The sequence below is a fragment of the Rhipicephalus microplus genome, chromosome 7, assembly GCF_043290135.1.
Source record: "Rhipicephalus microplus isolate Deutch F79 chromosome 7, USDA_Rmic, whole genome shotgun sequence".
Classification (NCBI taxonomy): Eukaryota; Metazoa; Arthropoda; class Arachnida; order Ixodida; family Ixodidae; genus Rhipicephalus; species Rhipicephalus microplus.
In genome coordinates this window covers 145,549,739-145,621,827 of record NC_134706.1, presented here as the reverse complement: position 1 = coordinate 145,621,827, position 72,089 = coordinate 145,549,739, and the positions used below count along the sequence as shown (strand labels likewise).

Here is a 72,089-nt window from a genome sequence, read left to right as displayed (position 1 = left end):
AAACATGATAATCATGACACGGACGTCGTGTACGGCCTAATTTGCATCTATCTCGTAAAGTTGTGGTGATATTGAAGTGGCATATCAACCGTCCTTATTCGTGCTCTACATATCATCGATTCTCACTGTACATGTGATTAGCCAATTTTTTTTCTTTGTGCAGTATATGAAATATGCCTTCATGTCTAACATGTAGCTTTTTTAGACATCACGCAGCACAAACCAGCGATATATTAAATGCGAAGCATTTCTTAGTGAACTTCGGCGACTTTGAGCGTATCTATCTACCTATCTATCTATCTATTTATCTATCTATCTATCTATCTATCTATCTATTTATCTATCTATCTATCTATCTATTTATCTATCTATCTATCTATCAAACCGTCTACGACGTTTAGCTCCTGGCCGTTTCAATTACAGTATCGATACCAAACTTGGTATGGCATAACATGACTGTGCGAAGAGGATCTCTGGCAAGTCATAATATGAAAGTCATGACATGTATGTCATGAATGTCATGATTTACAATTTATGGTCCTGCAGCTCTTGGGGTGATTTCGTTCACATGAAATGTTGCAAAACTGGTATGGTATGATATGATTGCATGGCAAACACAAGCGACCAACCCTAGCATGACAATCAGGACATGCGTGTCATGTAACAATATGACTACATGCCACGCTCATGATGCGCTTGCGGCCGTTTTGCTAGCGTCACATATACCAAATTTGGTAATACGGTACGTGAATGAATGACGAAGATGTGTGATTGGTGCAAACGTGATAATCATGAGACGCCGTGTGATGTAACAACATGACTAATTGACACGCTAATGATGTGCTGGTGGCCGTTTCGCTAACCTCACATATGCCCAATTTAGTATTACGGGACATGAATGGATGACGAAGGTGGGATACTGGTGCAAACATATTACCATAAGATGCGTGTCATATAACAACATGACTACATTCTGCGCTCATGTTGCGCTCGCAGCAGTTTCGATAGCTTTACATGTACCAAACTCGGTATTATGCGAGGCGAATGAACGACATAGGTAAATGGCACATACAAACATGATAATCACGACATGCGTTTCATGTAACAACTGTACTAAATGCCACACCGACGATGCGCTCGCAGCCGTTTTCCTAGCTTCACATATGTCAAATTTGGTATTACGTGAAGCCAATGGACGACGAAGGTATGTGGTTGGTGCAAACAGGATAATCATGAGATGCGTGTCATGTGAGAACATGACTACATGCCACAGTCGAGGCGCCAATACATTTCGATGTCACGCAGTGCGCGTGCTCTCCGGCGTTCATTTCGTCGCGTCACGCCAGCGTTGCCACGCCAGGCGCCGGTCCTGCCAATACTTCAACAAACTTTAGATTTTTATCATGGCGACACTGTCAATTACATTTTCACTGTCATCTCAATTCAAAATCCTTCGATGGAACTGCAGGGAATTCAAGAACAGGCGAAAGCGTGCACATCTTTTGCTCTTCCTTCAATCTCGGGGCTCTCTTCCTGCCGTCGTCGCCCTTCAAGAATGCGGTTCAAACCCTACCCTCTCGAGCTACTGCTCCTTTACAGGCGGCACTACCACTAGACTACTTCTTCACAAAACATTTATGGCTATTCAGGTAGATCTGTACCTATACCTCCCCTACGATTATTGCTTGATCTCCGTTCTTCCCCAGAAATGAGATACTCCATCAATTCATATTCTTAGTGTGTACTGTCCCCCACATATACAGCGGGTCACTTTCGCGGAACTTTTCTACAGGGCTCTCCAAGCGGCCGCTTGGCCACTGTAGGACTGCGGTAAGAATCGGTAGCGCGGCAATTTTTGTGTGCTTTTATTTGCTTTGCGGTGTAAGCTTGGGAGGGCATGCCAGCCGCGGGCCGCCAGCGTTGCTTGAGTGACAAGCGGTCGAAGCACGACCGACCGGTTTTGCCGCGAGCGCAGACACACGGCGCCAGCATATTACACTGCTTTGTTCAACGCCAGAGACGGTCGAGCGTTTCCAGTTACTACTAACTCAAGGAAAAGGGAACCAACCGGGGCAACGGAAGGGGTGAGATTAGAAACGTCGGTGTGACGGCCCCCTAATTGCCTCTCGGAACGGGAAGTCGGCGCATCAATGGGCCTCTTCCGAGACCCCGCGCACCGCGGTGACTCCTCGCATCGGTTCGGCGTATGGCCCGGCCACGTACTGTTTGCGCGCCTGCAGAATCGGCGGCGCGCGTTGCGAAAACTCTGAAGTCACCGACGACCTTTTCTGCCGGTCCGGCTTTGGTCCAGTAACTCCCAGAAGCGGGCTCGCGACACGGGAAATGGTGACGGCCGCCCGTTCGACGCCTGGGTTGCCTATTGTTGAATCGGGCATGTCTTCGACTGCGTCCCCGTTTATCTGGGCAAAGGAACTCGAAAGCAGAAATATGCGTGGTCAGCGAGCGGTTCCTCGTACGGCACACAGAGGCAAGAGGATTATAGCCCCGTCGTCAAGAAACTCACGTGGTAGAGGGAAAACGCGCTACGGCGGCAATACCGAGTACGGCTAGCTCTGTCTAGATAATTGTGCGCCGCGAAGCTGGCCCTGGCCTCTATGCTTTTTCTAGTTTTGTTTTATTTACGTTTTGGTTGTTGTGTTGTTTGGGGAGAGTGCATGAGTCCCACGTGCACGAAGGAGGGATCCTCGTGGCGTTTTTTTTAATCTACCCGATGTACTGTCCAATCAAAGGACAAGCAGGTGATTATGTGCCGAGAGTGTGGTAAGGGCGGAGCGCCAGGAAGAGATAAGAAGAGGCCCCGTGGCTCCGCCGAGGGTTCTGAACCGAGCTTGCGGTGTTAGGCACCATCCGCTCCGCCGAACCCCGTAGGGTCGCCCTACAGAAGCCGGTTCATTTCCAAGTTGTTTTTCTTTTCTTTTTTTGTAACAGTGATGTCCATTGTTTTGTAAAATCTGTGAATACAAGTTTTTCTCAGCCATCTAGAACTTCTTCAGCGTTGCTTCTGCTTCATCGTCAAGCGTCCAGCAGGCCAATAGCCGCTATTGGGATAGCGGCGTACGTTTCTTCTCCCACTTTGCTACACCACCGCGGGTGGTGTGCCTCGGGCGCCGAGTGGGGAGAAGTGGTTTCTTCTACATCGAGAAGAAGAGAACCTGACTTTACTGCAACCCTTCGTGGTAGTCGGAGACTTCAATGCTCCTAGCCCACACTGGGGATACCACTTTGAAAAGCCTCGTGGCCGGAAGCTTAAAGAACTTACATACACTCTTGCTTCTACACTGCTCACTCACCCAGTGCATCCCACGCGTTTGGGATATTCGGTGACACACGATACACGTCTAGACCTCTCACTCGCGCGTAACATTTGGCAGGCTACGTGGGAAAAGCTCTATGACACTCTTGGCAGTGATCATTTTCTGCTGAAGATCGCCTTCCCGAAGCGGAAAATGCGCCAAATCTGGGGCTAAGCGCGTATGATGGACTGGTCAGCTGTTCGCACTAAGCCTTTCCCCTTGCTCTCCTCCCCAGAGGACTACCAGGCGTGGGCATCATACGCCCTCTATACACAGCAATCATACACGAAACACATTCCCACTTCCACATCAGCCCCTGCTGTGGATCCCCACCTCCTCCACCTTTGGGATGCACGCCACAGCCTTACCCGCTGGTGGCGACGATCTAAGCTAAATCGTAAGCTTCGCTCCCGCATTGAAATGCTTCCCTCCGAGGCTGCTGCCTACTCTCCCCAGCTTGTGGATGCAAATTGGGTCGATGCCTGTGTGAAAGCTGCAGGTTAGATGAGCTCAAAAAATACATGGCGACTATTTCGGAGCCTCATGGATCCCTCTACCACCCGTGGGGAAACACGACGCTAGCTTCGCCGCGCTTACTGTGCCTACCGGGGCCCGACGAGCACACTTGCAAACGACCTCTGCCACCGCTATCTCTGTCGTACGATTGACCCCATGGGCTTCGAGTACGTCTACTCCGGGCTCCCCAACTCAGAACTTGATGCCCCCTTCACGCTCTCCGATCTTCGGGCGGCGTTAGCTAAAATGAAGCGAGGTACTGCACCAGGAAGAAATGGCATTACAGTCACTCCATTAGCCAACCTTCCCGATTACGCACAACTCTCTCTCTTACATTTGATGAACGCAGTATGGGACGGTAAACCCTTACCCCCGGAATGGACCACTTCGGTGGTCATTTTAATTAACAAACCAGGCAAGCCGGTCAGCATTCAGGTGTTGCGACCCTCGCTCACCTCTTGCATGGGCGAACTTATGGAGACCTTGGTCCGCGACCGCCTGTCCGCATATCTGGAAAGGAGTGGCGTCTTTGGTGACTCGATGTTCGGGTTTCGCCCCCATCTGTCTGTGCAGGACGTCCTTCTCGAACTCCAGCACGGCATCATTGTACCTACTACGATGCGCCACAATGACAAAGCCATCCTAGCCCTCGATCTCCAGGGTGCCTTCGACAATGAAAAGCATAGCATTACCCTTACCAATCTTAACAGCACGAACTGTGACTCGAAAGCTTTCCGGTACATTAGGTCATTCCTTTCACATCGCACCGCTTTCATCTGCATCGACTCTGCCGAACATGGTCCGTATACATTAGGCAACGGCGGTACACCACAGGGAGCGGTTCTATCGCCCATCCTTTTCAATTTGGTCATGCTCAAACTTCCTGCACTCCTCGCTCAGGTCCAAGGCATACCGTACGCTCTGTACGCGGATGACATCACTATCTGGACCGATTCGGGCTCCCCTGCAGAAATTGAAGACCGCATACAGTGAGCGCCACTTATTGTGGACACTTACGCCTTATTATGCGGACTGGAGTGTTCCCCTACCAAACCACCTCCTCTCTCGGTATCATCTCTACCGCCACCTCAGATATCTCTGCCATCTGGCTTCATATCGGTTGTCTCAGAGCTCCGCATACTGGACCTCTACATCACTTCTATTATGAAGCCTGGCTCCACCATTGCACTTCTTCGGCGCACTAGTGAGCAGGTTAGCCGTATGATTCGGGGGGTCTCCACCAAACATGGCGGCCTTCATGGTCGGAACTCCCTTCGCTTGGTTCACGCGTTTGTAACCAGCCGAGTCCTCTACGCTACCCCGTACCTTCGCTTACGTCGCCACCACGAGAACCAGTTGAACGCACTGCTCCGATCGGTTTATAATCAAGCACTAGACCTCCCCATTGCTACCTCCAATCATAGCATTGTGGCCTTGGGAGTGCACAACTCGTATGCGGAGTTGCGGCAGGCTCATCGCACCAATCGAATTAACCGCCTGTCCCAGGCGGTTCATGGACACTGCCTTTTGGACAGGCTGTCACAGAACCCAATTTCTACTCCACCACCCGATTCTTTCATTCAGTAGCTTTGGCGGCAAAAACTTTGGGTCGAGCCTCTTCCTCGCAACACGGATCCCAGTCAAAATAGAAGCAGACGCTTAGCCCGAACACAACTTCTCCATATTCGATACTTCAACGCTCCTGGTGTCTTCTACATAGATGTCTCAGGCCCAGCCTCCTCGGGACACTTTACGGCGGCAGTGATATCCGAGGCTCACCACGTTGACGGCATCTCTTTCCGCTCACCTGATGCAACTCAGACCGAAGAGGTAGCCATCGCTTTGGCGGCCTCTCACCGCTCAGCAAGAGTGATCATCACGGACTCACGCATCGCCTGTTCCCGATACCTGCAAGGTACCAAAGCTCCTCTGGCCGCCGACCTTCTCCAGGCGGCCTCATGGCGCTTTGAACCTCACTCCATTCGCATCGTATGGTCTCCTGGCCACACGAGTCGCCCCGGTAACGAAGCGGCTCATGCCGCTGCCAGCGTTTCTCTCTCCCAGGCCATTACCTCTTTCGACCCCGCGTCTCCCCCCGGCACCTCATCTCTTACGCAGTACCGCGAAATCCTTGATTATTATCAAAACTCGTGCCGTCTTCACCCGGAACCTGCACGGGGTCTCTCTAAAGGGGACGAGCGACTTCTGAGACACTTGTAGACGAACACCTTCTTCTCTCCTGAAGCCGCCTAGCATTTCATGCCGGGTATACATGGCTACTGTGCGCACTGGGAGGTGCTGGCCGACATGTACCACATAATTGCAGTATGCCCAGCTATACCTCTTTCTTTTTCATCCCCTTTTCCCCTACCCACAAAGAGGCTTGGGAGGAGTTCTCGCTGCCCCGCCTCTGTGGTCTACTGGATAAGGTACTCGGCTGCTGACCCACAGGTCGCGGGTTCGTATACCGGCTGCGGCGGCTGCATTTCCGATGGAGGCCGAAATGTTGTAGGCCCGTGTGCTCAGATTAGGGTTCACGTTAAAGAACCCCAGGTGGTCAAAACTTCCGGAGCCCTCCACTACGGCGTCTCTCATAATCAAATGGTGGTTTCGGGACGTTAAACCCCACATAGTGAGTAGTAGAGGAGTTCCTGCTCGGCTGCTCCACCCGGGACGCTCAACGCTCCCTGCTGGCCTGCGCCAGAGCAGCGCTGACCTCCAGTGGACTTCTGGAATAAGGAGACCAACCAAGTGCATTTGTAGTGCAACCCTCTGTGCTTTTCTTAATAAATGTTAACCACCACCACCAATACTTGCAGGCGCGCGCCGCGCTGCGATGCTTTGACGTATGCGCGTTCCAGCGCGTGCGGCGTCCCTCCGTCACAAAAAGAGGAAGATGCTGTGTTGTCTGGGTAATGCATCGGTGCAAAATGCAGCATGGCGGATTTTGCACGGGTTGCCGTCGGGCCGCGCCGACGGACGCTGGTCGCACCGGTCACGCCTGGCGGCAGACTACAGAGTGCTCGCGTTTGGCTAAAGTAGCGTCGCTGTGCCTAGCATGCGCGCGCGTGTATTCTACATTTGAGTATATTGGGCCTTTCATGAGGCGCTCGCGGCACTTTTGCGAGGTCCAGATATACCAAATTCGCTGGCACGTGACGTCAATGAATTACAAAATATATGACTGATGCATACAATATAATCCTGACACGCGTGTCATGTAAGAACATGACAACATACCACGCTGATAGCGTGCTCGCGGTCGTTTCACTAACTCAACATATACTACATTTCTTGTGACGAAACGTCAATAGATGAGGAAGGTTAACGACGCATCCAAACATGATAATTATGACACGTAAATCTGGTACGGCGTCTTTCACTCAACCTCGCAACGTTGTGCTGTTTTTAACTGGCACATCAACATTTTTTCATTCCTGTTTCTCATATCATTGATTTCACTGTACGTGGGATACTCAATTTTTAAATGCGAAGCATTTTTTAGCGAGTTTCGGCGACTTTAAGAGTATCTATCTATCTATCTATCTATCTATCTATCTATCTATCTAACTATCTATCTATCTACCTGCCTACGACTTTTGAATTCTACTGGCTGTTTGATAATGGTATCAATAACAAACTTGGTATGGCGTAACATGACTGTATGTAGAAAATAATTGACTTGAGATAACATGAAAATCATGACTTGTTTGTCAAGAACGTCATGATTTACATTTCAAGGTATGGCAGCTCTTGCAGTAGTTTTGTTCACATGGCATGTTGGAAAACTGGTATAATATGGCATGATTGCATGGCAAACACAAGTGACAGACCCTCACACAGAAATCACCACATGCGTGTCATGTAACAACATGACTACATGCCGCGCTCATGATGCGCTTGCGGTCGTTTCGCTATTGTCACTTGTAACAAATTTGGTATTACAGTACGTGAATGGATAACTAAGGTATGTAACTGGGGCAAAAATGATAGTCATGAGATCTGTGTCATGTATCAACATGAATACGTGTCACGCTCATGATGCACTGGCGGCCGTTTCGCTAGCTTCACATATACCAAATTTGATGTAACGGGACGTAAATGAATAACGAATGTATGATACTGGTTCAAACATGATAAACAGGAGATGCGTGTCATGTAATAACATGACTACATGCTACGTTCGTGATGTGCTAATGATGTGGTCACGGCCGTTTCGCTGGCTTCACGTGTACCAAACTTGGTTATACGTGACGTGAACGGACGGCATGGTAAATTACACATCCCAACATTATAATCACGACATGCGTGTGATCTAACAACATGACAGCATAATTCACTGATGATGCGCTTGTGGCCGTTTCCCTAGCTTCACTTATGCCGAATTCCGTATTACGTGACACCAATAAATCACGAAAGTATGTGCCTGGTGCTAACATAATAATTATGAGATGCGTGCCATCTGAGAACATGACTACATGCCACAGTCAAGGTGCCAATACATTTCAATGTGGTGCGGTGTGCATGCTCACCGGCGTTCGTTTCGACGCGTCACGCCATCGTAGCGACGCCAGTGTTGCGACGCCAGGCGCCGGTCCTGCCATATACTCGCAGGCGCTCGCCACGCTGCGTTTCTTTGATGCATGCGCGTTTCAGCGCGTCCGGTGTTCCTCTGTGACAAAAAGAGAGAGACGCAGGGTTGTCTGGGTAAAGCATCGGCGCGTCCGTTGGCGCCAGGCGCGATGCCGATGGACGCTTGTCACGCCAATCACGCCTGGCGTCAGACTATAGAGTGCTCGCGTTTTGCTAACTCTGCGTCACTGTGCCCAGCGTGCACGCGCGTCAATGCTACATAGGAATACATTGGGCCCTTCATAATGCGCCCGCAGGCGTTTTGCCAGCTCTACATATACCAAAATTGGTGTTACGCGACGTCGTTGGATGACGAAATATATGACTGGTGCAAACATGATAATCCTGACACGCCTGTCATGTAAGAACATGACGACATACCACGCTCATAGCGTGCTCGCTGCCATTTTCCTAGCTCACGTAAACTAAATTTGGTTTCACAGGACATGAGTAGATGACGAAGGTATACGACACATCTGAACATTATATTCATTACACGGACGCCATATACGGCATTATTTACCCTCACCGCGCAACGTTCTGCTAATTTTAAAATGACGTCTCAATATTTCTCATCCATGCTTCACATATCATAGATTTCCACTGTATGTGGAATCTGCCATGTTTCGTACTTTATTTACATTTCTTATCGTAATTTTGAGTCTTACAGGTTTGAAAAAGTGCGCCTATTTCCCGTAATAAAACGCTGAGTGGCATCTATTTTAAAATACAAAAAAATTGCTACGTGGATTCTTTATAGCAAATACTTTTCCTAGCAGTAGGTTGTGCGTGCCGAACTAGAATACTTTGTGCAGGAACACAAGTGCAGAAGCTCCACCTCTTAACTGTTTTTTTTTCACTGTGAAAACAAGTTGTCCGCGAACATACCGGTTCAGATTATGAGAGGTCACGGAGAGCGTCCTGTATACTAACTTAATCTTCAGCCTGCCTTTAGCAGATCACTTCGTGTCACACCGTGTGGCCTGCAGCCAGAGATTCTGCTTAACTTCGCAGTTATCGTTTTATTCAAGGTTTGCACGTTTTCACATTAATAACAGAACCCCTTATTAGCTTCTCTCTGCATGCGAGTATTCTCTTACTGAATATGGCTAACGGCCTTCATCCATCAATAACGCTCAGAGATTCGAAGATATTTAGAACCCAGCTGAACCTGGAGTGTGGCGTCGCTGCCTTGCTGCACATACGTGTCCTCTGCCCTCTTTCAGAGGCGAAGCTCTTTAAAGCGGCACCCATTCGTTCTTCGTTGTAGTCGTAGTGCGTAACCAGTCTTATGATTTGACCTGCAAGGTGGTGCCGGTTGGAGATTTCTCCTGTGCGTTGTTAAACAATGAAAAATTCGCAGCGTGCGCGTTAACTAAAAGCCGAATTCTCCTGTCTCTCATTCCCCATTAGCAGCCATTGGCTTGTACATTGAGCTCTATCTGACAAGAAAGGGTTGCTAGGTAATACTCGCTAGGCGTAACCTTCTTGATTTTAGAAGGGTTTAGTAAGCGTTGGGCCGCAGTGCCATGAATACAGTAAACTAGTATATACCATGAACTCGAGGTGGTTAAAGGTGGGAAGTAGATATGGAGTGCAAGCCGTAAGAAAGTGTGTGTGTGCCACCTCTGATTTAGTCCTTGGAATGTCCGCTGGATGTCGGTGCTTCTATATGCGGAATATATGAAGAAACGTTCGAGATGGTGGTACTTGGAGTGTTGACTAATTGAATGAATGGACACACAGAGAGATGCATGTACGGATGCACAGATGGCTGCATGGTTGAACGGACGCAAGGACGGGCGCAGGGGCGGATGCATGGACGAACGCAGTGACGGATGCTTGGACGAACGCAGTGATGGATGCATGGTCGAACGCAGGGACGGACACACGAACAGATGCACGCACGGATTGGCGGATGGACGCATGGACGGTCACACAGACAGACGCATGGACGGACGTAAGCAAGAACGAATGGACGGACGGATGCTTCACTCTCCATCATTCACCCCGTGGATATGCTGCCAGTTTTTCCTGCTCCCCCTCTCTTTCCTGGCAACGCCCATGCACCATTTGCTCGCTAACGATTGCTTCTCTCTCTCTTTCCTCTTGACATCTTTCCCCACAGCATTTACATGCCCGTTGTGCCTGCGTGCCCTCCTCCTCAATTTATATTCTACGCTACCCATTTCTAGCCTCGCAATGCTGACGCAGGCAGCGTCTGTTAGAGAATTTCTTGGTTTGAAATAATTTACTGCTTGCACTGTGCAACGGTTCACTGACCACCCTTTTGGGACTGTAAACCCCACATATCAATCACTGACCACCCCGTGTATATCGACACTGTATCCGGACCTCCGTGGTAGTACCACTAAAAGATTACTCGTGTGCGTCACTGAACAAAAAAATTCGCATCGTGCGCGTTACGTATAAGTGCATAGTTGGTCTAACTGCCTAATCAGCGCCTTCTGTCTCTTATTCTTCATTAGCAGCGATTGGCATCTTCCAGTAAGAAACCCCGGTCCATCACTGCGTGCTTTGCACCTCCCCAGGTTTCCCTCCTGTGCAACACTGTCATGAGCGTCAGCGTCAACGCCGCCGACAGTGTGAACGTTAGCGCCAGCTGCTTCACATCTGCACAGCATTCCCTACAGCGAATGATGGTACATTTTTCCCTTCACGCGACCGGGAAGAAAAACTTGTACAACCCAACGCTGTCAGTTTGCTGCACCAGTGGCAGTGAACTACAAACACAATAGCAAAGTTGATTCGGCATTTCTCCATAGTCTACAGAGAGGCTCCGAATACTTTTGCTTAGGCAATCGTTGAGGTGACTGATCCAACATACACTATGATGATTCGTTCAGCCGTCAGCTAGAGAAGAAAAATTCGTACCTCTTTTTCTCAGGGTTATATTAAAAATATTATAATAAGCCACTAGATCCAGCTGGTAGAAAAGAATTTTTTTCAAATGAGCCGGACTTCACCCTACTCATTTCTTTCCGGTTCGCTCCTTAAAAGCCGGCACGAGTCTGGCTAAGCTCTCCACTCCAAGCTACATAGGTACAGACTTATTCACAGAGAACACGCGTTTTGCTTCTGACACTATCTAACTACAACATACTATCGCATCGCAACGAGAACAATACGAGGCTTGATGCAGGAAAAAGGTTCCAAAGAATGTTACACACAAATGAGATCATTAATTTTTTTCGCGATATGCGCCCTTGAAAACAAGTGTTTCTTGAGTAATGAAAAGAAGACACTTTTTTTCTATTTTATTGTGTTATAAATTATATCGGCACTCTCGGCTGATTTTTACTGCTGGCGTCGGCGTCGTCGTATATGTATACGTGTCTGCATACGTATACATACCGCATACCTATACGGTATATTTATCGTATATGTATACATATCTATATAGGTGAAAACGGAAGAAAGAAAAATATACAGTGAGAAACTTTCCGGCGCGCGGAATCAAACGCGGGACCTCTGCGTCGTGAATGCGAGGCGTTGAGCTTTGGGCTACCCCAGGAAATCTTGTTTACTGTTCAAACGGCAAGAGATTTATATTTACCACTTACCGCTACTGTGTTTTTGGCATTACCAGAAAGATGGCGCAAAGAGCGCGCGTCACTACATCACGCAGCAGTGCCTGCTCTAATCTCCTACGCGTAGTTTACCCGGATTAAAGAGGAGGAGCAATCATTGCAATCATTGCAGTCTCCGTTCGCAAAAGGCGTGCACTTTTCAGACTCGACAAAGTAACAAATGAGACGCGGATTCGCGTGCATCCGTACCTGTGAGTAAGTTTCGTGCGTAATTTGTGCGCCAGAAACGCGGGGAGCGCTTCGATCTACTTTCCATTGTGCGCGTGACCTTTCAAATTGTTGCTAGCGTGTTAATTGCTTCGCCTTTGTGGCAAAGCTGTGACTTTTTCAACACGTTTGTCAAACTTTTTTGCGCATTTTTGCAGACGTTGTATGGCCAGCGCCACGAGCACGGACGCCATGGACGACGTTGACAGCAGCATGGTCGCTGCAAGAAAGACGACAGTGTTTATTGGGGCTCAGCTTATGAAGGCACCGGCGACCGCACTTGAACAGAATACGCATCACTGACATGCATTCGCGCCGATACAATCAGCACACGTGCCCGATACATCCTCTCTCGTGGCACAAAACAAAAGAAACACTTTGATAACAAGAACCATTCGCCACAGTTTGTGGCACTTCATTGAAATGTTCGTCATAACGCAGTCGCTGTGGGGAGCGGGTGGCACGCGTCGACCTTCTGGGAAATGGCAGCGACGGGATGTCCGTCGAAGAACCATCTATGCTTGCTAGTAGTGTTGTTCCCTCGGGTGGTTCTGGCGATGTCGCTTCGCCTGCTTGAGCAATTTATTCTGAGGCTGCAGTAGTTTCCGGTGAATGGGAATCTATATTGTGGGAGTCTCGTCGAAGTGACTGATCACTGTCAACCGTTCCTCTGTCCTGATGAGATGTCAGCGATTTCGCCGCATCACGCGAAGATCCCGAATTTTTACCAGGTAGGATCGTGGAGGAGTTTCTGCGTCCACCTTCCACCTTCGCGAGCAGCCAGCAGCACGCTAAAGCCGGACAGTTGTTCCCTTCTGTAGTACTACCAAAGGTTTACCAGCTTTGTCTAGGCGGTGCTTGGTCACAATTGTACGGGACACTGTGCGAAAGTCGGGAAGTGTAGAACGAAGTATCCTTCGTTGCAGAAGTGCACCTGGAAACCTCCCCCCCTTTTTAGGGCGTGCTGATCGCTAGGCTAGGAGACCCAGCCAGAAGTCTTCCTTCGCCTCTGCAGTTTTTTTTTTCACGATTCGTTTTACGATTGGCACACCCTTCTCCGCCAAGCCGTTCGACTGCGCGTAAGGGCGGCTTGAGGTTACATGCTTAAAGTCGTATCTCTTGGCTAAGCTGGTAAATTCGTGGCCAGAGAACGGGGGTCCGTTACCAATACAAACTTCTACTGGTACCTTGTACCGGGCGAACATAGCGCTAAGAGCGGTGGTCGTGGTTGCCGCATTTGTGTGTTCGAGCTTTGCAACCGTGCAACCTTGGGAAAATTTTAAAAGGCGTCGTAGGCAATGACGTATGACCTTCCAGCATAAGCAAATATGTCAACTCTGACCCTGTACCAGGCACATTTCGGTACTTCTCGCATTAGTAGTGGTTCCTGTGGCTGCCGCGTGCTGTACGCGTATTTTCTGCACGCTGCGCAGCCGTCAACCACCGCTGTGATGTCGCCGTTCAATCTGGGCCAAAACAGAAGTGTTCGAGTCCTCTCTTTACACTTCTGCAGCACAAAGTGACCAGCATGAACTCTTCAGCATGCACTGATGCATACTTTGTGGTATTACAACTTTATTACAATGGTACCCCTTCCGCCTGCTTTCTTAAACCGAATACATATCTCTCGTGCACTTCATTGCTAACTTCGGCGCGATAGGCATCAAACTTACTCACCACGGTGCTGTAGTCGTTCTTGTCCTCGTTCGGCCCGAACTCGAAGTTGTTGAAGACGTCCGACACGTCGTCACCGGCAATGCTCAGCAGTAGCGCCGCCTTTGATGCTTCCGTTTTCAGCTGCTTCAATTATTTTTGCAGGCCGTTGCCTGGAAAAAAATAATTCAAACTTCTGCTTAAACCACTTCCAGTTTTCCGTGACATTACCGGACAGCCGCACTGGCTCCGGAGTCTTCAGAATATCCTTGAAGTAGCAGACGCGAGGACGGTTCCCTCCGGGGTCAAGGGGCCGCTTCTGATACCATGTATCGACGCTGAAAGCAGCATGGTCGGTGCAAGAAAGACGACGCTGTTTATTTGGGCTCAGCTTATAAAGGCACCGATGAACGCACTTGAACAGACTGCGCATCACTGATGCGCATTCGCGCCGATACAATTAGCACACGTGCCCGATACAGGCGTCACTTCATATGCAGTATGATGCTATAAAACTCCACCCCAAATTTGAAGATGAAACTTTTCACCACTTTCGAGTTCGTCTTTGCTCCGTGAGCGTTGGCTACTTATATGGTTCTGGAACTTAAGATGCGACTTTTAGATGTGTTCACCAGACGTTCAATTGTGGCCGTATGCATTCCTGAACAGACGTTGAATATCTACAAGGGAAGTCTGTTTTGCATTAAAACGTGCATGAATAAACGCATCTCGTATTTGACTTGGTCAACAATGGACACATACATCTCTCGCATGGCTCCTGAGTCACAACTTAGCGGTGCATCAAAGTGCGGGCGGCCGGCATCGTGAGTAGAGAAATAGACATGCAGAGCAGGATTTACTCCCGCACCTTCTCATGCTTCTGCAGTTTTTTGGAAACACTATTTCTAGATTGACCCTCGTATCCAAGAGAGGAACAGAAACAGAGTGCAGCTGACGAATGCTGTCATCTGTAGCTATGTCTTCCCATTCTGAGGTTATTGCGTCAGAGGTTGAGTGAAAACTTTTCATGTGCGCCTGTTGAAAATGTTAACAAAAATGAATATAAGCGTACCTAGCAATCAGTCACAGATTCATTCTGAAACACTTAAGGCGTGTGCCGTGAACAAAATTGTTGTGTTTTTAATGTAAACGAGTAATTCATGCATCCTTGCTTAAAAACAGTCTCTTTAATACTGCTAAATTTTCACACAGGAACTCACTCTATGACACGTCTATTTTTTATTTATTTTCATGTGGCAAAGAACTGTGTATTAAACTAGCTGCGACTAGGTGGCTTCAGCAACGTAGTAACCTTGGCATACGCTGGACACAAGTCATATCCGTGCTATAGTTGTTTGATTCACTTTTCTCTATGATGTTCCACTCTATTGAATATGCGGAAATGTTGTTTTTTTTTCGCAGAAGAGCCTTGGAAAATATTTCCTCACTGAGCCTCAAGTCACAGCGATCTTTTTGGAAATGAATAAACGTACAACATACTGCCTCGTGCAGAATAATTGCCAGAAGTGGGCTTTGAAGTTCCTCAAAGCCCTTGAAGTTCCATATCCCGAACAAATGAACGAACTTGAATCATCGGTAAGTTACCCAACATCTTCATTAGCGTGACTGCGCTCACTGCAGGGCAAAGGTGTCTTCCTCATTCCGCAAAATACCGCGGTCTGCTGATTGCTGCTCAACGTTATACCTGCCGACTTCTTATCATCATTTGTCCACGAAATTTTCTGTCTCCGTTTCGCGCGTACACCTTCTTTTGCAATTCAGTCAGTTACCCTTGATGACCTGTGCTTATCCTTCCTAGACACTACGTGTCTTAGCCATACTCAGTTCAGTTGATTTCAACCATTTTATCATTCACCTCTGTTCTTTCCCTCACACACATTACTTCATTCCGGTCTCTTAAGGTTACACCCATCAGTTTTCTTTCAATTGCTCATTGCATCTTATTTGAGTCACCAGTCATTATTTGAGAACGTGTGCCAACTGGGCTCCATACCTTCCTTACACCTCTGGTTCTTTCGCTTGCATGGTTTGGTTTCGTGGCTACTCACTGTCCTGAGTAAACATATTTCTTTACAACTTCCAGTGTCTCGCTGCTTATCGTAAAGCTCTGATCTCTGCCCGCAACCCCACCACTGCCACCACCACCGAGTACTATAATTCAGCCTTATGAATATTATTTCCAGCCCTACACTTCTGCTTACCGTATTTATATCCCTGTTCATGAGGTTTGTTTTGTCCTCTGATTTACTCACTATTGCTACGTCATCAGAGAATCGTAGGTTACTCAAATATTCCCCAAAAACTCTTATTGAGAACCTTATCTACTCTTGTGCCCTGGGAACCTCCTGTAAGCATGCGGTGACTACCATTATATATGCCGGTTCACAGTATGGTATGGTAGGGAGAACTTTAAGTCCTGAGGATCAGTCAGGGACTGATGCGGGCTGCTCCCACGTTGAGACAGAGAGGCCAAGCCCCTCTGCAAACACACAGGCCCTCTGGACAATCCTGAGTTGGTCCGCCAGTGCGTCAGTGTGCGGCATTCGCTGCCAGCACTGTTAACCGTGAGAAGCCACACCGGCTATTACTGAGCAGCGCCAGAGCATGCGTGCGAAATTGAGCAAGCCCCCACACTTACTACAATAAATTGAAACCCCGCAGTCCAGGATAATTTTATTCATGATAACCGAGTTGGGGTACGTCCGCGTCTGCAGAAGTCTTAATGTAACCGCCTGAGGCCTGTTAAGTCTAGAATAAATAAGGCAAGGCGGATTCCCTGCGCTCCAAGTAATAATGTTTGGTTACGTCGTTGTACGTCAACAGCTGTTCTCTAAACTCCGGAGATGGATATTCAGCCACCTTAGGGATTCCACAGCACACTCATCCTCGTGCATCCCTGTGTGCCACCTTATTGATGCTACGTGGGGTTCCCTCCACTGACACCATGCCTGTCATAAACCAAGTAATGGTATCCGGAGTGATGTCCCTACCGTGCAGCAGTTTGTAAGCCGCTTCGCTAATAACTCTCCTCGAGAAGGCTTCAATTGCCGAGCGAGAATCACTAAATACTAACTCTCTTTCCGAATCAATGAGTGCTAGGGAAATAGCCACCTGCTCTGCAACCCCCGGATCTTTCGTATAATTAGAAGTGGTCTTTTGGTCTTTCGAATGCTGCATTTTTCATCTGCCACCACCACCGAGTAAGCATCTTTCCCGTTAATCCATGCTGCGTCAACAAACGCAGACTCTTCCTCCTGATCCTTTGCTTCGCGCAACAAAGCCCTATCTCTCGCCGTTCGCCTCCCTACATTATGCACTGGGTGCACATTTTGTGGAAACGGCCGAACAATGATAGTAGCCCTGATGTTCACGGTTAACTCGTATAGGCGTGCACCATCACCAGTCACCACCGATTCTCCGATTGACTGCAAGATATACCACTGCTCGCTGAATGAAAAAAAAAATTCGCCCCGTATCGGCATGTTTCTGCGAACGTCGTCGAAACACGATAGTCTTGCGTGTGGAGAGAGTAAACAAGACATTTATTTGATGTTCTGCGCAAGAAAATCGGTGAGTGGTATTCTGCAGGCGCTGCGTTAGAGTAACTCGAGCGTGCAGTGGAGGCAAACGAGCGCATCGTCACATCATGAATGAATGAATTGATATGGCTGTACCCTTTAGATCGGGCGGTGGCTCACGCCACCAAGCCGTAATATTTTGAGAACCAAAAAATTGATTTTGTTTCCTTTCAATAGTGAGGCCGAGGACTCGTGCATTGCAGTGAAGGGTTTAATTTTCACTCGTGCCTTGACTTTAGCCACCAATCAGATAACCTCCTTTTTGTTAATTCTACCCGCCTAAAGTCTATTTTGCCCTCCCTATCCCTAAACCCAAGTGCTTTGAAAAACTATGCGCCATCATCCTGAACTGGGGGTGAAGCCCTAAGGGTTAAGCCCCTTACAGAACAATATCAAGATTTCGGCAGTTTCCTCTTCCTCTCCACACGCACTGCATACCGTGTCTACCCCTTCGTATTTGGCCCGATATGTCTTGGTTCGCAATACTCCCGTCCTGGCCTCAAACAGTAGAGAACTACCCCGAGTATTATCGTAGACCCTTTCCTTGGTGATTTCCTGCCTAAAAGTTTGATAGATCTCTAGTGCTGACTTCTTAATCATGTCAATTCTCAACAAATCGGTCTCAGCTTCTTTTGCCTTCTTCTTAAGTAATAATTCTTTTTGGTTTGGCCCCTCCAATTTTTTAAGTATTTACCAGTCAATTTCCTGGTTCGCTTCCTCCATTTCGTATCGACATTCTTCATGTACAAGTAGCTGAATACCTTCCTAGCCCAACGCTCCTCCCCCATTTCTCTGAATCACTTCTCATATTTTATCTTGCTGCTAGCTTCCCTGCCCTCAAATGATGTCTATCACATAACACCTTGTACTTCCTGATTTGGTGTATTCCCGTGAGCTCCTAAGGCAAGCCTACCTATTCCACGTTGCTTAATTTTTAATCTTGCATGAACTTCTGATCTCATGCACAAGATCGCATTTCAGAACGTCAGCCCAGGAACCATGACCCCTTTCCATAATTCTCTCACAACAACATACCTATTGTATTTCCACAGTGCCCTGTTTTTCATCACCACTGCATTCCTGTTACCTTTAGTCGTCACGTATATTTCGTGTCACCTGAGGTACTCGGCCTCAGGCTTATCCATACGCCCAGATATATGTATTTATCTGTCATCTCTAGCGTGACATCCTGTATTCTAAGCTCACTACTTTCATTATCATTAAAAATCACGACTGCTGATTTTTTCTTACTGGATCTGAAATCTAACCTATCTCCCTCATTAGCGCAGATGTCCATCAATCTCTGCAAATCTTCCTTGTTGTCGGCTATTAGCACTATATATTCTGCCTACATCAATGCTGGTAGTGCCTGTCAATGAGTGTTCCTTGTTTGACGACAGAGAGGTTGAAGCCCAGTCCACTTCCCTCTAGCTTGGCCGGTGATCCTCGTAGGTACATCATGAATAATGAGGTTGACAGAGGACATCCCTGCCTAAGCCCCCGTATTACCTCTGCAGGCTTGGATACGTGTTTTTCCCACTTTATAACTGCATTGCTACATTTGTAGATATCCTTTAAAACATTAGTGACTCCATCTTCCACACCTTGTGTGTCCTGTATTTCCCACAAGTCCTCTTGAACCATGCTATCGTACGCTCCTTTGATATCCAAAAATGCTAGCCACAGGGGCATGTGTTCTTTTTCTGCTATTTCGATGCACTGCGTCAGTGAGAAGAGATCGTCTTCCAAATTCTTGTGTTTTCGAAACCCATTCTGCAGTTCCCCAGCACCCCCTCATCCTCTATCCACGCCTGCAGCCTTTCCCTTACCATCTGCATCGGGAGCCTGTAGACCACTGATGTCACTGTTATAGGACGGTAGTTGATTATGTCAGCTTTGTTTCCATTTCCTTTATAAATCATGCACAGTCTGCTTAGTTTTCGTCCATCGGGGACTTAACCATCGATTATTATTTTGCTCAATGCCTCTTTCAAAACCTGCTTAGACTTCGGACCTAATGTCTGCATAATGGGAATGCCATCTTGGGCTGTTGATGCACTACCAGGATCCCTCTTCTCAGCCCTTTCCATTTCTGGCTTAAAAAGAGGAGCCATTTCACCACTTGATTCATCCTTGTTTATTGTGGAGCATAAAGCACTTCTTTGTTGAAATTTTTCTGTCACCCTTGTTCTTATATATTCAATAGCTTCGTCCCCTTCTAGCCTAGTACCTTGAACTGTAGTAGTGAATCTCTGCTCTAGGTTCGTCTCCTTCCTTAGGGCGTTTAGATGGTTCCTAAGTTTCGCAGCAGCCTTTCTATCTTTTTTAAGTACTTCTGTCAGCCACTGAGCTTCCCTTTTTCTAATCTTTTCATTGATCCGAAGGGATGCATCTCTTCTACAGCTTAGAAAGATTTCCCATTTTTTTCAACATCATCCGTCGGTTCACCACGCTGCTTAGCATGTCTGTGTTCTCTAGAGGCTTCCTGATGTTTTGCTGTGGCTCTCTTACCTTCCTCATCCCACAAACTCTTGGGTTTGTGTCTTCTTTTTCGGGGTGACTTGTCACGTGCCTTAGCAAGCTCTAGCTCAAAGAGTCTACTTAGATTTGTGTATGTGTACACTGTTTTATTATCCTCAGTGATTATTTTCTTACTTTATTTAGTAGCTATTTCTATTTGCCCTTCTGTATAAAAATTTTCCTGTATTTGTTCATTTATCTCCTTCGCACTTTCTCTGCTTTTCCAAAACTTAGCTTGATACGTTTGTGATCACTATTCAGTCTTCTGGAGCCACCTTCATCTATGTGCGTTTCCCTGAGCTTCTCATACATACTACGTGACATCAGTGCGTATTCTATCGTCGACTGCAGCCTTCCTACGTCCCATGATATTTTCCTTTCACACCTATCGGCACTGTTGCAAATAATCAAATAATGCCTTTCACACATATCCATGATCATTTTGCCTGTTGGGTCGGTACACCCATCTGTATCTTCTATGTGTTCATTCATATCTCCTAGTATAATTATCTCGCACTCTCCTCCTAATTCCTCTATATTCTTTGTTTTACACTATCCAACCTATGCAACCGTCCTATGCACTATCCAACCTATGCAACTATCCAAACTATGCAACCGTCCACGAGTACACCAAGCCAAGGAATGTCCTTTGCCCTGCCACTTTCCCTTTTAGCCATAAATGTTCTTTGCACTCCTGCTTGACCTTTTGCCAGTCTCTACTTTTAAGAATGAATGCCCCAATACCACCCCCCTTTCTGCTGCGTTGTGTTCTTTTACAATACTCCCACACATAGTCCGAATTGTTAGGAGGTTTTTCCATGTCCCTATTATGTGTTTCTATAAAACCATGTACCATCGGCCTCTCCACTCTTAGCTGTTCTTCTATCTCTTCCCACTTCAGCCTGTTCCTGCCACCCTGCATGTTGATATTGTTACGCGGACAATATACCCTATGTATGAATTGGCTCAGCGCTCATGGCTACAATTATTTCTGCCCCCGACTCTACCTATCTTAGATACTGGTGCCACTTTGGATTCGTATCTGTCCATACCACCTGTCAAAAAGCCTCCGTGGTTGTTTTTGTTTTCCTCGTTACTAGCAATCCTGCACCCGAAGGGCCCACGTGCCCCCCCCCCCCCCAAAAAAAGCTACTGCACGTCCTGCAAGTCGCCAACCCACCTCATGACCTAGCCGCCCATCGAAGTGAATTCTGTCTCGTTGAAAACCACCCCACCTATGCACCTCTCTGTTTATTTCCACCACCTCAAAGCCTTGGGCTTGACTCATCCGCCATATCTCTCGGTTTTCGTTGACCACCGCTCCTTGTAGGTTGTGGTCACGCACCAGTACCTCCAGTATGGTGCATATTACTACCTGTGAAGTGGCGCGTATGTCATCGACGCCTTTCGCCAGTGTGGTCACTAGTTCTACCATATCTTAATTTAAGACATCGTTTGAACCGCCTGAAATTATCACAAGCTTTCGTCTATCAGCGGTAAATTTAGTTTGGCGTTCGCTTGCCTCATGACTGCTTCCAGCTTGCGTCCTGGAAACGTCTCTACTGCAACCCTCTTGTCACCCCTTACCCTCTCTTTGATTGCTTCTGCGCATCGATTTAAATTTGAGTCCACGGCGGTTATCACATCCTGTGACCTTTAAGCTGGAGCGTCCTGCACCTGGAGGTTATTTGCACTTGTGACGCCGGCTGCTTTGTCCCCTCCCAGCCCCACCACTACTTCGCTGAAGCTGGGCCTTGCGACAATTGAACCAGCTGAACCTGTTTTTTCCAAACTTGCTGGCTTTTTTTTCCGCCATTCTGGTTGCCAGTGCCCTATGGTTCTATCCATTGGCCGCTCCTTTTCTCACCTTGGCTATTGCTTCCTCGGCGGACTTCAGCCTTCCTCCTAATGCCCACGTTTTTTCTTCCTCTGCCGCCAACGCAGTCTCCAGCTCGATGATTCTCAACAGCAGTTCACTCTGGACAGCCATCAATTTCTCCATCACACATCAGGCATTAGTGCCATCTGGCAGTTTTCTTCGAAAACAAAGGACGTGTCTCTGAGACGGGTGTGCGCACCCATCTCAGCGGTGATAAGGTGTTGAATGCAAAGCGACGAGTTCGTGCCACCACCATGTCGTCTTAGCAAAGCGTTATAAATACTCCCTGTTCTATGCAAGCGTTGCATGGTCAGCACAACGTAATAAGCGCTACGGTCCTTAAAATTACTTATGTACGTCCTTTCTAGTAAAAGACGCACATGCATAATAAGTACGTGTAGTTACGGTGCCCCAGGCATGCGCAATAGTTGCTTTTTAATAACAATTCCACAAGCATGGACGCTCAACCATCAGCAACATTGGTGGGCACTGCGAACGGGGTCTGCCGTTTTAAGGACCTGATGCCGTTAACAGTGGACACACGGACAAATGTACGGACAGACAGACAGACCAAAATTTTTGCGTTGAATGTCCCCAAGAAAGACTATCATCTTTAATATCGTTTTTAAAAGCGCATGGTACGGCCCACCACTTCAATCTGCTTTCCATGGGAGAGCTCGTGTCAGCCGTAGGGTCAGTTGCTGCTGCTGCAGCGTGACGGCGAAACGACTTGTGCCGGCTCCCTTGGTGCAGCAGCTGCAGCAATTTAGCTGATGTTTGTCGCAACAGTGACCCACTCTGTTGTTCTAATCAGTGTTTTTTAAATTTCATTTATCACAGCGATCACATATCGCATATTTAGTAGACTACGAGACGCTATCTAGTTAAAAAGCCAATATATTTTTTCTGTGCATTCCGGCACCTGACTTATTTTTTCAGAACCAGCATCTTGCTCTCAGGCTGACAAAAGAAAACCACAATGCATGTAGCTGACTAATATGGCACTGAATGCTTGACAAAGTCATTGTTCTATTTATGGAGATGTCTTAAACAAAGGTATTTTGATTATTGTGACGTTTATTCAGCACTTTCGCGTTTTCTCATCCAGAATTCTGGACAATTATTTTTTGGACACTTTACAGTAGGCGTTCATAGTTTTTATATTCCGAAAGCGTATAAAAAACATTTGAATATTTTTTCATCTTATCTCCTACACGGTAGTGTGTCGGAAAGTAGTTAAGCTTTGAACGCTAGATTAAAGTGGTTTCTACAAAATTGTTGACGCGCTCCTCGAAACTTTATTGAAGAGGCAGTGAGAGCATACATCAATAAAAGTGCCATTAAAATTTCTTGGTAGTTCTTACCAGGCAAAGCAATATATATATATATATATATGAATATATATATATATATATTCATATATATATATATATATATATATATATATATATATATATATATATATATATATATATATATATATACATATATATATATTATATATATATATATATATATATATATATATATATATACTTGTCAGCGACGACCCGCAAGTGCCTGCAAACTCGTTCGCGGCGATGTCGGTCTACTGCGCAAGTCTTTTCGACACCACGGCACTTCTCTCGCCATCTCATCGCCATCTTATCTCGTCGCCATCTGTGGCTCAAGCATATTAAATATATATACCGTCACGTAGCCACAGACCGGAGATCGTAGCAACCTGGCATGCGCCAGCCCTGCACGTGCGAAGCTTTGACACGCGTAGCCCTTGTTTGCTGTTCTTCTCTCCTTTTTTTCCTCTTTCCGCTTTTTCCTTTTTTTCTTTTCTTAACTTTATCACATCGTTCTGACATAGCCCTGCTCACCAGGCTTCAAGAGCAACTAAGGAGGGGGAGAACAGGTGGAATGCGACAGCGACAAAGTCGCAAGGAATGTACTGGGGTATTTTTTACAAGCTACCGGGAAAACTGATAAAAGGTGCACCTGAGGAGTCAAACTTTTCATCACTGGAATTTGCTTAAATTAGCCCCCTGTACCAAAAAACTTGCCATGATTGTATGTTGTTTACCGCTCTTTTTTTTTTTTTTACAAAATGCACCTGCCGTTAATAGTACGCAAACGTGGTCGTTTGACTACTTATCAGTGTATAATGGGTGGTATTGCCACTGGCCAAGGCGCGTTTTTTTTCTTTTTCTTTTTCTTTTTTTAATGCACGTGCTATGCATAGTACGCACACGTGGCCATTTGGCTGCTTATCAGTGCATGATGGGTAGTTGGGGCACTGGTATATGTAGATTTTTATTTATCTCTCGCTTTCATTTTTTCTTTTTCTTTTTCTCTCACTTTCTCTCGGCTGGAAGATGGCCTAAAAACGTGTCAGGGCCTACTAAATTTTGTCTGATGAAGATCGGTCTCCGATCGAAACGTCACCAATGAGCAGTTTTTTAGAGGCGTATACTTATTTTTGCTATATATATATATATATATATATATATATATATATATATATATATATATATATATATATATATGTATATATATATATATATAGAAAAAGGAGTAATTCACACACAACGAACGTTTCAGCACAGTTTAGTCCGACGTTTCGACCGTGGGACCGGTCTTCGTCTGGGAATACAGGGCATAAAATTCGCGCGCTTATATATGTCAATATTCGAGACCCCCCCAAAAAAACACACATGCTCTTGTGTAATGAACAAGGCTCATCTGTATCAGCACAAAAACGGTTTTCAGTGATCAAAAATATATATCTATACAGCACTGTGTGATGTCACCATTTGTAAGTCATTGGCAGCTGATACGGCTTTGCGGGATACACGTGTGCATCGCGACATTACGGATGTCAAAGCTCTTTTCTTACAATAATGGTTCGCGTGTAAGATATACGCGTTGCCGATGATAAATAATTCTATTATATATATGTAAGAATCGCTGTTTCTGTATACATTATCAGCACAGCGCACTCTCTGATAAAGAAGCAGACTAGCGTACACTTGTTATATTGTTGACCAATAAGCTTACGTGGAAGGAAGACACGTCAATGTGCCTGCATCCTCATTGATACCATCTGCTACAGTATTGAACTTGAATATCAGGTATGATTCCCGGAGTTCACGATCATGGTTTGAGCGGAAACCAGATTCAAGAATGGTCGCTTTCATTTGATCGAAAGAGTGGCCCGGCATGCGAACGTGTCGTGATAGCGGTAGATGAGGGAATATATTTACATGGGATTTGTGGTTATTAAAGCGTATTCTGAATGGAGTTTCAGTATGACCAATATATTGTTTCAAACAGGCACTACATTCCAACATGTATACGGCATTATAAGTGTCGCAGTCGAAGCTACCACGAATCTTTAATTTAAAGTCCGAAGACGTGCTCGCGGCGTTTTGCGTGGTTTGCATGTGCGCACACACTTTGCACCGTGGTTTGTTACAAGGTGCACAGCCACTCTCTTTACGGGTACCAATTTTAGATGACGTTAACATGTCGTGAAGGTTTTTTGACCGTCGGTAAACAACACGAGGCGGAACAGAAAAAATTTTTTTGAGATTATCACTTTCGGTTAAGATGTTGTGGTGCCGTTTCAATATAGCAGATACTTTAGGAGCTGATGATGAAAATGTCAGAACAAGGTTAGTTTGAGCAGAGCTATCGTTCCCGTCCTTTCCTTTCAGAATCTCGGTGCGGTTGAGTTGGTCAGCTCGAGTTATGGCATCGTCTATTAGTTTTTCCGGGTATTTTCTTTTTACTAGAGAACTTTTGAGCCTATTACAATTTTCAATGAAATCTGTACGGTCAGAGCACAACCGTTTAAAGCGGTGAGCCTGGCTATAGGGAATTCCTGTTTTGCAATGCCGGGGGTGGCTACTCTGAAAATGCAGGAGTTGATGTCGGTCAGTAGGCTTGCGGAACAGCTTCGTAGCAAGTTGTCTTTCGGAAATGGTGACTGTGACATCGAGAAAATTTACAGAAGTGCGCGAAAATTGGTGCGAGAACTTAATAGACGGATGGAAATTATTAAACTTTTGAATGAAACCAAGCAGACTTGCTTCATCGTGTGTCCAGACAAGAAAAATATCGTCAATGAAGCGCCTATAGTAGAGAGGTTGAAGCATGTTTTTACCTAAAAATTCGCATTCCAGAATGCCCATAAAAATGTTAGCGTAGTTAGGGCCTACTTTCGTACCCATTGAGGTGCCGTTGGCTTGTACATAGTGAATGTTGTTAAACTCAAAATTGTTTAATTCAAGGATAAGTTTCAAAAGAGTACCAAGCGCTTCTTTATCAATAGGTTTATCTAAAGGGGAATTTTCATAGGCCTTTATTACTGCAGAAATACCATCTTTATGCGGTATGTTGGTGTATAGTGATGCTACGTCCAGCGTTACTAACATTGAACCAGATGGAACATGAAGATCTACAATTTCTTGAAGGAAATGGTTGGTGTCTTTGATGAATGACGGAAATGTGGCTGGAATCTTGTTTATGAGGGAGTCAACGTAACGAGATAAATTTTCGGTAACGGTGCCGATTCCGGAAATGATGGGGCGGCCGGGATTATTCTGCTTGTGAATTTTAGGAAGCATATAAAATCTTCCCGCTACGGGACTGAGTGGTACCAAAGAGCGGACTGTCTTTTCATCTAATTTACCATGTTCTAGTAAACACGTAAGTGCGTCCTTAAGCTTAGATTTAAATTCGCTGGTAGGATCGGAGGGCAAAGCTTTGTAAAAAGTGGCATCTGAAAGTTGCCTCTCGGCCTCGCTTATATAATCAACCGCGTTGAGAATTACAATGGCCCCCCCTTTATCGGCTGGTTTGATGACGATGTCATGGTTTGTCGACAACTGTTCGAGAGCAACCTTCTCTTTTTTGGACAAATTGTGGCGGTAAGGCGCAGTTTTCTTATAGGCAGCGAAAATGTCGCGTTGTACAGCGTTTATGTAAATGTCAAGACATCTGTCGCGATGTGGTGGGGGTGTCCATTGTTTATATGTCGGTAGTGCAGGTCTGGTTTCATTCGGGCTTCGGCGGTCATGATAGTATTCTCTCAGACGCAAATTACGGGAAAAGTTGTGTAGATCCTTCAGAAGTTGAAACTCGTTGAAGCCACCTGAAGCGGGGCAAAAGTTGAGGCCCTTTGACAGAGCACCCATTTGTTCGTTGGAAAGAACTATGTTTGAAAGGTTTACAACGCTGCTATCTATTTGAGAAGACTGGTCTTTCGAATCATTCGAACGTGTTGCGGCGCGTTTGGTCACCTCAAATTTGCGTTCGTGCGTACATAAACCATCACGTAGAAACTTCTTCTGTTTAGTTGTGTTTAACTTGTTCCTCTTACGTTCTTCATAGGCAATTAAACATTCAGACTCATGCACTGCTAGCTTCTTTAACAGGCGAGCTTCTGTATGCTGAAGGTCTTGCGTGCAAGATTTATAATGGTCAATAATTATGGGTATGAGATCTAAGGACGCTTTACTTAACACTTCTTGCCATTTGGTTTTGTTAGAGGCCGAAAGTTCAGAAGTAGCTGGTTTAAATCTTATCTGTAAACCTTTCGGGACCACCGAAGCATTCAAGTAGCTCGTAAGTGAGAATACGTGTAGCTCGGAACGAACCCTTTTCTCAATAATTTTCCTAGCTTCTAAAAACTCTCGCGAAGGAAGACTTGAAACATTGCCTTTAAGCGCAGGCGCCTGCCGTCAGTCGGTGGCACTCCCTCGACCGGCGTTCCGGCGGGTAGGGTAGCGATGACCCGTGGTGGCGGGAGCCTCAGTTCGGTTTTGCCGAGTTGTGTCTTGGCTTGAAGAACCGGAGTTGTGTGTAGCACCCGCAGGGGACGTTTGTTGGCGTCTCCTGGGGGACGTCGGCGTAGATCGTTCTGGGGGTTCGCAAGGTGGGCAGTCACGCCATGATGATGTAGTTCCTAGGAAACGTTTGCAGCAGAGTTCGCGAATGTGGCTGGCGATGATGGCAACACCTTCGAAGCTTAGATGAAGACCATCAGCTGCCAACACACGTGTCAGGGGCAGCCAGTGGAGACCATGATCGACGAAAAAAACTTTCTTGGAGCGCCTACAGTAGTTGTGCAGCAGTCGGTTGAAGTACGTGGCTTCCATATTGCACCGGTAAACAAATGAAAGGTTGCCGTTGCCATTACGGCGGTTAGGGCAGCGTGGAAGAACGAGTGTTGCGTAAATCCTTGAAATGTGAGGCTTGGCGTTCATAACGTGCTCCAGCAGGGATCGGTATCTTCCGAATGCGACAGCAGCACTTGTTGAAGCGATGTCGTTGGTACCAATGTGGAGAACGAGGGCGGTTGCGGATTCTGGCACAAAGTGAAGTAAGGACCGCACGTCGGAGATATGCGCACCCACTTGAGAGATGAAAGCGGGCGTCCCTCTTGAACATGGGTCGAAATGCTGGTGGACGTACTTGGTCTGAGAATCACCAATGACGACTGTAGAAATTTCTTCTTGGGGATACTTTAAAATGATGTGCTTTGACGTTGTCGTGACAAGAGCCATTGCGGGTAAGTAGAAGGGATTATAGGAAGTATCACGCAGGCTCTGATAGTATAGAAAAAGGAGTAATTCACACACAACGAACGTTTCAGCACAGTTTAGTCCGACGTTTCGACCGTGGGACCGGTCTTCGTCTGGGAATACAGGGCATAAAATTCGCGCGCTTATATATGTCAATATTCGAGACCCCCCCAAAAAAACACACATGCTCTTGTGTAATGAACAAGGCTCATCTGTATCAGCACAAAAACGGTTTTCAGTGATCAAAAATATATATCTATACAGCACTGTGTGATGTCACCATTTGTAAGTCATTGGCAGCTGATACGGCTTTGCGGGATACACGTGTGCATCGCGACATTACGGATGTCAAAGCTCTTTTCTTACAATAATGGTTCGCGTGTAAGATATACGCGTTGCCGATGATAAATAATTCTATTATATATATGTAAGAATCGCTGTTTCTGTATACATTATCAGCACAGCGCACTCTCTGATAAAGAAGCAGACTAGCGTACACTTGTTATATTGTTGACCAATAAGCTTACGTGGAAGGAAGACACGTCAATGTGCCTGCATCCTCATTGATACCATCTGCTACAGTATTGAACTTGAATATCAGGTATGATTCCCGGAGTTCACGATCATGGTTTGAGCGGAAACCAGATTCAAGAATGGTCGCTTTCATTTGATCGAAAGAGTGGCCCGGCATGCGAACGTGTCGTGATAGCGGTAGATGAGGGAATATATTTACATGGGATTTGTGGTTATTAAAGCGTATTCTGAATGGAGTTTCAGTATGACCAATATATTGTTTCAAACAGGCACTACATTCCAACATGTATACGGCATTATAAGTGTCGCAGTCGAAGCTACCACGAATCTTTAAAGATTCGTACCACGAATCGTAAAGATTCGTGGTAGCTTCGACTGCGACACTTATAATGCCGTATACATGTTGGAATGTAGTGCCTGTTTGAAACAATATATTGGTCATACTGAAACTCCATTCAGAATACGCTTTAATAACCACAAATCCCATGTAAATATATTCCCTCATCTACCGCTATCACGACACGTTCGCATGCCGGGCCACTCTTTCGATCAAATGAAAGCGACCATTCTTGAATCTGGTTTCCGCTCAAACCATGATCGTGAACTCCGGGAATCATACCTGATATTCAAGTTCAATACTGTAGCAGATGGTATCAATGAGGATGCAGGCACATTGACGTGTCTTCCTTCCACGTAAGCTTATTGGTCAACAATATAACAAGTGTACGCTAGTCTGCTTCTTTATCAGAGAGTGCGCTGTGCTGATAATGTATACAGAAACAGCGATTCTTACATATATATAATAGAATTATTTATCATCGGCAACGCGTATATCTTACACGCGAACCATTATTGTAAGAAAAGAGCTTTGACATCCGTAATGTCGCGATGCACACGTGTATCCCGCAAAGCCGTATCAGCTGCCAATGACTTACAAATGGTGACATCACACAGTGCTGTATAGATATATATTTTTGATCACTGAAAACCGTTTTTGTGCTGATACAGATGAGCCTTGTTCATTACACAAGAGCATGTGTGTTTTTTTGGGGGGGTCTCGAATATTGACATATATAAGCGCGCGAATTTTATGCCCTGTATTCCCAGACGAAGACCGGTCCCACGGTCGAAACGTCGGACTAAACTGTGCTGAAACGTTCGTTGTGTGTGAATTACTCCTTTTTCTATACTATCAGAGCCTGCGTGATACTTCCTATAATCCCTTATATATATATATATATATATATATATATATATATATATATATATATATATATATATATATATATATATATATATATATATATATATATATATATATATATATATATATATAGGCAGGCATGGTGGTTGAGTGGCCGTAGCGTTGCATATAGTCCACTAGATCCTCCGTGAGTGGTCACAACGTGGTTTATTTTGACGTTTCGGCCTAGATTCTGGCCTTCATCAGGATTAAAGGTACAGTTTGTTGGTGCTCAGCTTTATACAATCTCAAATCAGAGGGAAAGGAAAGAGGAAAAAGACAGAAAAAAAGAAAAAAATAAAAAAAGAAGGAGAAAAGAAAAAAGAGAAAAAAAGAATATAAGGTGGACTCCCCTCGGGCGCCCCCCTTCCACTCTTCCTTCCACTTCCACTTCATCTCTCTCCCCTTCACCTTTCTGATGTGAGTGGTCTGTGTATGCTTCCTTGCACTAACGCAGTCTTCCCTACCAGGCGGTGCCTCCTGGCACTGGCGGTTCGGTGTGGGGCAAAAAAGAGCTTTTTTAGGAAGTTCTAAGCCTTTAACTACTCGGAGCGATGAAGATCTCTCTCGAGAGATGAAGGGGGAAGTGGAGGGAAGAGTGGAAGGGGGGCACCCGAGGGGAGTCCACCGTATATTATTTTTCTCTTCTTCTTCTCTTTTTCCTTCTTTTTCTTTTCTTTTTCTTTTTTTCTTTTTTTCTGTCTTTTTTCTCTTTCCTTCCCCTCTGATTTGAGATTCAGCACCAACAAACTGTATCTTCAATCCTGATGAAGGCCAGACTCTAGGCCGAAACATCGAAATAAACCACGTTGTGACCACTCACGGAGGATCTAGGGGACTATATATATATATATATATGAGATATAACAGACAGTAATGCCAAGGAATGTACAGGGGAAGTTATTAACATTAATGGAATGTAAATAAGAAGAAAGAAAAGTGGATGAAAAAATTACCAACTGTAAGCAGGAATCGAACCTACGACCTTCGAATTACGCGTTCGATGCATCGAACGCGTAATTCGAAGGTCGTAGGTTCGATTCCTGCTTACAGTTGGTAATTTTTTCATCCACTTTTCTTTCTTCTTATTTACATTCCATTAATGTTAATAACTTCCCCTGTACATTCCTTGGCATTACTGTCTGTTATATCTCATTATTATTGTGTTAAAAACACGGAAAACGAGCCCTTAGGTATACACTTCTTTCCCTTATATATATATATATATATATATATGTGAAAGAATTGTATATCTAAGGGCTCGTTTTTCAGTGTTTTGACACAATATAATGAGATCTAACAGACAATGATGCCAAGGAATGAATAGGGGAAGCTATTAGAACCAATGTAATGTAGAAAAGGAGGAAAAACATGGGTCAAAAGATAACTTGCCGGAGCAGAAATCTAACCTACGACCTTCGAATAACGCGTTCGATGCTCTAACCACTGAGCTATCACGGTGGCAATGAACCCAACCACTTTATTGAACTTATATGTTAATTTAAACATGGGAGTGTCAGTGCCATCTGTAGGCTTGGCGGCGAGTGTGGAACACCTTTTATGAGCCATGTTTGGCGTCACGTAGCACGTGAACTTATTAAGAGCGGGCAGCTGACCAATAGTTCCTCATATACAACCTAATGGCACCAAGTCTACCAGTACGAGAATGATTAAGGAAAAGAAGTAAATACCTGAGGGCTCGTTTTTAAGTGTTATGACATAATAATAATGAGATTTAACACTCAGGCTCATAAAAAGGTGTCCCACAATCGCCGCAATGGCTACAGATTGGACTGTCTGGCACTCCCATGTTTAAATTACCATATAAACCCAATAAAGTTGCTGGGGGATAGCTTCCGTGAAAGATCAGTGCTTAGGGAATCGAACGCATTAATCGAAGGTCATAGGTTCGATTCCTACTCACGGCAAGGTATTTTTCGCCCACTTTTCTTTCTTCCTTTCTTCTTATTCGCATTACATTGGTTCTAATACCTTCTCCTACACATTCCTTGGCATCGTTGTCTGTTAGATGTCATATATATATATATATATATATATATATATATATATATATATATATATATATATATATATATATATATATATATATATATATATATATATATATATATCGTGAAGATGTTCATTAGCTATTATGGACAGCGACGAGGCAGCGTGAAGAACCATCCAGAGATCGGCACAGCAACGAACCGAAGCAAAAGCCGAGGGAGGTGGGCGTTGGCGATGCTGCTCACTGCAGGCACATCTTCTTCTTCACAATCGCCCCCGCTGAAAAAGCAGCCAACCCGGCGTTCTAAAAGGTTTCAGGCAGAGGCTCATGATACGGTTTCAGGCGGGAAACATGGACAATGTCACGTGCATGCTGGCACATTTCGTCCGATTGGGAAACGCGCTCAATTAGGAAGTAAACCGGAGAGGTTTTCTCCAAAACAGAGTAAGGCTTCTTGTACTGAGGGACAACTTTTGATGAGAGTGCCGGAGTTTGGTATTGGTTGGCAAGCCACACAAGAGACCCTGGGGCATATCTAGGATCCGGAAGGGAGGTGCTACGGTTTGCTTTCTGGCGTTGTTACTCGTCCGTGGTGAACGTAAGGGGGAGCTGGTACCACTCTTCGGCTTAAAGAGCAGCATTGGACATAGGTGGACACTCGGAAGCATCGAGACGGTAGGGAAGTAGAGTATCGACTGTATTGGAAGGCTCGCCTCCGTAAAGAAGAAAGAAAGGTGAATATCCCGTGGTTGTTTGTATTGCAGTGTTATATGCGATTGTAACTTATGGGAGAACATGGTCCCAGTTGCAATTATCAGATGCAACGTGCATTGAGAGCATATCACCCAGCGTGCGGTGAAACAGTTTCGTTAGCCCGTTAGTCTGCGGGTGGTATGTGGTCGTTTTTCGATGAATGACATGGCACTCCGAAAGCAGAGCTTCGATGACCTCCGAAAGGAAAGCGCGGCCGCTCACTAAGGAGCTCTCGAGGTGCACCATGTTGAAGGATAAAGCTACGTAAAATGAAAAATGTGACATCCTGAGCGGTAGCGCTCGGCAAAACGGCTGTTTTGGCGTAGCGTGTTAGGTGGTCAACCACCACAATAATCCATCAATTGCCATTTGGTGCCAATGGAAGGGGGCCGTAGAGGTCAACGCCGACGCAATCAAATGGCTTGGAAGACCATGGAAGTGGCTGCAATGCACCAGTGGCATGTAGTGGTGTTGATTTGCGTCGCTGGCAGTCAGGACAGCACTGCACAAATTTATGTACCAAATTGTGCATGCCGCGCCAGTAATAGCGATGGCGAAGGCGTTCATATGTTTTGAACACCCAGGTCTGGAGGCCAGTGTTTCCGCACGTCGTGGTGAAGGTGAGCGGGACAGGTCGTCAGCGTCAGAGTGTTTGCGTCCGCAGCGGTACACGACGCGAACGTCGTACTTCTGGATGTGGAGTGCCCATTGCGCAAGGCGGTCTGAAGGGTCTTTCAACGTGGAAAGCCAGCAAAGCGCTTGGTGATCAGTTACTAGATTGAATGGGCGGCCTTATAAGTATGGCCGGAACTTTCCAAGCGCCCACACCAGAGCCGAACACTCTTTTTCTGTAACACTGTAATTAGTTTCGGCTTTCATCAGAGTTCGGCTAGTGTAGGCTACAACGTATTCTGAATAGCCGGGCTTTCATTGAGCGAGGGCAGCGCATAGCCCCACGTCGCTGGCATCGGTGTCCACTTCGGTAGGAGCCGTCGGGTCGAAGTGGTGAAGAAGAGGTTGGGAGGTGAGCAGACGGCGAAGATAAATGAAGGCAACGTCACATGCAGGGGACCAGGAGGAGAGGTTCACGTCACCGCGAAGAAGCTGGGTTAATGGTGACATGATGGATGCAAAATTGCGAACAAAGCGCCGGAAATAAGAGCACAGGCCTACAAATCTTCGAAGTTCCCTCATGGTTGTTGGCTTAAAAAATTCTGCGACTGCTCGAGTTTTGCTGGGTCAGGTAATACGCCGTGCTTGGACACGATGTGGCCTAGAATGACAAGCTCGCGTTCAGCGAAGCGGCATTTTTTCAGGTTAAGCTGCAGGCCAGCATTAGTCAGACAAGTCAAAACGTGCCTGAGGTGAAGAAGGTGCGTAGGAAAGTCATGCGAGAAAACCGCGACATCGTCGAGGTACCAGAGGCAATATTCCATTTAAGGCCACGTAGCGTATTATCCATAATTCATTCGAACGTGACAGGCGCGTTAGAAAGCCCAAAGAGATGACGTTAAACTCGTATAGTCCGTCACGTGTAATAAATGCGGTTTTTTTGGCGATTGCCCTCAGCCATTGGAACTTTCCAGTAGCCAGATCGCAAATCCAGCGACGATAAAAATTCTGCTCCATGAAGGGTGTCAATGGCTTCATCAATGCGCGGCGAAGGATAGACGTCCTTGCGGATTACCTCATTCAAGCAACGATAGTCTACGCAAAATCGGATAGATCCGTCTTTCTTACGCACCAGGACAACAGGAGACGCCCAGGGACTGTGAGATGGTCGAATGACGTCTCTACGAAGCGTATTTTTGAGTTAATTGTTGATGACGTGGCGCTGTTCTATAGAGACACGGTAGAATCATTGACACAGTGGCTGGCGTAGGCTTGTGTCAACATAACGATTGACTTGCGAAATGCGGCCTAGTTGAGGTCTCAACACATTGACAGAATTCCGGAACTCTCGCAGAAGATCAAGCAGGTCGGCATGTTCGGTGGGAGTGAAGGTGTCGACGATGGCGCTGGCAAACGTATCTTTCGACGACTCCTCGAGTGCCGACAGTGCTTTTAAGGGGTCGCAGTAGTAATCTGGAACATCAACCAAAGATTAAGGGTTGAGATCCGGCACGGGGCCGAGACAATCCCCCGCAAGCAAAGTGTCAGGTGGGGAAAGCAGATTGAGTATGAACATATTGCTTCTTCCGGCGCCAAGGCCAATCGTTGCGAAAGGTAGCGGCAGAGCTCGACGACTCGTGAAGAGACCGGAAGGCATAAAAAGACTGTAGCGTCAGTGTAGGCGTCGCATGAAGCGCGAACAATTGCGAAATTTTCAGGGGGAATATCGGTATTTTCATGCACGAACAACTTCGGCGGCTGATGAGGAGCGTCAAGTAAGGGGACATCACACAAGGTTGAAAACTCAACTTCAGCGCGTGCACAGTCGATGACGGCATTATGGCGGGATAGGAAGTCCCACGCGAGGATGACGTCATGCGAGCAGACAGCGAGGACAATATACTCCACGATGTAAAGAATGCATTCGATGGACATTCTTGCAGTGCAGGCTGTGAGAGGCGTTACTTGCTGTGCGCTTGCAATGTGGAGCGACAGTCCTAAAAGCAACCTCGTGACTTTGCGTAATAAACGGCAGAGGTTAGCGGCAATAACTGAAACAGCGGTGCCGGTGTTCACAAGGGCGAAAGTACAATAACCTTCAACAGTTACTGCGACCATGTTAGCAGGAGAGGAATGAGGGCTTATACAGATGGAAAATGGCGCAGTTCTGTGCCATTTTCGAAAACAGTTCGAAAATGACGCATGGGGGAGGGCAATAGCCGATGAGGAGAGGGTGCGCGCGGCGTCACAAAGTAGGGGTCGTTAGGAGGGCCTTAGCAAGGTGACGAGACCGGCTCGCATTGGGTGAAGGGTTGGCTGCCGGGTTGCGATGATCAGGCATAGTCACTGTCCGCCTGAGGTTGACAGCGTCAGTAGCGGGCAACGTGTCCTCGGAGGTGACTGTTTTTGGGCCACATCTTCCAGGCTAACAAGGGCGTGTAAAGAACTTTGTCGCAAGTGGTGCAGGTTGCTCCTCAATTCCCCGTTCCTGCTCGCCTGCTTTACCTCCTGAAGCTTCGCTAAGGTCGCCGTTTGGGCTACTTGTACACCAGCATGCCACAGGACGAACCCTCGGGCGCTTCTTCCTTTACCGTCCGGCTACGACTGCCCCAGCTACTCACTCTTGGATCGTCAGCGGACGCCCTCGCGAGCCCCCTCTATTTGCTGGACTCCGAAATGAGGACGTGGTGGACGACTGACTACACCATGATGACGTAGTGAGTGCAGCGAACCGTTGGGATGATCCGCACAAACTTAGCCACGTCTCCTTCTATCTTACTGGCGTGGCAAAGACTTGATTTTTTAACCACCAGGTTGACTTTCTCATCTGGAACGTCTTTAAAGAACATCTGCGACAAGTCTTCGCTACTCCGGCAGTTCGAGCCAGTCTGGCGAATAGAACACTTGATCGTCGCAAACAACGACTAGGTGAGTCGACCTCGTTTATCGAAAATGTTTTCTCTCTGTGTCGACGCGTCAACGCCTTCGTGACCGAGACAACGTGCGCCATCTGCTTAAAAGCATAGGGTCTGTTGCCTTCAATGCTTTGGTCATAAAGAACCCGAGTACCGTTGCTGACATTGTAGCTATATGCTAGCGCCTAGACGAGCTCAAATCCGCGCAGCTGGAACTAGACAACTCTTCTGCATCTATCACAGACAACTCTACTTTCCACTCCACGTTATGAGCCATGATCCGCACCATGATACGAGAAGAACTGAAGTCGCTTGGTTTTCCAGCGCGTCAGTTTTTCTTCTGACACCCCCGTACAAATTTATGGGGCGTCGTCAAGGAGGAGTAAGCGCCTATGACTGGTAATGACTACACAGACCCTCACGTCTCTAAAGCCCAATTGACTTACGCGCAAGTCGCCGCAGTTACTTTAGCCTTCGTTTCACCGATACCGCCGACGATGACGCCAGCCCATCTGGCATTCTCGGCACCCAGAACGCAAAACCACACTTACTATGCACGACCGGCGCCAGCACAGCTGGATTTTATAATACCCTGCTCAAACAACCAACCCTACTATCAATCATGGCGCCCGACGAGACCTACACGCTACTATTGAGGATATCGTGGACACATCACACGTGTCTGTCGCAAGCGTCAGCTAGTCGAGCGTCATGGGTTTCACACTTACGAACGGGATGACTTGGCCACAGGAACCACTTTTCAGCACCGTCGTTTCGCTACACTTCAAGGTCTCTCTTCCTCACCATTAATAACTCCTGAAATGGCTCCTCGCTACCGTGATACCAGGCATAGCTCGCCGTCTCCTCTATGTTGCTCTACGTCGCCATTTCGACTAGCCTCTCAGCTCACCGACCGTACCCCGGATAACTAAATAACGCAGCTTCTGAGGGAAAAGCTGCATTTAGCAAACTAAAAAATATCCCCCAGAACATCCTCATAGTATGATACCTGTTTCAGTAGAAGGCATGGAAGCGGAAGCATTAATAGAAACTGGTGCTAGTTTCTCAGTCATTCACAGAGAGTTCTGTGCGCGCCTCCGCAAAATTACTACTCCCTACAGTGAACCTACGTTGCTTGCTGCTCAAGGGGACGTTATCCGACTTTCCGCTAAGTGCACTGTTAATGTCTACATTGATGGAATTCTCCATTATGTGCAATTTGCAGTGCTTAGTTTGTGTACTCAACAGCTAATATAAGGATGGAACTTTCTTTCAACAGCGTCCGCGTCCATCTACTGCCAGCAACGCGTCCTACACATGAACGATACCACCTATTCGCTTCACGTAGATGACGCGCCACTTCGTTTTTATGCTGAAGAAGGCACTTAGTTACCTCCACACAGTCAGCGAATTGTTACACTTTTGTCTGATGTCATCGACTACGGCGATGCGCTCGTACAACCCTCCAAACGCTGTGTCACCAGAGGAATAGCCTTCGCATCAGGTCTAATAAGTTTCGACGATGGCTTCGCACAAACCCGACACCCGAAAAAATTCTGGCTCCGAAGAGCTCAACGTTGGCGGGCGTCGCTACACCGGAGCCTTTTTCTGTGGTAACATTTCAAGACGCTTCTCCTGGAGATCTCTCTGTTGCACGTTCCCCATCCACCTCCACCCTCTAAATCACCATCACCTCTGACCAGACCCTTTCGCAGACCTAACAACAGTTTGCCTTGCTGACTAAGCACGAAGCTTTGTTTGACGTAAATTCGACCGTATTGGCACAGACGTGCGTCACCACGCATCGCATTGAGACTGAGGGTACAGCAATCGTACGTCGTCAGCCATATCGCGTATCAGTAGCTGAGCGGAAGGTTATTGAAGGAAACGTCGACATGTTGAGACGGAACATACTACGCCCCTCTGCTAGTCCTTGGTCATCACCTGTCGTCTTATTTCGAAAAAAGGATGGTTCTGTGCGCTTCTGCATAGATTACCGGGCGCTAAACAAGACCACGCGCAAGGATGTATACCCTGTGCCACGTATAGATGGCGCCTTGGATTCGCAACAAGGAGCTCAATACTTCTCGAGTCTTGATCTACGTTCGAGATACTGGCAGGTACCAATGCATGAGGATGGTAAAGAAAAGACGGCACTGTTTGGACACCAGGCAGCGCGTGGAAAACTTGTCTGTGCTATTCTGACGACATCATTGTTTTCTCGTCAACTTTTTCTCAATGCTTACACCAATTAGACGAAGTCCTCATGTGCCTTGGTACGGCTGGCCTTCAGCTGAACACAAAAAAGTGCTGGTTTGCCAGCAACACAATGAAGGTCTTAGGCCACATCGTGAGTAAGAATGGAATTTCTCCTGATTCCGATAAAATATCGGCCATTCATTTTTCTCGTTCTGAAAGGACCAAAGACCTACGCAGCTTTCTTGGCCTGGCTTCATATTTCTGCCGATTCATAAGAGACTTTGCCTCAATAACGGCACCTTTGCACAAATTATTCGGTTCCGCTGTTTGCTTTGAGTGGTCTCCTGCCTGCGAATCAGCGTTTAGTCATCTGAAAAGTGCCCTAAATATGACTAGTACTTCATCATTTTGATTAAACAACACCCACACTCCTGCATACTGACGCTAGCGGTCGCGGAACCAGAAGTATTCTACTGCAGCGCAATCAATCATCAAAGTGAAAGGGTCGTCACGCATGCAAGCCGCCTCCTGAAAAGCGCCGAGAAGAAGTGCACCATTACTGAACAGGAGTATTAAGCTGTCGTGTGGTCGGTGCAGAATTTTCGACCTAATCTATATGACCAGCATTTACCATAGTTACAGACCATTATGCTCTATATTGGCTTATTACACTCAGGAATTTGTCAGGACGCCTTGGTCGATGAATTATACATCTTCAAGAATACGACTTTACTATTACCTACAATTGCAGTAAAAATCACTAGGGCGCAGATTCGTCTTCTCGCTGCCCACTTACAACGGCACCGTTCACTGCTTCCACTACTAACTTCAGCGATGAACACTTGGATAGTCCCTCCACATCTGTTTCTTCCTTAGACGTCATTGACAAGATCCCTCCTGAAGTCCATGGCTCCATCATAAGGCATCAACTTGCTGACGCTTACTCGAGACGCATCATAGATCGCCTTCAGAGGAAATCGCAACCGTCTCATGCCCACTTTCGGTGAAAGCTCAGAAATTTCAAGCCCGATAACCGCGTTCTTTACCACCACATCTATCACCCAGACGATCACGATGAATGCCTGTTTTGCCTCGCTCACTTCTAGCGCATATTCTTATGGCCTATCACGACGACCTGACTGCTGGTCAATTTGGTTTCCATAAAACGTACGATCGCGTCAAAGGTCATTTTATACTGGCCAGGGATGTCCGCCAGCGTAGCAAAGTACGTCGCCTCTTGCAGCCTTTCTCAGCGCCGAAAGCTTTCGGCACCACCTCAATGCGGAGAGCTGCAACCACTTCCATGTTTGTCGGCACCATTTGAAGTCCTTGGTATTGATCTATTTGATCCCCTTCCCACGCCTCCAAGTGGCCATCACTGGATAGTGACAGCTCTCGACCACTTGAAACGTTACGCTAAAACGTCCGGCGTGAATTCGGCCTCCGCTTCTGACGTGGCCACATTTATGCTTGAAGCCTTGATCTTGCGTCACGGTGCCCCTCGTGTCATCCTGAGTGACCGTGGAAAAGCTTTTCTTTCGCAAAGTGTGGAAGGATTTCGGAATGCTTTCGGCACCAGCCACAAGACAACCTCCAGCTGTCACCCCCAAACCAACGGGCTCACTGAGCGCTTTCATCGAACTCTGTCCGACATGATATCAATGTAAATTGCGCCATACCACACCAACTGGGATGCGATTTTGCCGTTCGTAGCGTTTGATAGTACCGTCGTAGAACTTACAACTGGCTACTCGCCATTCTAACTTGTCTATGGCCGATCGCCATCTTCATTTCTGGACGTCTCATTCTTGATAGCCCTGGTTGCCCCATCTGCATCCTCCTGTGAACAGTATGCGCCCCGCCTCCATTACTGTCGCCAGCTCCCCAGACTCAACGCTGAGGAGAGACAACAAGCCCGAAAAAGTCTGCATGACGCATCTCACACCACTGTGACCTTCCACCCTGGCGATGAGGTGCTACTCCTGACACCAGTTCGCAAACCTGGATTGTGCGACAAATTCCAGTTTTGGTTCCTCGCGCCCCACACAGTCTTAGGGCAGACCTCGCCCGTTAATTATCGCGTTCAACCTGTGATTGCTCCAAGTGACCAGCTCTGTCGCGGTACCGAGATAGTGCATGTCTCGCGTATGAGGTCTTTCGCAAGGCGTTCTCCGCATCCATACGTTGTGGTTAGGATGGCCGCTTTCATGCGTAGGGCATTAGTGTGGACATTTGAAGCACGCTTCTTTATCACCTGTGCAAAACCATCGTCACCTAGTATTCTTAATCTTCATCGTTAGTGGAGATGGCTCTTCAGTCGGTTCTGTGCCTCGGAGATGACGGTTTTTTAACCACACCTTCCAGACCTAATAAAGGCGTGTAAGTTCGTCGCAATATATATATATATATATATATATATATATATATATATATATATATATATATATATATACATATATATTTTTTCACGGGGTCGTGACGTGGCCGAAGACAGGAGACTTCTTGTTGGAATTTAACTGTTTTTTTTGGCGAACCTGTGCCCGGTAAACAGAAAGCCCAAGTACAGCAGCAGTCTCGCACAGATAGCAGTCTCAGACTGATGGCGGCGAACGGAGCGTCGGCCTTCGTTCAAACACAACTGACAAGCGGCGAAGCGCGTCGGCATTTATACTCTTGCCATCGAATGTTCTAGTGTTATCGCTGGCGGTGGCGTAGGTTCCAGAACAATCTGTACCGCTCGCACAGTGGGCGTGATCTTATCGAAATGATCTACTACAGTCCGGAACCTTGTGAAAAACTGCAGGCGCAGTTTGCGCTGAGAATCGTGCGGTGTTTTGGGACAATAACGAAAACTTGGAAAATGGAACGTGGAATTGCCCCCCTCTGAAAAAAGGCATCGTCCCGATGCTTTAACTAAAGATTAAGGTACAACAATAATAATGCAAGAAAGTACAATAAATAAATTACGGTGAAACAATAATACAAAAAAAACACTGTTTCAGTTTGTTAACGCGCATGAAACGGCTTGAGGCGCGCGACATGCACGACTTCAGGTCGCGATCGGCGTCGTTGAGAGTTCATGATGCCGTCGGGGACAACCTCGTAATCGAGTGGGCCGAGACGTCAAACCACCCTGTACGGTCCGAAGTAGCGTCGCAGAAGCTTTTCACTTAGTCCACGTCGGCGTATCGGCGTCCACACCCAAACACGTTCACCGGGCTGGTATTCCACGAAGCGTCGTCGAAGGTTGTAACAGTGGCTGTCAGTCGTCTGTTGATTGTTGATACGGAGACGCGCAAGTTGTCGGGCTTCTTCGGCGCGTTGAAGGTACTCGCTCACATCGAGGCTTTCTTCGTCGGTGTCGTTAGGTAACATGGCATCGAGCGTCGTTGCCGGGCTCCTTCCGTAGACCGATTTGTATGGAGATATCTGCGTCGTCTCCTGCACCGCCGTGTTGTATGCGAAGGTCACATACGGAAGAATGAAGTCCCACGTCTTGTGTTCGACATCGACGTACATTGACAGCATGTCGGCGATCGTTTTGTTAAGCCGCTCGGTGAGGCCGTTGGTCTGTGGGTGGTACGCTGTCGTCCGGCGGTGGTTTGTTTGGCTGTATGCCAAGATCGCTTGGCATACAGCCAAAGTCAGCAGTGAATGCCGTTCCTCTGTCGGTGATAAGGACCTCCGGGGCGCCGTGACGTAGGACGATATTTTCGACGAAGAACTTAGCTACCTGGGATGCACTGCCTTTTGGCAGGGCTTTTGTCTCGGCGTAGCGGGTGAGGTAGTCGGTTGCTACCACGATCTACTTGTTTCCGAAAGCCGACGTCGGCAACGGCCCTAGTAGGTCCATACCAATCTGCTGGAAAGATCGACAAGGTGGATCAATTGGCTGCAGAAGTCCCGCTGGCCTTGTCGGCGGTGTCTTGCATCGCTGACAGTCCCGGCATGTCCTCACATAACGAGTGACGTTGGTGGTAAGACGTGGCCAGTAGTACCTTTCTTGTATCCTCGCGAGCGTGCGAGAAACACTGAGGTGCCCTGCTGTCGGATCGTCGTGCAGGGCATGAAGGAGTTCTGGTCGCAGAGCTGAAGGCACCACAAGGAGGTACTTAGCTCGAAGCGGTGAAAAGTTTTTCTTTTGTAGAAGACCGTTTCGTAGGAAGAACGACGCAAGTGCGCGCTTAAATACCTTCGGGACTTCGGCGGTCCTGCCTTCGAGGTATTCTATTAGGGCCTTATGGTCCGGGTCGGCCCGCTGTCGCTCAGCGAAGTCGTCGGTAGTTATCGTTCCCAAGAAGTAGTCGTCATTCGGGTCGTCGGGTAGCGGTTGGTCGACAGGCGCACGAGAGAGACAGTCGGCGTCGAAGTGTTTTTTGCCGGACTTGTAAATGACAGTGATGTCATATTCTTGAAGTCTCAGGCTCCATCGTGCGAGGCGACCTGAAGGGTCCTTCAGGGTGGCTAGCCAACACAAGGCGTGGTGGTCGATCACAACTTTGAAGGGCCTGCCGTAGAGGTAGGGGCGAAATTTTGACGTAGCCTAGATGATGGCGAGACACTCCTCATCTGTTGTGGAATAATTTGCTTCTGCTTTGGATAGCGATCGGCTGGCGTAACTAATAACCCTTTCAAGTCCGTCAGCCCTCTGCACAAGAACGGCGCCAAGACCTACGCTGCTTGCGTTAGTATGTATTTCTGTCTCGGCGAATTCGTCGAAATGGGCAAGTAACGGAGGCGTCTGGAGGCGATGTTTAAGCTCCTGGAAAGCGTGTTCCTGTGGCGTTTCCCACTTGAATTCCACGTCGGCCTTGGTAAGGTTAGTGAGAGGATCGGCGATGCGGGCGAAGTTTTTCACGAACCGCCTATAATAGGCGCACAGGCCCAGAAATCGGCGTACGGCCTTCTTGTCAGTGGGCGGTGAGAAGTTGGCGATGGCGGCTGTTTTCCGTGGATCGGGACGAACTCCAGACTTGCTGATAACGTGCCCCAGAAACAAGAGCTCCTCATTTGCAAATCTGCACTTTTCTGGCTTCAGTGTGAGTCCGGACGTCTTGATGGCTTGAAGTACAGCTTCAAAGCGCCGAAGATGCTCGTCGAAACTCGAGCAAAACCCGACGACGTCGTCCAAGTACACAAGGCAAGTCTGCCACTTCAATCCTGCCAGTACTGTATCCATAACGCGTTGAAAAGTTGCAGGCGCTGAGCAAAGGCCGAAGGGCATCACCTTAAACTCGAAGAGGCCGTCCGGTGTTATAAACGCCGTCTTCTCTCGGTCTCTTTCGTCGACTTCGATTTGCCAATAGCCAGTCTTGAGGTCCATTGACGAAAAGTACTTGGCGTTATGGAGCCGATCAAGTGCGTCGTCTATTCATGGGAGAGGATACACGTCCTTTCTTGTGATTTTGTTCAGGTGGCGATAATCGACGCAGAAACGTAGGGTCCCATCCTTTTTCTTCCCTAACACCACGGGGGATGCCCACGGGCTCTTGGACGGCTGGATAATGTCATCCCGCAGCATTTCATCAACTTGTCTTTTCATGGCCTCACGTTCTCGCGTCGAAACCCTGTACAGACTCTGACGGAGTGGTCTGGCATTTTCTTCAGTTATGATGCGATGTTTCGTGATTGGGGTCTGCCGAATTTTCGATGACTAAGAAAAGCAATCTTCGTATTGCAGGAGCAGGGCCTTGAGCTGTTCTTGCTTATCGTTCGGAAGTCTGGGATTGACGTCGAAAGCTATGGGAGGGGCTTGGTTCCTCTGAGCAGGTTCCGCAGAATCGGCGAGGGCGAAAGCACTGGTGGCTTCGACAATTTCTTCGATGTATGCGACCGTTGTTCCTTTGTTCACATGTTTGTACTCATTGCTGAAATTCGTGAGCATAACCGTTGCTTTGCCTCCCCGCAGCTCCGCAATCCCTCTTGCGACGCAAATATTTCGGGTGACCAACAGATGCTGACTGCCTTCAACGACGCCTTCCAAGTCAGGTGATTTAGGAGCACCGACTGAAATAATGACGCTTGAGCAAGGCGGAATGGTGACTTGTTCTTCCAGCACATTCAAGGCATGGTGTCCTGACGGCGTGCGCGGCGGTAGTGCTTCTTCTGTGGATAACGTTATCGACTTTGTTTTTAGGTTGATGACAGCACCATGGAGGCATAAGAAGTCCATGCCAAGGATGACATCTCTCGAGCAACGCTGTAGAACTACGAAGTCTGTAGGATAAATACGGCCGTTAATGGTGACTCTCGCTGTGCAGATTCCTGCAGGCGTTACGAGATGACCTCCAGCTGTGCGGACTTCAGGGCCTTTCCAAGCTGTCCTAACTTTCTTTAACTTTGCGGCGAACGACCCACTGATGACAGAATAGTCAGCTCTAGTATCGACGAGAGCAGTCGCACTGTGGCCGTCGATAAGAACGTCGAGGTCGCTAGTTCGCCGTCTCGCATTACAGTTAGGGCGTGGCGTTGGGTCACGGCTGCGTCGGCTTGTTCCGCTGCTTCCATGTTGCGTCGTCAGGCCACCTTCGGTAAGTGAGCTTTCGCCATCAGGGCTTTGCCTGGTTGGCGTTGTGTTCGGAAAGCTCCGTCGCGGCGTCGTCGTCGTCGGAGGATCTTCCGTAGTTCGTCGCACAGCAACCGCACCTCCACCGGTTGCTGCCCTTAGTTTCCCGGATACGGGCTAGGAGACCGGCCCCGCGTTGGGCCGGAGTACTGCCGGGGGTTTGGTGACATGCGGCGGCTGGGCGACGGCGAACGAGAAGGACTTCGTGGTGTCCATTGAGTTTCTGTCAAGTAGTCGGCGATGTCACGTGGCCGTTCCCCTGGCTGTGGACGTGGTGCATCGACGGCGAAGCCACGCAGTCCCATCTGTCGGTACTGGCAACGGCGGTAAGTGTGCCCGGCCTCGCCGCAGTGGTAGCACAGTGGGCGGTGGTCAGGGGTGCGCCAAACGTCGGTTTTCCTCGGCGCACTGCGCTGGCCCGCTGGCAAACGGTAGGTCGTCGGTGGGGGTGGTGGCGGCGGTGGTGTCTGGCGACGGAAGTGCGACGGGGCGGCGTTTCGGCGTGGACGGGGAGGAGCGTAGTGGCGCACTGCAGCGGCGTAGCTCATAGTTTCTGGCTCGGGCAGCGGTGTTTGGGGAATTCGAAGCGATTGCCGAACTTCTTCTCGCACAATGTCGGCGATCGAATCCACTTGAGGTTGCGCCGAAGGCAAGAGTTTGCGCAGCTCTTCCCGCACGATCGCTCGGATCGTTTCACGCAGGTTGTCCGAGTCACTGGCTTGAGCAGCAGCGCATTCTGGAGTCAGGCGACGATTATATTGTCTGGTGCGCATGTCCAGGGTTTTTTCGATGGTGGTCGCCTCGGATACAAATTCTTGGACGGTGTTCGGTGGATTCCTCATTAGTCGCGCGAAGAGCTCCGGTTTGACCCCTCGCATAAGGAAACGAACTTTCTTCTCCTCAGGCATGTCTGGGTCAGCGTGACGAAATAGGCGGGTCATCTCCTCTGTAAAAATTCCAACCTTTTCGTTTCGTAGCTGAACCCAGGTCTCTAGTAGAGCAGCGGCCCTCTCTTTGCGAGCGACGCTCGCGAACGTTTGCAGAAATTCGCCGCAGAGGACATCCCACGTTCGGAGCGTGGACTTCCGGTTCTCTAGCCAGGTCCTTGCAGTGTCTTCCAGGTAGAAGTACACACGACGGAGCTTTTCTTCGTTGTCCCAGTGGTTGAGGGCGGTCACATGGTCGTAAGTTTCTAGCCAGGTTTCCGGGTCTTCAAACGATGACCCATGAAACGTTGGTGGTTCCCTGGGTTGATGAATGACGATCGCGGCCTGGGACGCTCCGGTTCTCATAGTCGCTGCAGTAGAGTTCATGGCCTTGGCTTTCCGCGCCTTGTCTTGCAGAAGCCCGTACTCCGGTGGGATACCTTGCTTTCGGCGGCTTGTTCGCTGCTGTTAGTTGGCGTCGGTGTCTTCTCCGCGACGTGGGCTGGGTTCACGGCTTGACGGGGGCGTCCGGTACATGAACGAAGCAGCACCTCCACCAGATGTCACGGGGTCGTGACGTGGCCGAAGACAGGAGACTTCTTGTTGGGATTTAACTGTTTATTTGGGCGAACCTGTGCCCGGTAAAGAGAAAGTCCAATTACAGCAGCAGTCTCGCACAGATAGCAGTCTCAGACTGATAGCGGCGAACGGAGCGTCGACCTTCGTTCAACAACAACTGACAAGCGGCGAAGCGCGTCGGCATTTATACTCTTGCCATCGAATGTTCTAGTGTTATCGCTGGCGGTGGCGTAGGTTCCAGAACAATCTGTACCGTTCGCACAGTGGGCGTGATATTATCGAAATGATCTACTACAGTCCGGAACCTTCTGGAAATTTGCAGGCGCGGTTTGCGCTGAGAATCGTGTGGTGTTTTGGGACGATAACGAAAACTTGGGAAATGAAACGTGGCAATATATTGATTGATTGATTTGTGGGGTTTAACGTCCCAAAGCCACTATATGATTATGAGAGACGCCGTAGTGGAAAGCTCCGGAAATTTTGACCACCTGGGGTTCTTTAACGTGCGCCCAAACGTGGCAATATATATATAAATATATATATATATATATATATATATATATATATATATATATATATATATATATATATATATATATATATATGTATATATATTATATATATATATACATATATATATATATATATATATATATATATATATATATTGATGTGGGCATTTAGTATACGCATCCTCTTCACCGGTACATTATCATCATTATCATGTGTGCTCATGCATCCTCATCGTTGTCGCGTAGCATCATCATCTTGGCTCATTCATCGTAGCTGTCAGCTGCCGGTTCCTCGGGCCTAATAAAAGGTAATCCAGACCAAGACTTCATACGTGGTGGAGAGTGCTGTTAGATCCGTCGTCATCCTCTCGACCACTCTACCCCCTGGAGCTACGTTCAGGTCGCCGCTTGGGCCAGGTGTCTGGAAATATTTCGCACCAAGATGAGGCCGGTGCTGCAGCCGTTCCCACTCAACCACTGCGTGCCGCGCCTTCTCACGTCATCAACAGCCTCCAGCGTGAGCCCCATCCCTTCGCTGGTATGCGCGGGGAAGATGTGGAAGAATGGCTGGATGATTTCGAACGTGTCGGCGCTGCTAACCGGTGGGATAACGCCTACAAACTCGCTCACGTGTCATTCTACCTCACGGGTGTCGCTAAGACGTGGTTCCTCAACCACTTCATCGACATCCCCGACTGGTCAGCCTTCAAAGATCAGCTTCGCCATGTCTTTGGCACACCGGCTGTTCGTTCGGCTCTCGCAAAGAAAGCTCTCGCGACTCGGAAACAGCACATCGGGGAGTCGTACACATCCTACATCGAGGATGTTCTTTCACTTTGCCGCCGGGTTGACACACCAATGACAGAATCAGACAAGGTGCGCCAGCTTCTTAAGGGTATTGCACCCGTCGCATTCAACGCCCTAGCGATCCAAAATCCGGCTACCGTTGCTGACGTTGCGACAACCTGTCAGCGCCTCGAAGAACTTGAGTCTATGCGCCTACAATCAGACAGTGACGCGGCCCGTATTACGACTGATCCAAACCTGCGAGACACGATAAGGGCGATTATACGTGAAGAATTAGAATCAATTGGATTCACACTACCGTCAGTGTGTCCCGTTCAGTCCTCTTCAACGTCATTGCGGGATGTCATCGGGGAAGAGCTCACGTCCATGACCCACATGGCCAACCTGCCGCCCATTGTCTCTCGTACTCTACCATCGTTCCCGCACACCGCCGCCGCACCACCACGCACCATCAGCTCGACGTCCCCGCCACGAACGTACGCGTCGGTTGCTGCCGCACCTCCCACAAGCTTTCCCACGAGCTTTTCATCACCACCGCGTGAGCCGTCACCTGTCCGTCTGACTTCTCTCTCTCCTGGTGCAGTTAGCGCAAGCTACTACCCTCCTCATCAATCGACTCAGCCTACGTGCTATTATTGCGGCTATCGTGGTCACATTGCACGCTTTTGCCGCAAGCGCCAGCAAGACGAGCGCCGAGGGTATGACATACGCGAACGGGACTATACCGCAGGAGCCTTGTACCAGGGTCGCCGTTATTCGTCACCGCCGCGTCGGTCTCCATCTCCGCCAGCATCGGGTGAACTGCGCAGTAGTCATCGATCAACTCGACGCCGTTCACCGTCGCCTTACCGGCGCTCTTCTTCTCCTCTTCAGTCTGCTTCCCTTACTTCTGATCGGCCTCCGGAAAACTAAGCGATGCAGTTTTTGGAGGACAAACTGCATTCCAACACAGGACTCCAATTCCTCCAGCGCGCCCCTACAATATGATTGCGGTCACAGTTGAGGGAGTGGACGTTGATGCTTTGGTGGACACTGGGGCTGCGTTTTCTGTTATTTGTGCTGATTTGTGTGCCCGTCTTCGAAAAGTCACGACGCCTTATGATGGACCGACACTGGTTACAGCCCAGAAAACAATGATTCGCCCTTCCGCTCTGTGTACTGCCCGTGTACTAATCGACGAAATTCTTCATCATATAGAATTTGCTGTGCTATCCCCGTGCTCCCATGAACTCATTTTAGGCTGGGACTTTCTTTCCTCTGCTTCTGCGGCTATTTGCTGTGCACAACGTGTCGTCCATCTTACTGACACGGACCACTTGTTCAACGACGAAACCTACAGGCCACTTCGACTCATCGCTGCAGTAGAAATCGAGTTACCACCAAACAAACATCAATTAGTGACAGTTTTGTCCAACGACGTCGACTCTGGTGACATTTTGGTCACTCCGTCACCGTGTTGCCTTAATAAAGGCATAGATCTGGCATCGGGTGTGGCTCGCTTCAATAATGGATCAACTGTCCTCGCTGCTACCAACACCACACAAGATAAAATTTTACTACCACGTGGTACTACTGTCGCCTGCGTTGCCGATCTGCAGCCTGTGTGCGTTGTGCCTCTTACCTGCCAATGTAGAAAACTACCAACATCTGCTCCCGCCGGTAAACTACAGCCTCTTCCGTGCCCAGCCACACCATTCGAAGTTGTAGGCGTCGATCTTTATGGCCTCCTCCCAGTCAGTGCTGCTGGAAACCGGTGGATAGTAACAGCCATTGACCATTTGACGCGCTACGCCGAGACGGCATCCGTTACTACAGGTTCAGCTTCTGAGATTGCCGATTTCATCCTCCGAGCCATTATACTGCGTCATGGTGCTCCACGTGTGTTGCTCAGTGACCGTGGAAGGGCCTTTCTTTCACAACTAGTGAATAAACTTCTTCAGGCCTCCGGCACAACTCACAAGACTGCCTCTAGTTATCATTCCCAGACTAACGGCCTCACTGAGCGATTCCACCGCACTCTTGCTGACATGATCGCCGCCTATATTCAACCAGACCACAAAAACTGGGACGTTGTTCTACCATTCGTTACTTTCGCCTACAATACGGCCATTCAGCGAACAACCGGCTTCTCGCCATTTTACCTAGTTTATGGACGCTCCCCTACTTCTTTCCTGGACGTCTCCTTCTTTACCTGCCAAGCGAATTCATCTCCACACTCTTCAGAGGAATACGTTTCACGACTCGCACAGTGCCGCCAACGAGCTCGTATAAACACTGAAGCCCGCCAGCAAGACAGAAAGCTACTTTATGATGAATCGCATCGTGATGTATCCTTCCAACCTGGAGACGAAGTGCTCCTTTTGACGCCTGTTCGCACACCTGGTTTGTGCGACAAATTTCAGCCTCGGTTTATTGGGCCGTACACCGTTCTTGAAAAGACTTCACCAGTGAATTATCGCGTGACACCACTTGTAGCCCCAGCAGATCGCCGTTATCGAACTACAGAGGTCGTCCATGTCTCCCGCATGAAGCCCTTCATGCGACGTTCTTTGTCCCCTTGACTTGCCGCGGCCAGGCTGGCCGCTTTCACGTGGGGGGAATCGATGTGGGCATTTAGTATACGCATCCTCTTCACTGGTACATTATCATCATTATCATGTGTGGCTCATGCATCCTCATCGTTCTCGCGTAGCATCATCATCTTGGCTCATTCATCGTAGCTGTCGGCTGCCGGTTCCTCGGGCCTAATAAAAGGTAATCCAGACCAAGACTTCATAATATATATATATATATATATATATATATATATATATATATATATATATATATATATATATAATGAGAGTAATATTTTAATGCTTTAATGCACCAGTGCCAGTGTAACCCCGGGGGTGGTTCGTCACGTTTGCACGTCCGTCGTCACCGAAACGAACAATACAAGATGGCGCAGGAGTAGTTCTCTAATAACGTTTATGACAAAAAGGAACTCGATCACCTATCACGACGACAAGCACAGAAAGACACACATAAACTACCTGAAATCCAAGCGGCTACTGTTCAATCTAGAAGACAACACGATCGCTAATGGTTTGCTGAACCAGTGTGTCAAGGAGGCGAAAGTCCACGCACAGCGACAACCTTGCTACGGCAAGCTCAGGCACGCGGGTAACGTCCTACGTGCACTCTCAGCAGGAGCCAAGGCCTCCATCAGGCCTCACGTTTGTAGACGACTTTAAGCAGTCTCGGGTAGTGGCGGCGAAGCGGAAGCCGTCGTCCCTGTAGCACATCGAAGTAGTAGAAGACGCACCCGGTGTCGATTGCCCCGGACAGCTACCTCTGCTCCCGGAGCTCGATCCCCAGGCAACAGGCAGCAGGAGCTCCATGGACAGCACCCTAGTGCGGCGTGTCCCAGCTGGAGCCACCGTGAGGACCATTAGGCTAGCACCAGATGCTCTGTTAGCACGGCCAGGAAAACCTCCAAGGACAGTGCCCTGGTCGGGCGTGTCTTTCGGCTAGGTCTTGCTCGGCTCTCCACGCGTTCCCAACGTGCCTCTCTTCTTTCTATTCTTTTTCCATCTTGTGCCACCACTGCACGTGTCGCCTGTCGCTGGCTCGGTTTCTTGTCTCCATCCTTGTCTTTCTCGGACGCCCACACAAACATTTTGAAATTCCGCTAAAGTTGACACGCACACGTGATTACGCCACACAAAGTTAAAAGTGAATCCTCGCTTTACGACCAGTTTTGTTTCGTGAAGATACGGGTTAAAGAAAGAAGCATTCTAAATATTAACACATATGTTTGTTTCTTAACAGCCTCGGGAGGGGTTCTCCCTTCCAAAAGTGTTCGGAAATAAATCTATGTATCATTGTTCACAACGCTTCGTTACATAAAAAGGAGAACTTCATCAACGCGCTCACACTTTGATATGAATTGGCATTCACAGAGGTGACACGACGCACTTTCTTTGATACCACGAAGTTCAATCATACTTTAGCAGGCCGTGGAATAGCGTCCTTACCCCAATTTCCACGTTCTATATACGACGCTCATCTTGTCATTAGGCCTTTTTTTCCACTTAGGCTTTGACGGTTATTGTCTATATATACCACAATAGATAGAAATTAGTAGTCGCGATGGAGATGTGCGAAGCGACAACGAACATAGATTCACGTTTAACGGGGCTATACCTGCCAAAAACTAAAACAGCATTTGGCAAACCTCCTTTTATTGATATAGAGTAAAGAGTAGTTTATCCTTCAAAGGCGCATTTCACTTTCGTGTTTTATTCCCATGATGGAGGGATCAACCATGCTTTTTCAATGAATAATTTCTGCTATATTTGTTTTATAATAAAGTATTACACTTTCTCGCGTATATCCAGGCTTGCATGTATAATAATTTGCCTTGTTTGCTAATACTAGTCTGAACAATGTTGCTGGGGCGTGCAATTTATAATATCATTGCTAATGCTATAATTCTGTTGTTAACCTATTATCAACTTCTTAACCCTTTTCTTTATAATTGTTTATTTTGTCGTTTTAGGAGCGTATTAGTGTGTCTACACTCATGACATTTTAACAACAATTTTTAAGGGGCCCCCAGGAACCTGCATAACTACGCCTACAGTAATGATGTGAAAAAATCCTTTACTTTAATTAAACGAAATGTGGGCGATAGTAACTTTATTCTGTCCCTCGTTGCTTCTTTTCGAAATGGTCGTTAACTGTGCATGATTGGCGTAAATAGTCTTTGTCATGCACAAAGCATTAGCTTGTTGCGCGAGGCAACTAATCCTTCAAAAGTTATTCATCGCGTAAACACTACTATGCACGACCGTGTAAAAATAAGGAAATTAACTAATTTCAATAGGCATATTGTTTGCCATTAGTTCCTTGGCAATTAAAATTTCCGTGTGCCAGTACATGTACTGATTCATCAGGCACATAGGTAGAATTGAAGGCCCACGAGTCAATCCAAACAGATCGGCGAACAGCGTCGCCAATGATCTGGCCGATCGGCACGCTTTCACAAATAGCCCTCACTCCGCTGGATTGATTTCACTACACAAAGTTAAGCTCACCGCCTATATTGAAATCACCATACACTTCTTTCTGGCCAGAAGAATTTATCCGCACTCCCATGTGAACTTAAACAGAGCACGATTCATAACACTTAGACAACTACAAACACAATCGCAGTATTCATCATCTCTAATCAGTGAGTTCTGCGGAGTGGAAGAAATAAAAATTACATGCAAAGCCTGCAACGAAAATGCATGCACACTGTACCACATGCTCATGAACTGTGGTTCACCAGAGCCCGGTATTAAGCGTGAACCGTTAAAAAGGTTCATCAGGGGTACGATACAGGATGGCCCAAGCTTTTCGGCAGGGGAGTTTGTTTCAAGCTTGCTCTCCGGTGGCCATAGCATGAAGGCAGTGTGGAGCGCGCGACAGCAGCTCTGATTAAAGTGGCTACAGGAACGCACGTGGTGTTGGAAACGCACGTGGTAAATTCGCGGTGGTTATCAAAGGAACACTGCGTGAGAACACGTCAGCGCCGCCACTCAGTCAACATTTTAACAGTGCAGCGACATCGGGGTGATTGTCGTGCTGTATTTTGCCAACTCAACACCCGCCTCCCACAGGCGTGTTCGTGCGCGTATGTTACACAAACGAGTGCTCAAAACAGAGTGAGCCCGCCGCAGAATTCTGGTGACTAAGTCCCAAAGAGAAGCTTAAGGGTCAACAATAAAAAATAAAACGAGCATCAAATGGTTCCCCAGGCGCATCTTCTCCTCTCTCGGAAGCGTAGTTTCGCTGACCAACCTCCTCACATCAGTGGCCGAGCAAGCCCTGGAAGGTTCTGGAAGGAAAGGGGCGTGGTGATACAGAGTTGCACCACGTGTCGTAGACGGCCCTCAAAATGTCTCGCTATTTCCCCAGCCTTGGCTCGGCATCGCGCTGACGAGACGATTACAATGTTCTGGAGTATAGCGCGGAAGGTATTTAAGCGAGCAGCAGAGAAGGAAGATCAGGAGAAGAAGAAAGTTTGCGCCAGGGTGCTTAGGGTGTTCCGCCTTGTCGACGAAGGTTCGGTCCTCAGTGACAAAGTAGGAGAAGAAGAAAGTTTTCGCCTGTGTACGTAGGCAGGAGATGAAAGTTGTGCGCAAGTGTGCGTAGGGTCTTGCCGCCCTTTAGTATCGGCCAAGGTTTTGGCCTTAGTGACAAAGCAGGTGATGGAGAGGGTTTCCGCCTGAAGGGTGAAGGCTGGTGCGACCAGCAGAAAAATAGTGTGAGGCGACCGCCAGAGAGCGAAGACGCGCCCTGCGATTGCAACGCGTGGGAAGCCAACGTGTTGCCGGCGAACTTTGGTGCTTGGAGAGCGGCCAAGGCCAAGAAGCAAGGTTTTCTGGAAGAGAAACTTCGAGGGCAGTGGATCGACAACGGCGCTAGACTTTCAGTGAGTGATTCTTGGAAGAGTATCATTCAAACTTTGTCCCAAGGACTTTGGACTGAATAAGTTTTCGAACTCTTTAGTCTTTAAGTGTCTTGGTTGTTAAATGCAGGTGATTGCATTGTAGCGCGTATTGTTATCTATGTGCGTTGTTGCGAGTGTAGTTGATTGTACTGTGTAGTTCGTTGTTTGATTAGTGACATATCGTATTCAACTATTGTCAGGTGTGCATATTTGTGTATATTTTGGTATGTCATATTTTAAATATAATTTTGTTTTGTTTATCAACTATCAGCTCTGACTCGTTCGTTGCACCACAACCGGTATCCGCTGGCGCACCAAATAGGACCACTTCTAAGTTGTCCGCGCTTTCGTGGTGTAGTTCAGTGGGTCGATACTTCGGCCATTGGATTAACCCGGCGATCATTGGATTAACCTGGCGAGTATTTTTGCGTCTGCAAAAATACTCCTTCATGGTATTCGCATGAACATAGACGAAGACTGTTTGTCACGTCATCCGGTTGAAATGCCCGACTTGACAGACCTTGAATCAGACCTCTGCGTGCTCTCCATCTACGCTTTGGGTGATATCTCTACCGAACAACGACGTGACCCATCGTTACTCTCCATCATCGAGCGTCTGACTTCTGCTCCAAGAGACCCTTCCGTACGCCTGTTCGAACTGCACGAGAACATTCTGTACTGTCGCCGCTTCAACGCCGATGGCCCGGAATTACTACTCGTGCTTTCCCACCAACTGCGTCCCAGCGTTCTCAAACAACTACACGACGTACCTACAGCTGGTCACCTAGCCGTCTCTCGTACCTACGATCGTGTGGGACGTCGCTTTTTCTGACCCGGACTGTATCGTTCTGTGGTTTGCTACGTCACTGCTTGCGACCACTGCCAACGCCGCAAGCGCCCCTCTGTTATACCGTCTGGCCTCCTACAGCCCATTGACATACCGACAGAACCATTCTTCTGTGTTGCCCTTGACCTGTTGGGCTAGTTTCCACCGTCCAACTCCAGAAAAAAAATAGGTTGCAGTCACCACAGATTACGCCACACGCTTAGCCATCAGTAAAGCACTGCCGAAAAGCTGTTCCACTGACGTCGCTGACTTTCTCTTGTATGAATTCATTCTTCATCATGGCGCTCCGCGGCAGCTCCTTACTGATCGAGGAAGGTACACTCTTCGCGCCTGCTCAACTGAGCACAAGATTACCACCGCTTGTCATCCACAGACAAATGGATTGACCGAGCGTCTGCGCCGAACGCTAATGCAGGAGCTGTCTATGTACGTTTCACCAGATCACCATGACTTGCACAAAGCACTCCCCTTTGTAACCTTTGCGTACAACTCGTCTTGGCACGACACCGCTAGTTATTCTCCGTTTTATATGCTGTTTGGCAGACATCCAGCGTTACCATTCGACATGCTCTTTCCTTCGGCTGCCACTTGTCTACTGCGTACGCCAGCGATGTCGTTTCTCGAGCCCATGCAGCTCGTCAGCTTGCCCATGATCTACTGCACTTGTTGCAAAAGCACCAAAAAGACCTCTATGATAGTCGCTACCAAAGCTTTCACTTCTCCCCGGGGTCTCCGGTACTTCTCTGGGCACCAAACCGCCATGTCGGCTTATTATAGAAGCTACTATTACACTACCATGGCCCCTACAATGTATTACAACTCAGTGACGTCAGCTACAAGATCACACCCCTAAACAAAGACTCTTCGACCCCCTCACTCCAGAGGGATGTTGTCCACGTTTACAGACTGAAACTGTATCACCCTGCTAGTTGCTAGTTCGTCGCCGCCGTACCAAGCGCCGTGAGGGTGCTTTCGCCGCGGGGGAGTGATGTTACGGTGCATCATCTTCAGGAGCAAGTGTGGCACTTTGCGAAGACGACGAAGACGCCTGTGCGTTAGACGCTTGCGCGAGAGGCAACTCAGTCATCTTGTTCGGCTGCCGATTCTCTGTGGACGCTCTACTATAAGCCTAGGTCTCGTCCCGTCACAATATTTTGCCGTTGTGCAGCGCCGCCGTAGTTCGGCCTGAAGTCTTCGCTTGTCACGCGTTTTCCATCGAATACCACCCATTTCCCCACTGCGGTGGCCTAGTGGCTAGGTACCCGGCTGCTGACTGGCAGGTTGCAGGCGATTCAATCGCGGCTGCGATGGCTGTATTTCTGATTGAAGTGGAAAGGCTGTAGGCCCGCGTGCTCTAATTTTGGTGCACTTTGAAGAACTCCAGGTGATTGAAATTTCTGGAGCTCTCCACTATAGCATCTGTCATACTCGCATGGTGTTTTTGGGATTTTAAACCGCGCATTTAAATAAAGTCGCATCCATTTGACAGGTCACACCTCGTTTTTATTCAGCGGCTACGCCACACCAGTCCAGTCGGGCTCTCTACCGAGCAGAGGGTAGGTTATGCCGGCCTGCGAGATTGCACATCGCCACAGTTTGGTGACCCTGACGTGATCAAAAGTAATTTATTACTGATGTGAACACAAGCCTGTAGCCGCAGCACATGCCTTGTGCCAGAATGATCATCCTGTTCTTTGCGACGCTGAAGCCTCCGCTATTACAAAAACGCCTACCGGTCTTCTCGGGGACTTCGGTAGATCTGATCATCTTACGTTTACTGCCTAATTATTCTTAACCAGCTTAGCTTCCGCAATATGCGGCCCAACAAATGGGGTCGTAGATCAAATTAAAGAGAGAGAGAAATAAATAAAAAGAAGAGACAGGGAGATTAACCTAGACGAACTGGTTTGCTACCCTGTAGGGGGTGGCAAAAAGGGTCGGAAAGAGGATACAAATAGAGAGATAAAAATAAATTAGAAAAAAAACCACATGCACACACATCCAGGGAGTTCCGATAACAGTCGTTTGAACAGGCCGGTTGAACGCAAGAAGCGCAGGAGCGCCTTCACAGCCTTCTTCTGCGACATAAAGTCCTGTCAGCAGCGCAGGATTCTTTCTTACGAAAGAGGCTGGTTGTCCAGTTCATCTAGTGCATTGCATAGTGACTGTCTCTGCGAGCAGTATTGCGGGCATTCACACAGAATGTGCCAAGTTGTTTCATCACAGCCACAATGGTCGCATGCAGCAGTGTCAGCCATTCCTATGCGGAACGCGTACGCGTTGGTAAATGCGACGCCCAACCATAATCTGCACAGCATAGTAGCGTCTCGTCGCCGTAATTCCGGAGGAATTCAAAGACTAAGAAATGGGTCCAAAGTACCTAACCGTGCATGGATGAAATGTGACTCGTTTCGTTGTGACGAGGTGCGCTTGCGAGCAAGCATGCGGAGTTTCCGTGCAGCGTCAGTTCTGGAAAGCGGAATTGATATTTCATCGCTTTCAGTATGGGCAGAACGGGCAGCTCGATTGGCCCGTTCATTGCCAATTATTTCACAATGACTTGGAAGCCATTAAAAGGCTATTTCATGTCCTTCCTCAATGAGTTGGTGAGTCTTTTCTGCAATCTCAAATACCAGCTGTTTGTACGGGCCGTGGCGTAAAGGTGATAGGAGGGATTGCAGTGCCGCCTTTGAGTCACTGAAAATTGTCCATTTTTATGGCTGTTGGTCGTCGATGCATTGCAATGCGGCACGAAGAACTGTGAACTCTGCTCCCGTTGATGTCGTAAGGTGGGAGGTCTTGAATTTTCTTGTCTTGTCTTTTATCGGTATAACAAATGATGCCGTTGAACTCTTCTGTAAAACAGAGCCGTCGGTGTATACGTGTATACAGCCTTGATACGTCTCGTATAACAAGAGCAGAGCAAGCTGTCTAAGAGCAGGTGACAACATATCTGCTTTTTTCTGGATGCCAGGTATAGTTAGCCTGATGTTAGCCTGAGTCAGGCACCAGGGAGAAGTCGAAGGCCTGGCAGCGGGTGTGAAGCATGTTGGCAAAGAATCGCGATATGTGGTGACCGTTTGGCAAAATGACGAACGTGGTCCGTCTGCTGGTAAAGAGGCTAGGTGGTGGCAGGGTGTCCGAGCAATATGCCTTATATGTGTCCTGAGTGCCTCAACGTCGTTATGTGTCGTGATGAGGTGGTCACCGGCGATAGCTATAGTAGCCATTGTCGACGCACTACGAGGCAAGCCGAGACAAATCTGGAGTGCCTGGGACTGAATACTCTGTAGCGTTCGAAGGCTTGTTTTGCTTGCATTCGTCAATGCCGGTAAACTGTACCGCCGAAAACCGAGAAAAAGTACTCTGTACAGCTGTAGCATTGCATTGGGAGACATTCTCCAAGTCTTCGCTGCAAAGAACTTCAGTATACTACAAATGTCCATTAACCGTTTCTTCATGTACAAAACGTGATCGCTCCATGAGAGATTCCTGTCAATTATGACGCCCAAAAACTTGTGCGATCGAACGTATGGTACAGTTTGACCGTTGATGCTTATAGTGTACTTATCCATAGGCTTTTGTGTAAAAGCTACGAGGGCGCATTTCTCGGAAGAAATTTCCAAGCGTCAATTTCGTAGATAGCGTAATGTTTCAGTGGCAGCTTTTTGAATTCTCCCTCGTAACTGCAGGCGTGTTACAAACCGATTCCCAAACGCAGATATCATCTGCGTACATTGATAGCATGACCGTGCTTGGCAGATGCTCAGTGAGAGCAATTAACGTAAGATTGAACAGCACAGGGCTGAGTACGCCACCCTGGGGGACGCCACGGTGGCTGTAATGTGGAGAGGTAGGACCGTCTTCAGTGCTCACAAACAAGGATCGCATTGACAAATAACTACGTATCCAGCGATACATCCGACCACCTACTCCTATATTTTCGAGAGCGGTGAGAACAGCTTCATGCGTAACGTTGTCATACGCCCCTTTAACGTCTAAGAACAAAGATGCGCAGAGACGCTTACGACCTTTCTCGTGTTGGACGTAAGTGACCAGGTCGACTACGTTGTCAATCGATGCTCGACCACGCTGAAAACCTGCCATGGCATCTGGGTAGATGTTGTTACACTCGAAGAACCACTCCAGGCATCCCAGAATCATCCTCTCCATAACTTTGCCTACACAACTAGCCAATGCGATCGGACGATAAGATGAGAGCTCCAACGGTGACTTGCCTGGTTTCAGAAGTGGAACTAGGCGACTTGTCTTCCAGCTTGTCGGGAGCGTTCCATCTTTCCAGGATTTGTTGTACAACTCCAAAAGGAGGATTCTCGCGCGTTCACCCAGATAACACAAGGCACTATAAGAAATTCTATCGGGCCCTGGTGCCGACGTGCGTCCACACAATGCTAGTGCTGCTCTGAGCTCCCCGATTGAAAAAGGCATATCCATGCGGGAATCCAGTGTTTCTGGACAGTTAGTCGAGGGCAATAGGCTATTGGGCACTGCGAGTGGCCAAGATACTCTGGCACAGAAGTTTTCTGCCACGTCGATGCCGCGTCTCTGTTCAGAAAGTGCGAAAGCCCTGAATGGTGACCACTGAGTGGGTTTTGTGCGGAGACCTCGCACCGTCTTCCACAATTGGGATAAAGGTTTTCGCGGGTCAAGTGACTCACAAAAACAGTCCAACGTTGTGACTCGAGTTTAATTATCCGGCGCTGAATCTTCTTTTGTATACGTCGAGCAATCCGTGTCTTCTATTGCCTCCGTGCGTCGGTATCTTCGTTCAGCACGCCGTCGGATTGCTCGAAGTCATTCTAGCTCGATGTCCGATTCCATTACTTTGGGAGAGCTGGTTAGGGTACACGTAGTATCATGTACTGTGCTTTTAATTATCTTCTCTATGTCGAGGGTTATGTTTGCCTCACATAGCTCTTCCATGCGAGACTGGAATTTCAACCAGTCCACTCTCTGAACACTATCGCGTACCTTAGCATGGGACAATCCTTCGATTTTGACGTAAGTGGGAATGTGGTCACTTCCATGCGTTTCTATGTCTGGAAACCACTCAGCATGCCTGACGAGGCCTCGTGAGACAAAGGCCAAATCAAGGCAGCTGCTATACCTTGAACCACGTAGGAACGTTGGACTGCCATTATTTAGCAAGAAAAACTGGTTGTCGGAGGCGAATGACACCTACTTTCTTCCTTTAACATTGGTCTTCGAGCTTCCCCTGATTGTATGATGGGCGTTGAAGTCGCCAATTATAATGCATGGGTGAGAACTTGCTGACAGGATACCTTGTAGTCTTGTATGGTCGAAACGGCTTGACGGAGAGAGGTAGGCACCCACAACCGTGATGGTAAGTCTCCTTTTCACTGTTATACTTATATATTGATTGTCGTCATGGGGTGACACCGGATGAAGGATGTAGGTGAGGTCGCGGCGAATGAACATCAGAACTTTGCTATTGTCCGCAGTTGTAGACAACATGAATGACTCATAACCAGAAAGTCTGATTTCTTTCTGTAAATTGGGCTCGCAGATGACAATGATGGGGAACTTATTGGTGTACACAAACCGACGGAAATCGGCGGTGCGTGACCTCAGTCCCCAGGCATTCCATTGAATAATCGCTGCCTTTCGGACCTCTTCTCTGAAACACAGTGACTGGTGAGCCATTATTTACTCAAGCGATGGGAGTACTGGACTCAAAGCGTCCAGTAATTGCAATGCACTTCTTGCTGACGGTGTGTGCATGTTGCTTAACAACAAGCGAATGGCGTTATTTAGGGTCGCAAAAGAGCTATCACTTGCTGATCTGTGTTCCGCAAGTCCACCATTGCAGCAGCTTGCTCTGAAGAAGACGGCTTCTGCTGCGGCTCTTCTGAGCGTTGTGTACGTGTAAGTGGAGGCCACTCTTCTGTAGAGACTTGCCTGCCCCTTTGCTCTTTTCCAACGTCTGTGTTTGCCGTGCTTGAAACTGCAACTGGCGATCTTTCCTGATGCGTCCACTTATTGCCTGAAGTTGGCGCTGTTCGACGTGAAGACCTTCGACGGCGACGTCGTCTTCGCCGGATTTTCTCAGCAGCTTCTTTGTGGGTTGAGCTGTCTCGTACCATTTGCTTCAGAATAGAAAATTCTTTCTTTATGTGCGGACATTCTTTCGAAGAAGCCTTGTGAGCACCCTGACAGTTAGGACACTTCAGTGTGGTAGCGTTACAGTTGTCTTCCGCGTGTGGTTCGGCGCACCGGGGGCACGCTGCGGAGCTCCTGCAAACACCCTTTACATGACCGATATTCTGACAATTGAAGCGTTGCACAAGTTTAGGAATGAACGGTCGAACTTGTTGACGAAAGTGGCCAACCTTCACGTATGCGGGAAGACAGTCACCTTTGAACGTTACTCTCACACAGCGTGTGTTACCAAGTCGTCCAACGCTGACAAAGACGTTGTCTTGACTCGCTGGTTTTATACATATTGGAAGGTCTGCGTTTGGGATTTCCGTGTTAATGTCGTCAATGACTCCTGATGTGGTCGCATCATCGGCTGGTATGATGGACCTAAATGCAATGTTTTCCAGTTGTGCTGCTTGTCGCAGGGTGCTCAGCGCACTCAGGTGTACCACATCGACAGCCAGGAGGTTTCTTCTTGTATTAAGCCGTACTTCTTTAATCTCCTTCGGCACAGTGTTCTCGAAATAGAGCGAAAGCGCTTGCCTGTTCAGAGCACACAGGCTTTCGGTAACGTTCTTTGGCAAGAACAGGATGGAATGGGGCCATCGCTGAGGCGCCGTTTTCACGATGGCTGTACTTGACACCGGCGATGGATTGATGATCCATCGCTTGGCCTTGCGGTGCAGGACAGGTTGAAAGCCGTCGTCTGAGGACTCATCGCAGGATGCAGAGTACAGCTCAGTGTCATCGCTCTCACTGGAAGTGTTTCCTCACTTCCTCGAGGTAGTGGCCGCGGTCGAACCGGAGTCGGACGTCACCTCGTTAGGTTGTACATTCATTACCGCAACGTACGGGGCAATACACCCCACAACTGCAGCGAAAAGTCCAGAAAAGCACTGAGACAAGCGAGATGTGTTCTACAAAAAATAACTTCGTCTTCCTCCCCATCACATGAAATTAGAACATCTTATTATGTTGACGGGGTGGCTGAATTCTCCGTAGAGCCGATATCACGAGCAGCCTTGGACATGTGTGCTAGAGAGTTACGTACAAAGTTGTCGTGGAGTACTTCAGGTGCCATGAAAGCAACTTGATGTTCCATAAACGTGCTCACATTCCACGTGGTACTCCTGCAACACGGTAATGAGAATAGTACATGGAGATGATAAAAGCCTGTATTCATGACTCCGTTTGACTTGACTCTGAACGCCATGTAACATTCATTATTATGTGGAAAAGTTGTGTTTTTATGAAAAACACTTAGAGTTATGATGCCAGTTGATTTACCTCACGCTGATTACGATGCGCACTTAAGTGACTGACAAGTTCCGGGCACATAATGTTAACGCAAAGAAAGCATGAATAAAATGATTATTAGTTTGTGGGGCATGAAGGCGCTCCTGTTAGTGCTTTCATCAGTTCATTCACCCCTACAAGTTTATGTGCTGTTTGTAAAGATCTCAAAAAGAATACAAAGAAAGCATTCCAGGAATTCGTACGTAGAAGACAATTACCCATTGTAATAAGTGCGAGGGTAGTTTATCAAAGTGTCTCATTTTGCGGCATCTTTACAGCCTGCAACGCCAGTGCACTGTTGTTTCGACGAAGACATGATGAACGTGCCTTAACACGTGCGGAAGTTTGAATTCTATAGTTGAACATGCCACAAAACAGTCATAGTTTAACATCAAGTTTCATGTTTTCGCTCTTCTGCCGCACTCTGAGCTGACTGGTCTCCCTTTCAGGTCAACCAAATATCTCAGGACCATGGAGACGAAGCGGATGCTGTCATCATCCGTCACCTGGATGAAATTTTTGGCGGTTAGGAAATGGAACAAGTATGGGTGCTTCTCCAGAATGCCTCGTAACACATGGCAAATGAGTGTGTTTATTTGATGCTCTTTGTGACCACATATACTCAGTGTGCCTTGGCAAAACAAATGCCATTACAATAGCTGCTACATGCTCCTTTTTCTTAGTATGTTAGTGTATGGCACGAGCTGTACTATAAAATCCACTCACATGAGTATGCTTACCAAATGCTGCACATAACTGCATGACAAAAGCTTTTTCGCTTACAATAAATGTGTATCTGTCGTCGTGTTTACTTTCTCTTAGTTTACTTCATTAATAAATGGTAAAACTCGCTGGAGTATATATAATAATTGACGCTTTTTTTCGCCATACAATAAACTTGACAAGCCCAGTGACCATATAGTGTGTCACGCAACTAGATGTATTAATTAGCCTGCTTTTTTGTAAAAGAAATATTTACAAATAAAGTTGAACTTGATACTCAGTCACACTTGTACTTACTTGAAGGACTCACTGGCACTCAATGAAAAGCCATGTATCATAATCCATAATTCCAGACTCAAGGCAGACGAGTAGTGACTCCGTATGCGGTAGCCGTCAATGAAGAAGTTGGGATTCGGTGGTGTGGCGGTTGCAGTGCGATAATAAGTTAACGGAGCTCAAAAACTCAACGGTGAAAAGGCTGGATCTTTGTTGTGTTATGTCCGACTGTGAATTGGTACGTGATAAAAAACACTCAATTCCAACCATCCCACATAAACCCCGGCGACTTTCCCACTTTTCCTATAGGCCCAGACGCCCGAGAAGACGGAAGACCTAGTGCTGCTATGATAGTTGCGTCCCAACATGTCAATCGGTCACCCTTTTAGTGCAACAGTCCCAACACTTGGCTTCTGCAGCTCAAGGCACACTTTTGTCAATGGCAAATTACCAGGCAATGAACCAAGCAATGGCGTCTGTTTTGCTCTTGACCTCCGGACGTAGCCGAATAATGCACTGATATTTTATCGCTGCTGCACGCACACCATCCCTAAAGTACATTGAAGGCCGTTACCATTATCCACAAGTCGTATTCTGAAAACCGAATACATCAACAGCTCATCACGGCTGCAGGGCGCGGGGATAATCACCCGTCGAAATTCCTAGAACACATGCGCAAGTTAATCGCCGGGCTCTCCGCCTTTCAAAATAAGTTGTTTCATCAGTAGCTCCAGAAGTGCACAGCAGTTCATGTTCATTGTCCTTCAGGCTGCAGGAAATGTAGCAGTAGGCACACTCACTGAAATGGCTGATCGATTGGCGGCCTACTCGCGAGCTCACAGCCTGCACGCCTTTGCCACACCGCAGCCGGCCAGTGCTGCAGACTCTGCACTCGTGAGAATCAAAAACTGTTTGGGCACCATTGTGAGGCATTTTGATAACTTTGTACCGTTGCATTGCCAACCATAATCTACTCTTTACTTGTACAGTCGCTCCTTGACGCCCCCACGCTCTACTGGAACTTTGGTCAACAGAAGCGCCGCGAGAAAAGTCATCCTTCATTGTAAGCTGGTGCCACCGCCTATTTCATGCCTTGTCTCGCGTGGACACTAACCCATGCTCCTGGTGAGGAAATTCTGGGACGGGCTTTTGACCATGGCAGGTGGGGCTAGTCTGAAATCTTTGCGCAAGGCAATGTATTGATAAAATCACTGGCACTGCTGCTGGTTGACAGAAGGGCCAAACTTAAAGTCATGCCGACCTCGTGTGCACATCGACATCACAACGGACAGACCTAACCCTTCCATGCAATCGTGGATTCTGCCATCCACTTATACCACTTATGTCCTCTTACTATTGACCGCTGGCTTTGAAACGTGACGCTACGATACTGAGTTCGTTGTGGCTTGGTGTGGTTTTTGCCAACTCACTCAGCTACTATATTGTAAAGGCTGGCTCACCCAACAACGGCCGCTACAATTGCGTAGGAACTCCTGATCATGCTCTGAGATGATGTCCGCATTTCGAACATAATCACCTAGATTATTCTGTCTTTACTCGGAACATATCTCGGGTTGTAGGTATCACAGTAAATCAGCCGAAAACGTCACACAAGTCCTTCTACAGTTCTTCAAAGCAACATCACTCGGCGACCATCGACGAAAACTTCAACTGTTTATGTAGTGTGCAATGCAGTTTTCAATATTCCTCCTTCTACTCCCTCAGTCCCCTCTCCGCATGTGTGGGATAGCCAAATTCAAATGATCTGTTAACCTTCCTATCTTTCCTAATCTCAGTATCTCTCTCTACTTGCTGACTTTCCCTTCATTGCGAAGCCACACACCGCAGATTAACCACTGAAATCACCGTCGCTGACCGCATTGTGAGAACTGGACCTCCTATTTTTACATAGCCCCATCAGCTACTTGGAGAGTGCTTCTCGATTGCCCACCACGCGGTTAAGCACAGGCTTGAGCTTAGAAACTTCTTGAACAGGCTTGAACTTCCTAAAGCAACTGGGCGCATCGACACTCAACATAGGGCCGAGGAAAAGTCTCGGTGACGGGCGCCCATGTGGGGATTACCGACAGCTGATCGCCCATACAATACCAGACGGCTACTCACCTTCTTTTATACAGTACTTCAAACTTTGTCTGAAGGCTCAATATTCTCTAATACTGACTTCTGAACTACCCGCCGACATTTCGAAGACGGTCATAAACACCCGACCCTATCCGGCCTGTTCGACTACGTAAGGATGCGGTTTATATTGTGCGATTCTGCAACCAAAATGGTTTAGCTAATTCTTTTAGCTAGCCAAGTAAGCTAGTGGCACAAAAAATGGCAGATCCCACGTTACTGTACAAATTGATGTTTTGCGAAGCATGCGAAAGAAAGATGACTGCTTTGCAATTTTTCTTGAAAAAATATTTAGGACCTGGAACTAAAATATGTACAAATGAACACACAGGCATACGTTAAACAGCTGCACATTTTTTATACGACGAGCTATTTACAGTTTTGTTACGGTGCCAATTGTAACACGGATATCAGCAATACAAGAAGCCGTAGGCTAATACGAATGGCTGATATTAGAATTTTAGCCATAGACACTGCTACATAAACAGGCTTATGTAGATAAAACCTAACAATAATAGACATCAAACTGACATGACGGTTGTATCATATGATTACATGCGTAATGTTTTAGGGGCGAAGCTCCTTAAAGCGGCACCCGTTCGTCCCTCGTAGTATGTAACATGTCTTACGCTTTGACCTCTAAGAGGGTGCCGGTGGGAGATTTCTCCTCTGCTTTGTTGAACAATAAAAAAATCGCAGCGTTTGCGTTAACTAAAAACCAAATTTTTCTGTCTCTCATTCCCCATTAGCAGCCATTGACATGTTCCAGTAGGCAACGTTAGTAGAAGTAGAAGTGTAAGTGTTAGCTAAAAGCCGACTTCTGCTGTCTCTCATTCCCAGTAGCAGCCATTGCTTACCTCCGTGATTAATGTTCAAAACGCCGTTGATTGATGAAAAAAACCAACGAAAGACGCCAGATGTTTTCTCAAAGCAAAACGAAAAAACGCCAGATGTTTCTAAAGCAAAACGAAAAGACGCCAGCTGCTTATCGAAAGACGCCAGGTGTTTTCTAAAGCAATAGTTTTATAATCAAAACCATATCAAAAAATCAAATCATAAAATTTATCACGCCAATTCAACGCTCAAAAATTCGACGCTTTTTCCTCCCAGTTATCATTCGACAAGAAACGACCATCAGTTCAAGGTTGGCGTACCCAGCAGCCGGACAAACTATTATTTCAACTCATTTATTCCTAAAACCAGCTCGGACTGGAACCACCTCCCCACCTGCATTGCTTCAATAATTAATCCAGCCAATTTCAAGGTGGCTATTAGTGGACATATTACCTGAATTTTTTTTCCGCGAATTCCGCGGTTTTGTGTAAATCCTGCTCGGTTGTTCCCGTGTACGGCAAATGTTTTTTTGCGCCTTTTGATTTCTCCTTTCTGTTGTTTGTTTATTTTCCAGTTTATGCGGATATTTCAAATATGTTTCATATGTGTAACCACACTCCTGCTGCATTGTATACCTGTAGAGTGTTTAACCCCCACTCCTCTCTGTAATGCCCTTGGGCCCTGAGAGTAAATACATAAATAAATAAATAAATATCGCGATACAGGTTTGCACTTGACGTTGCTCGTTGCCTTCGGTGTGTGCTCGTATGGATAAGGATGCCGAAAGTAGAATAAACTTTTTTCTAGAACTCGAGGTGGTTAAAGGTGGGAAATAGACCCAAAGCGCAAACCGTTAGATGTGTGCGTGTGCCACCTCTCGTTCAGTCCTTGGAATGTCCACTGAATGGCGGTGCTTCTATATAGGGAATATATGATAAAAATATCGGAGATGGTGGTACTTGGAGCGTTCAATAGAAGGACGAACGGACAAACAGACAGATGCATGGATGGATGCATGAACGGACGCAGGGGTGGATGCATGGAAGAACCCATAGCGGACGCACGAACAGACGCACGAACAGACACATGTACGGACGGGCGGATGGACGCATGGACGGTGACACAGACGGACGCATGGACGGACGGAAGCAAGAACGAATGGACGGACGAATACTTCGCCCCACTCTCCATTATTGACTCCGTGGATATGCTGCCAATGTTTTTCATATCCGTATAGGATAGTTGAGATGACAAAGTAATTCTACAGAACATTGTAACCGAGCCGAAATAGCGAGCCTGAAGTCATAAAAAGAAATATCAGCTCCGAAGGATTCAAATTCCTTTCAGTGACAAAAGAGGAAGTAAAGAAAGGCCTGTAAAAAATGCAAATAGACAAAGCCTCTGGTGAGCATAAGCTGAAAATGGACCTGTTGAAAGATGACGGACAAATTGTGCAAGAAAACCAGGCCCCCGGTATACAAAGTGTCTCTTTGTGGGAAGATTACCAGAATCTTGGAAGAACGCTATCACCTTAATCCTTAAGAAAGGAGACTTCAAGGACTTGCAAAACCACAGGCTGGTCAGCTTATTGTCAGTTCTATAAAACTATCCACTGAATCACACTCGCCGTCAAGAACTTCGGTTCATTACTCCACTTTACAGCTGTTATGCAAGACTTCGTGACGTTACGCTACATTGCTGTGTTGGTTGTGGCTTAGCGTAGCCTTTACCAATTCATTCTTTTATCGCACTGGTATGGCCGACTCCTCCAACTGTGATAATTGCAATTGCTCAGAAACTTTGGACGAAATCATTTGCCATTATTATGATATTTCGGACGATTGCCGAACTCTCCATTGTGGCTTAAGGGGACTTGACTGATCAACCGTTTATTATGAAGAAGATCTTAATTGTGTGGCCTTCTTGCCCAGAAACAACACGAGTCCTTCTACAATGCATAAACAATGGAAATTAATGTGCATAAACCTGAAGTTCTGCGCAGCAGCCTTGGCAGTAAACAGAGATATGTCATAGGTGGAAAGACGGTGGAAGTTGTAAAGAATAGGGTCTACTTAAGACAGGTAGTAAGCGCGGTGCCGTACTATGAGAGTAAAATAATTTAAAGGATAGGGATGGGATAGTTCACACTCAGCATGCATTCTCAAATAATGAATGAAAAACTACCACTAACCCAAAACAGCAAGGTATATATTAGTTGCCTCTTGCCGGTACACACATACCGAGCAGAAACATAGAGGGTTAATGTTAGTGTTTAACTTCCGTTGACGGTGACACAGAGACTGATGAAAAGCATATTGATTGGTGCAGCCTTAATAGGCAAAAAGATAGCAGAGTGGGTCAGGACACCAACTGAAGTTAAGAATGTCATCGTTGAAATCAAGGAGAAAGAAGACTGATTCCTCTATTTAGGAACTGTTATAACACAAAAGTGAGACGTGTTTTTTAGGTATATGAGCGTCTACTGCGCATTACTTTAGCAACAGTAACAAATTTCAAAGTCGCGCTAAAATGGCTAGCAGATCGAAACTTTCAGCGCACACCTCAAGCAGAAAGCACGCATGAATTACGCATACAAACGACGATAGTGGATTAGCAACTGCCACCGGTTGACGCTTAAAGCACACAGTTCAAACAGAAAAAAGTGGCAGATTCCACGTATAGTGGGAATCGATGATATGCGAAACACGAATGGCAAATCTTGATATGCCACTTTAAAATCAGCAAAACGTTACCAGGTGGAGGTAAATGATGCCGTACATGACTTCCATGTCATAATTATCATGTTTGGATGTGTATTTTATCTTCTTTATCTATTCACGTCACGCCATACTAAATTTAGTATATGTGGAAGTAACGAAATGGCCGCAGCACACTATGAACGTGGTATGTTGTCATGTCCTTACATGACACGCGAGTCAGAATTATCATGTTTGCACCAGTCATATAATTTGTCATTAATGAACGTCACGTAACACCAAATTTGGTATACGTGGAGCTCGCAAAATGGCCTTGAGCGCATCCTGAAGAGCCCAACATATTTCAACGTAGCATTGACGCACGTGCACGCTGGGCACCGTGACGCTACGTTACCAAAACGCGAGCACTCTATTGTCTGACGCCAGGCGCGACCAGCGTCCGTTGGCGCGGCCCGACCGCAACTGGTGCGAAATGCAACATGCTGCATTTCGCACCGATGCATTACCCAGCCAACATTGCGTCTCCCTCTTTTCGTGACGGAGGGACACCGGATGCGCTGAAAGGCGCATGCGCAAAGCAACGCAGCGCGGTGCGTGCCTACGAGTATATAGAAGGACCGGCACTTAGCGTGGCAATGCCGGCGTGACGCAACGAATTGAACGCCGGTGAGCGCACGCACCACTTCACGTCGAAATGTATCGGCGCCTTGACTATGGCGTGAAGTCATGTTCTCACATGACACGTATCTTATGTTTATTTATTTATTTATTTATTCAAAATACCTTACAGGCCCACTGAGGGGCATTGAGTAAGGGGGGCATCAGCATACAAACGAAATAACAATAAAGGAGAAAAGCAGACGAAAAAATATATACATATATAAAAGATTACAAAAATCAAGGTGCAACAGCGTTATACAATGCTAGAGTGCAACAAAATCAGGTTTTCACGAAAAATTTCACGGTTACAAATGAATACAACATGATCCGGAAGGCCGTTCCAATATGCAATGGCTCGAGGTAGTGATGATAAGTTAAATGCCTGCGTGTCCAATGAATGCGCATAAAACTACGGGCATTGTGAATGCGCTGGGAAGTGCGCGCAGGAGAATAATGTGGCAAACAGTGAATTTCGTTACTATAAATGTACCTATGAAACAGACATAAAAAAGCAATGTTGCGGCGTATTTCTAGTGACTGAAATGCAAGGTCTTGTTTATTAAGGTAATACTTGAATGATAGTCGTTGTTTCCGGAGATGAATCTCGCTGCCCTATTCTGGACGGCTTCCAGCATACGTACCAAGTAATCTTGATATGGTGACCATGTGGATGATGCATACTCTAGCTGTGGGCGAACATAAGTATTATATGATAATGCGCGTACGTTAGAAGGACCGTTGCGCATTGCGCAAGTTTCTGCGGAGATATCCGAGAGATTTAGATGCTTTCGATGAGACAGCTGCTATATGCGTAGTCCAGGATAGATCCGATGTAAGGTGAACGCCTAAATATTTGTAAGATGGTGTAGCTGACACAACGGCGTTATTAATCTTATAGTTAAATGCTGAATTGTTATGCTTTCGAGTGAACGAGATTAACTTGCATTTAGAGGCGTTAAGGGACATCTGCCAAGTTTCGCAGCACCGGAAGGTTAGGTCAAGGTCATTTTGGAGAGCGGAATGATCATTAAAACATTTATTGTTGCGGTATATGGCGCAATCGTCAGCGAACAACCTAACTGTGGATGAAAGGTTATCGGCCAAATCATTAATGTATAATAGAAAATGTAATGGACCCATTACACTGCCTTGGGGAACACCAGATGTGACGTCGCAAAGGTTAGATGAAATGTCGTTGATCACCGTAAGTTGCTGACGCGAAGACAGGAAGCTTCGTAGCCAAGACAAGATTAATGAATCAATACGGAGTGCGGCCAATTTAGACATTAAACGACAATAAGAAACAGTATTGAATGCCTTGGCGAAATCAAGGAAGAGGCAATCAGTTTGTTCGTTAGCGTTCATATTAATTTGAAGGTCAGTCGCGAATTCGAATAACTGGGTGTCACATGAGTAGCCTTTTCTAAAGCCATGCTGATGGAAGAAGAAGTTGTGCGATTCAAGGTGATCGTAGATATGAGAAGCCACAATATGTTCCAGTAGTTTGCAAGAGATGCATGTAAGTGAAATGGGTCGATAATTACGGGGCGAGTGCCTGTCACCGGACTTAAATACGGGAATCCCCTTACCAATCTTCCAATCCTTGGGCAGTTCGCCTGATGATAGCGACTGGTTAAATAAGAGACAGAGGAAGTGGCTGGAAATATCTGTGGTGTTTTTCGGTATTTTAGAGTTAATGTTATCAATACCTGATGAAGTAGAAACCTTAATATTCGTGATGAGTTGGGCTATACCATCGGCAGTGACAATGATT

The 72,089-nt window shown here is 47.2% G+C and overlaps 2 long non-coding RNA genes across 2 annotated transcripts; one reads left to right on the top strand and one right to left on the bottom strand.

Annotated features, from left to right (window-relative positions):
* Positions 1-13,093: 13,093 nt before the first annotated feature.
* Positions 13,094-14,266, bottom strand: LOC119179672 (uncharacterized). Its single transcript, XR_005110847.2, has 3 exons — positions 14,165-14,266; positions 13,958-14,106; positions 13,094-13,160 (listed from the first exon to the last, which is right to left on the bottom strand). It is a non-coding gene; the product is annotated as an uncharacterized LOC119179672 (long non-coding RNA).
* A 1,094-nt stretch (positions 14,267-15,360) lies between these two features.
* On the top strand, positions 15,361-63,969 carry LOC119179673 (uncharacterized). The gene is made up of 2 exons (XR_005110848.2): positions 15,361-15,529; positions 63,416-63,969. It is a non-coding gene; the product is annotated as an uncharacterized LOC119179673 (long non-coding RNA).
* The last annotated feature ends 8,120 nt before the right edge of the window (positions 63,970-72,089 follow it).